At 50.6% G+C, this 71,566-nt stretch overlaps 7 non-coding genes and 2 pseudogenes across 7 annotated transcripts; all 9 read left to right on the top strand.

The window, feature by feature from the left end:
• Window positions 1–17,367: 17,367 nt before the first annotated feature.
• LOC140394596 (U2 spliceosomal RNA) lies at window positions 17,368–17,561 on the top strand. Its single transcript, XR_011935916.1, has one exon. It is a non-coding gene; the product is annotated as a U2 spliceosomal RNA (small nuclear RNA).
• Window positions 17,562–23,450: 5,889 nt separating this feature from the next.
• Window positions 23,451–23,636, top strand: LOC140394611 (U2 spliceosomal RNA). Its single transcript, XR_011935928.1, has one exon. It is a non-coding gene; the product is annotated as a U2 spliceosomal RNA (small nuclear RNA).
• Window positions 23,637–31,428: 7,792 nt separating this feature from the next.
• On the top strand, window positions 31,429–31,611 carry LOC140394680 (U2 spliceosomal RNA). Its single transcript, XR_011935964.1, has one exon. It is a non-coding gene; the product is annotated as a U2 spliceosomal RNA (small nuclear RNA).
• A 7,799-nt stretch (window positions 31,612–39,410) lies between these two features.
• LOC140394578 (U2 spliceosomal RNA) lies at window positions 39,411–39,596 on the top strand. The gene has a single exon (XR_011935901.1). It is a non-coding gene; the product is annotated as a U2 spliceosomal RNA (small nuclear RNA).
• Window positions 39,597–45,476: 5,880 nt separating this feature from the next.
• Window positions 45,477–45,662, top strand: LOC140394602 (U2 spliceosomal RNA). Its single transcript, XR_011935919.1, has one exon. It is a non-coding gene; the product is annotated as a U2 spliceosomal RNA (small nuclear RNA).
• Window positions 45,663–52,522: 6,860 nt separating this feature from the next.
• Window positions 52,523–52,710, top strand: LOC140394610 (U2 spliceosomal RNA). The gene has a single exon (XR_011935927.1). It is a non-coding gene; the product is annotated as a U2 spliceosomal RNA (small nuclear RNA).
• Window positions 52,711–58,606: 5,896 nt separating this feature from the next.
• LOC140394606 (U2 spliceosomal RNA) lies at window positions 58,607–58,795 on the top strand. The gene has a single exon (XR_011935923.1). It is a non-coding gene; the product is annotated as a U2 spliceosomal RNA (small nuclear RNA).
• Window positions 58,796–64,693: 5,898 nt separating this feature from the next.
• LOC140394678 (U2 spliceosomal RNA) lies at window positions 64,694–64,871 on the top strand (annotated as a pseudogene).
• Window positions 64,872–70,862: 5,991 nt separating this feature from the next.
• Window positions 70,863–71,042, top strand: LOC140394671 (U2 spliceosomal RNA; annotated as a pseudogene).
• The last annotated feature ends 524 nt before the right edge of the window (window positions 71,043–71,566 follow it).

Raw genomic sequence — 71,566 nt, 5'->3', positions numbered from 1 at the left:
CCTCTCACTTTGAAATCGTGACCCCTTGTAATTGACACCCTCACTCTTGGAAAAAGCTTGTTGCTATCCACCCTGTCCATACCTCTCATAATTGTGTAGACCTCAATCAGGTCCCCCCCCCCTCAACCTCTGTCCTTCCAACGAAAACAATCCTATTCTACTCAACCTTTCTTCATAGCTAACACCCTCCATACCAGGCAACATCCTGGTGAACCCCTCTGCACCCTCTCTAAAGCATCCACATCCTTCTGGTAATGTGGCGACCAGAACTGCATGCAGCATTCCAAATGTGGCCTAACCAAAGTCCTATACAACTGTAACATGACCTGTCGACTCTTGTACTCAATACCCCGATGAAGGCAAGCATGCTGTATGCCTTCTTGACCACTCTTTATCGACCTGCGTTGCCACCTTCAGGGTACAATGGACCTGAACTCACAGATCTCTCTGTACATCAATTTTCCCCAGGACTCTTCCATTGACCGTATAGTCCGCTCTTGAATTAGATCTTCCAAAATGCATCACCTCGCATTTGCCTGGATTGAACTCCATCTGCCATTTCTCTGCCCAACTCTCCAATCTATCTATATTTTGCTGTATTCTCTGACAGTCCTCCTCGCTATCTGCAACTTCACCAATCTTAGTATCATCTGCAAACTTGCTAATCAGACCACCTATACCTTCGTCCAGATCATCTAAGTATATCATAAACAACAGTGGTCCGAGCACGGATCCCTGTGGAACACCGCTAGTCACCTTTCTCCATTTTGAGACACTCCCTTCCACCACTACTATCTGTCTCCTGTTGTCCAGCCAATACTTTTTCCATCTAGCTAGTACACCCTGAACCCCATTCGACTTCACTTTTTCCATCAACCTGCCATGGGTAACATTATCAAACGCCTTACTGAAGTCCATTTATATGACATCTACAGCCTTTCCCTCAACAATTAGCTTTGTCACTTCCTCAAAGAATTCTATTAGGTTTGTAAGACATGACCTTCCCTGCACAAAACCATGCTGTCTATCACTGATAAGTCTATTTTCTTCCAAATGTGAATAGATCCTATCCCTCAGTATCCAACAGTTTGCCAACCACTGCCGTCAAGCTCACAAGTCTATAATTCCCTGGATTATCGCTACTACCCTTCTTAAACAAAGGGACAACATTAGCAATTATCCAGTCCTCCGGGACCTCACCCATGCCCAAGGATGCTGCAAAGATATCTGTTAAGGCCCCAGCTATTTCGTCCCTCGCTTCCCTCAGTAACCTGGGATAGATCGCATCCGGACCTGGGGACTTGTCCACCTTAATGCCTTTTAGAATACCCAAACCTTCCACCTTCCTTATGCCGACTTGACCTAGAGTATTTAAATATCCACAAGCCTCAACATCCGTCATGTCTCTCTCCTTGGTGAATACCGATGCAAAGTACTCATTGAGAATCTCACCCATTTCCTCTGACTCCACGCATAAATTCCCTCTTTTGTCTTTGAGTGGGCCAATCCTTTCTCTAGTTACCCTCTTGCTCCTCATATACGAATAAAAGGATTTGGGATTTTCCTTAACCCTGTTAGCCAAAGATATACCCAAGAATTCTTTGGGAGGCAAGGGATGAGATTGCAGAGCCTTTGGCTTTGATCTTTGGGTCCTCGCTGTCCACAGGGATAGTGCCAGAGGCATGGAGAGTGGCGAATGCTGTTCCTCTGTTCAAGAAAGGGAATAGGAATGACCCTGGTAATTATAGGCCAGTTAGTCTTACTTCGGTGGTGGGGAAGATAATGGAAAAAGTGCTGAAGGATAGGATTCATGACCATTTGGAAAGATGCAGCTTAATCCGGGATAGTCAACACGGATTCGTGAAGGGTAGGTCTTGCCTCACAAATTTGATTGAATTCTTTGAGGAGGTAACTAAGTGTGTAGATGAAGGTAGAGCAGTTGATGTCGTATACATGGATTTTAGTAAGGCGTTTGATAAGGTTCCCCATTGTCGGCTCATGAAGAAAGTAAGGAGGTGTGGGATAGAGGGAAATTTGGCCAATTAGATAAGTAACTGGCTATCACATAGAAGACAGAGGGTGGTGGTGGATGGAAAATTTTCAGACTGGAGACCAGTTACCAGCGGTGTACCACAGGGATCAGTGCTGGGTCCTCTGCTATTTGTGATTTTTATCAATGACTTGGAGGAGGGTGCTGAAGGGTGGGTCAGTAAATTTGCTGATGACACCAAGATTGGTGGAGTAGTGGATGAGGTGGAGGGCTGTTGTCGGCTGCAAAGAGACATTGATAGGATGCAGAGCTGGGCCGAAAAATGGCAGATGGAGTTTAACCCTGATAAGTGCGAGGTGATTCATTTGGGTAGAAAAAATTTGAATGCGGATTACAGGGTCAATGGCAGGGTTCTGAGGAATGTGGAGGAACAGAGAGATCTTGGAGTTCATGTCCACAGATCTCTGAAGGTTGCCACTCAAGTGGATAGAGTCGTGAAGAAGGCTTATAGTGTGTCAGCGTTTATTAACAGGGGCTTGAGTTTAAGAGCCGCAGGGTTATGCTGCAACTATACATGACCCTGGTGAGACCACATTTGGAGTATTGTGTGAAGTTCTGGTCACCATTATAGGAGGGATGTGGAAGCATTGGAAAGGGTGCAAAGGAAATTTACCGGGATGCTGCCTGGTTTGCAGGATAAGTCTCTTGAGGAAAGGTTGAAGGTGCTAGGGCTTTTCTCTTTGGAGCGGAGGAGGATGAGAGGCGACTTAATAAAGGTTTATAAGATAATGAGGGGGATAGATAGAGTGGGCGTTCAGAGACTATTTCCTCGGTGGATGTAGCTGTTACAAGGGGGCATAAGATTCAGTGTGGGAGATATAGGAGGGATGTCCGAGGTAGGTTCTTTACTCAGAGAGTGGTTAGGGTGTGGAATGGACTGCCTGCTGTGATAGTGGAGTCGGACACTTTAGGAACTTTCAAGCGGTTATTGGATAGGCACATGGAGCACACCAGAATGACAGGGAGTGGGATAGCTTGATCTTGGTTTCGGACAATGCTCGGCACAACATCGAGGGCCGAAGGGCCCGTTCTGTGCTGTACTGTTCTATGTTCTATGAAACCATTTTGCACTGAGAACAGTGACTGTAACCGTGCAATTTGCTGCCTGCATTTGGCGTGGTCTAGCAAACTCTACCTTTGTTCCGTTGTGGAACTGTGGAGTGCTCGTAAAGCTGCCTTTGAGTCTGTGCATTGCTTCTTTAACTGTTCTACTTGTTGTTCCGTCTCTTCTCTTACCAAGACTGCACGTTATGTATCTTGGTAGGCCTTATCATATTGTGTCTGAAAGCTGCTTAGGTGAACTAGACAAGATTGGTGTGCCTGTTTGACATCAGCCATCTCCTTGTCTTTTGCTGCTAGCTGCTCTCGGAGTTGCTCATTAACCTTTTCATACTTGCTAACGTTTCCCTCACTCTTCTCCTCTTTCTCTACAAGCTGTCTGCGGAGCGTCCTCACGACCTCCTCTGTGCCTCGCAATTGTGCCAGACAGGACACGATTTGCCTTTGATTTGAACCAATAAAGGGGCGGGTGCCTTGATGGCTGGGCGTGTCCTGAGCGGTCATTGACCTTGGCCGTTTGGGCTTCCTGGGTGAAGGGAGTGGCACCGATGTGTCTGGAATTGTAACTGATACCTGAGTACCAGTCCTTTGTCCTGGGGAAATGGGTCATGAGAATGCAAATCGGCTAGGGGTTTTGAAACTGTCTGGTTCTCTGTCAGCAAATATACATTCCGGCTCTGAGTTTGCCTGAATCCTGTATTGGCCATATTTCCCTTGAGTCTTTGCGAGTATCCATGTTTACTTTGTAAGTGGCCATCCCAGATGGCTACACTGGTAACCCCGCAGCCATGTCTCCGTAATCCCAATTATATCGTACCCATTTATATCTATCTGCTCGATTATGTTAAAAACCGAATGAAATTTAAAAAAAAAAAAGTGAACAATGGCTAACACCTCAAAGGTCCTGGAGTGTAAGACACCTTGCATCACAAAAACAGTCCAGCTAAGCTAACACAATTGAGCCAACAGTCAGTTTGTCTGCTGCAGCCAGTTTTGAACAAAGACTGCCGTTCGCAGGAGCTGATCTCCAATAATGGTGCTGATGGCCTAAACATTGACTGTTCTCACACAATGGTTCTCACACACCAGGCTGTCCTATCGTTTCAGGCAATGGGACCCAGTGTGAGAACCTCTCTGGCTACATGGAGGGCATCTTGAAACCCATCGTACAAGAAACGCCCAGCTTCTGTCGCGACACGACGGACTTCCTACAGAAACTCAGCACCCTTGGACCAATTGAACCAGGAACATTCCTCGTCACAATGGACATCTCGGCACTCCAGAGCAGCATCCCCCATGACGACGACATTGCTGCAACAGCCTCAGTACTCAACACCGACAACTGCCAATCTCCAAACGCAATTCTGCAACTCATCCGCTTCATTCTGGATCACAATGGCAATTCACCTTCGACAACAAGTTCTTCATCCAGACACACGGAACAGCCATGGGGACCAAATCCGCACCTCAATATGCCAACATCTTCATGCACAAGTTTGAACAAGACTTCCTCACCGCACACGACCTTCAACCGACGTTATACCCCAGATACATCGATGACATTTTTTTCCATTGGACCCACGGCGAAGAATCACTGAAACGATGACATCAATAAGTTCCATCCCACCATCAGGCTCACCATGGACTACTCTCCAAAATCGGTTGCATTCTTGGACACACTCATCTCCATCAAAGACGGTCACCTCAGCACTTTGCTTTACCGCAAGCCCACGGATAACCTCATGATGCTCCACTTCTCCAGCTTCCACCCTAAACACATTAAAGAAGCCATCCCCTAAGGACAAGCCCTCCGTATACACAGGATCTGCTCAGACAAGGAGGAGCGTAACAGACATCATCTACAGACGCTGAAAGATGCCCTCGTACAAACGGGATATGGCGCTCGACTCACTGATCGACAGTCCCAACGCGCCACAGCAAAACACCGCACCGACCTCCTCAGAAGACAAACACAGGACACAACCGACAAAGTACCCTTTGTCGTCCAGTACTTCCCTGGGGCGGAGAAACTACGACATCTTCTTTGCAGCCTTCAACAGGTCACCAATGAAGATGAACATCTTGCCAAGGTCATCCCCACACCCTCACTACTTGCCTTCAAACAACCACGCAACCTCAAACAAACCATTGTTTGCAGCAAACTACCCAGCCTTCAGAACAGCGACCACAACACCACACAACCCTGCCATGGCAATCTCTGCCGGATCATCGACATGGGTACCACCATTACACGTGAGAACACCACCCCCCAGGTACGCGGTACATACTCGTGCGATTCGATCAACGTTGTCTACCTCATGCGCTGCAGGAAAGGATGTTCCGAAGCTTGGTACATTGGCGAGACCATGCATACGCTGCGACAACGGATGAACGGACATCATGCGACAATCGCCAGGCAGGAATGTTCCCTTCCAGTCGGCGAACACTTCAGCAGTCAAGGGCATTCAGCCTCTGATCTCCGGGTAAGCGTTCTCCAAGGCGGCCTTCAGGACGCGCGACAACGCAAAATCGCCGAGCAGAAACTTATAGCCAAGTCCCGCACACATGAGTACGGCCTCAACTGGACCTTGGATTCATGTCGCATTACATTCATCCCCCACCATCTGACCTGGACTTGCAAAATTCTACCAATTGTCCTGGCTTGAGACAATTCACACCTCTTTATCTTGGGGTTACCCCTATCTCTGGATCTGTAAAGGAGGTAAGTCAACCTTTAAAAGCACTTGTCTTTGCAGGGGCAGGCCAGTCGATTTCGGCGTGAGAACAGCTGGTGAGTCAGTTTCAGCGGGAGCATTGCGGAAGGAGGTTGCTGGGAGGTAAGTCAACCTTTAAAAGCACTTGTCTTTGCAGGGGCAGGCCAGTCGATTTCGGCGTGAGAACAGCTGGTGAGTCAGTTTCAGCGGGAGCATTGCGGAAGGAGGTTGCTGGGAGGTAAGTCAACCTTTAAAAGCACTTGTCTTTGCAGGGGCAGGCCAGTCGATTTCGGCGTGAGAACAGCTGGTGAGTCAGTTTCAGCGGGAGCATTGTGGAAGGAGGTTGCTGGGAGGTAAGTCAACCTTTAAAAGCACTTGTCTTTGCAGGGGCAGGCCAGTCGATTTCGGTGGGAGTGGAGCTGGCTGGTTAGTCAATTTCAGCAGGAGCTGAGAATTTTTCTTTTTTTTTTTAATTAGTTTTTTAGGCGGGAACAGGAAGCCGACCCGCGGACGTCTGGGAAGACCCTCACCAATAAATTCTGGTGGAGAGGAAACCCGAGACACTACACGTGTAGTGTCTCCCACCCACCCTCCTCCTCTAACCTAATAATAAAACCCATTGGTCTGAGGTAAGTACCATATTTTATTATATTATTATTATTTTTTATAAAAATTTAATTTTATTAAAAGCCAGATCTTGGTAGAAAGTTAGAGGAATGGCAGGGAAGGGAGTGCAATGTTCCTCCTGCAGGATGTTTGAGGTGAGGGATGCAGTTAGTGTCCCTGCTGATTTTACCTGCAGGAAGTGCTGCCATCTCCAGCTCCTCCAAGACCGAGTTAGGGAACTGGAGCTGGAGTTGGAAGAACTTCGGATCATTCGGGAGGCAGAAGGGGTCATAGATAGCAGCTTCAGGGAATTAGTTACACCAAAGATTGGAGATAGGTGGGTAACTGTAAGAGGGACTGGGAAAAAGCAGTCAGTGCAGGGATCCCCTGCGGTCGTTCCCCTGAGAAACAAGTATACCGCTTTGGATACTTGTGGGGGGGACGACTTACCAGGGGTAAGCCATGGGGTGCGGGCCTCTGGCACGGAGTCTGTCCCTGTTGCTCAGAAGGGAAGGGGGGAGAGGAGCAGAGCATTAGTAATTGGGGACTCTATAGTCAGGGGCACAGATAGGAGATTTTGTGGGAGCGTGAGAGACTCACGTTTGGTATGTTGCCTCCCAGGTGCAAGGGTACGTGATGTCTCGGATCGTGTTTTCCGGGTCCTTAGGGGGGAGGGGGAGCAGCCCCAAGTCGTGGTCCACATTGGCACTAACGACATAGGTAGGAAAGGGGACAAGGATGTCAGGCAGGCTTTCAGGGAGCTAGGATGGAAGCTCAGAACTAGAACAAACAGAGTTGTTATCTCTGGGTTGTTGCCCGTGCCACGTGATAGTGAGATGAGGAATAGGGAGATGAGGAATATACACGTGGCTACAGGGATGGTGCAGGCGGGAGGGATTCAGATTTTTGGATAACTGGGGCTCTTTCTGGGGAAGGTGGGACCTCTACAGACAGGATGGTCTACATCTGAACCTGAGGGGCACAAATATCCTGGGGGGGAGATTTGTTAGTGCTCTTTGGGGGGGTTTAAACTAATGCAGCAGGGGCATGGGAACCTGGATTGTAGTTTTAGGGTAAGGGAGAATGAGAGGAGAGGTCAGGAGCACAGATTTGATGTCGCAGGAGGGGGCCAGTGTTCAGGTAGGTGGTTTGAAGTGTGTCTACTTCAATGCCAGGAGTATACGAAACAAGGTAGGGGAACTGGCAGCATGGGTTGGTACCTGGGACTTCGATGTTGTGGCCATTTCGGAGACATGGATAGAGCAGGGACAGGAATGGATGTTGCAGGTTCCGGGGTTTAGGTGTTTTAGTAAGCTCAGAGAAGGAGGCAAAAGAGGGGGAGGTGTGGCGCTGCTAGTCAAGAGCAGTATTACGGTGGCGGAGAGGATGCTAGATGGGGACTCTTCTTCCGAGGTAGTATGGGCTGAAGTTAGAAACAGGAAAGGAGAGGTCACCCTGTTGGGAGTTTTTTATAGGCCTCCTAATAGTTCTAGGGATGTAGAGGAAAGGATGGCGAAGATGATTCTGGATATGAGCGAAAGTAACAGGGTAGTTATTATGGGAGACTTTAACTTTCCAAATATTGACTGGAAAAGATATAGTTCGAGTACAATAGATGGGTCGTTTTTTGTACAGTGTGTGCAGGAGGGTTTCCTGAAACAATATGTTGACAGGCCAACAAGAGGCGAGGCCACGTTGGATTTGGTTTTGGGTAATGAACCAGGCCAGGTGTTGGAATTTGGAGGTAGGAGAGCACTTTGGGGACAGTGACCACAATTCGGTGACGTTTACGTTAATGATGGAAAGGGATAAGTATACACCGCAGGGCAAGAGTTATAGCTGGGGGAAGGGCAATTATGATGCCATTAGACGTGACTTGGGGGGGATAAGGTGGAGAAGTAGGCTGCAAGTGTTGGGCACACTGGATAAGTGGGGCTTGTTCAAGGATCAGCTACTGCGTGTTCTTGATAAGTATGTACCGGTCAGACAAGGAGGAAGGCGTCGAGCGAGGGAACCGTGGTTTACCAAGGAAGTGGAATCTCTTGTTAAGAGGAAGAAGGAGGCCTATGTGAAGATGAAGTGTGAAGTTTCGGTTGGGGCGATGGATAGTTACAAGGTAGCGAGGAAGGATCTAAAGAGAGAGCTAAGACGAGCAAGGAGGGGACATGAGAAGTATTTGGCAGGAAGGATCAAGGAAAACCCAAAAGCTTTCTATAGGTATGTCAGGAATAAGCGAATGACTAGGGAAAGAGTAGGACCAGTCAAGGACAGGGATGGGAAATTGTGTGTGGAGTCTGAAGAGATAGGCGAGATACTAAATGAATATTTTTCGTCAGTATTCACTCAGGAAAAAGATAATGTTGTGGAGGAGAATGCTGAGCCCCAGGCTAATAGAATAGATGGCATTGAGGTACGTAGGGAAGAGGTATTGGCAATTCTGGACAGGCTGAAAATAGATAAGTCCCCGGGACCTGATGGGATTTATCCTAGGATTCTCTGGGAGGCCAGGGAAGAGATTGCTGGACCTTTGGCTTTGATTTTTATGTCATCATTGACTACAGGAATAGTGCCAGAGGACTGGAGGACAGCAAATGTGGTCCCTTTGTTCAAAAAGGGGAGCAGAGACAACCCCGGCAACTATAGACCGGTGAGCCTCACGTCTGTAGTGGGTAAAGTCTTGGAGGGGATTACAAGAGACAAGATTTATAATCATCTAGATAGGAATAATATGATCAGGGATAGTCAGCATGGCTTTGTGAAGGGTAGGTCATGCCTCACAAACCTTATTGAGTTCTTTGAGAAGGTGACTGAACAGGTAGACGAGGGTAGAGCAGTTGATGTGGTGTATATGGATTTCAGCAAAGCGTTTGATAAGGTTCCCCACGGTAGGCTATTGCAAAAAATACGGAGGCTGGGGATTGAGGGTGATTTAGAGATGTGGATCAGAAATTGGCTAGCTGAAAGAAGACAGAGGGTGGTGGTTGATGGGAAATGTTCAGAATGGAGTACAGTCACAAGTGGAGTACCACAAGGATCTGTTCTGGGGCAGTTGCTGTTTGTCATTTTTATCAATGACCTAGAGGAAGGCGCAGAAGGGTGGGTGAGTAAATTTGCAGACGATACTAAAGTCGGTGGTGTTGTCGATAGTGTGGAAGGATGTAGCAGGTTACAGAGGGATATAGATAAGCTGCAGAGCTGGGCTGAGAGGTGGCAAATGGAGTTTAATGTAGAGAAGTGTGAGGTGATTCACTTTGGAAGGAATAACAGGAATGCGGAATATTTGGCTAATGGTAAAGTTCTTGAAAGTGTGGATGAGCAGAGGGATCTAGGTGTCCATGTACATAGATCCCTGAAAGTTGCCACGCAGGTTGATAGGGTTGTGAAGAAGGCCTATGGAGTGTTGGCCTTTATTGGTAGAGGGATTGAGTTCCGGAGTCGGGAGGTCATGTTGCAGCTGTACAGAACTCTGGTACGGCCGCATTTGGAGTATTGCGTACAGTTCTGGTCACCGCATTATAGGAAGGACGTGGAGGCTTTGGAGCGGGTGCAGAGGAGATTTACCAGGATGTTGCCTGGTATGGAGGGAAAATCTTATGAGGAAAGGCTGATGGACTTGAGGTTGTTTTCGTTGGAGAGAAGAAGGTTAAGAGGAGACTTAATAGAGGCATACAAAATGATCAGGGGGTTGGATAGGGTGGACAGTGAGAGCCTTCTCCCGTGGATGGATATGGCTGGCACGAGGGGACATAACTTTAAACTGAGGGGTAATAGATATAGGACAGAGGTCAGAGGTAGGTTCTTTACGCAAAGAGTAGTGAGGCCGTGGAATGCCCTACCTGCTACAGTAGTGAACTCGCCAACATTGAGGGCATTTAAAAGTTTATTGGATAAACATATAGGTGATAATGGCATAGTGTAGGTTAGATGGCTTTTGTTTTGGTGCAACATCGTGGGCCGAAGGGCCTGTACTGCGCTGTATTGTTCTATGTTCTATGTTCTATGTAAAGACTTAATTACAAAGAACAAAGAAATGTACAGCACAGGAACAGGCCCTTCGGCCCTCCAAGCCCGTGCCGACCATACTGCCCGACTAAACTACAATCTTGTACACTTCCTGGGTCCGTATCCTTCTATTCCCATCCTATTCATATATTTGTCAAGATGCCCCTTAAATGTCCCTATCGTCCCTGCTTCCACTACCTCCTCCGGTAGTGAGTTCCAGGCACCCACTGCCTGCAAATGCTCGCATTCAAAGCATTGTCTTGCATCTTTGACTTTGTCTATATATATGTTTCTGGAACATACCTCTTCATTCACCTGAGGAAGGAGCAGTGCTCCGAAAGCTAGTGATTTGAAACAAACCTGTTGGACATTAACCTGGTGTTGTAAGACTTCTTGATTTGATGGGAGTCAATGGATGGGAGGCTGGTTTGCGTGATGGACTGGGCTACACTCACAACCTTTTGTAGTTTCCTGCGGTCTTGGGCAGAGCAGGCTCCATACCAATAAGAATGCTTTCTATGGTGCATCTGTAGAAGTTGGTGAGGGTCGTAGCTGAGAAAGTAGAGTCGTTGGTGGGCTTTGTTAACTATAGTGTCGGCATGGGGGGACCAGACAGGCTGTTGGTGATCTGTACACCTAAAAACTTGAAGCTCTCGACCCTTTCTACTTTGTTCCCATTGATGTAGACAGGGGCATGTACTCCACTACGCTTCCTGAAGTGCATGACAATCTCCTTCGTTTTGTCGACATTGAGGGAGAGATTATTATCGTCGCACCAGTTCACCAGATTCTCTATCTCATTCCTGTACTCTGTCTCGTCATTGTTTGAAATCCGACCCACTACGGTGGTGTCATCAGCAAATTTGAAAATCGAGTTGGAGGGGAATTTGGCCACACTGTGCTGTGCTTCTTACTGTGCTCACCCCAGTCCAACGCCGGCATCTCCACACAAACGTTTCAACAAGAGGGCCTCGTTTAACAAGCCAAAACCAGTATCACATGAGTGAGACTTGGGCTAGCAGAATGCCTTTCATGATACAGCCTTTGGACGTGAGGAGAAATCTTTTTGCGCAGCCCGAGTGGTTAGAATCTGCAATGCACTGCCTGAGAGCAGTTTCAAGCCTGCCTTTCAAAAGACAAGGGAATTATTATCTGAAGGGAAAATATTTGCAGGGCTACGGGGAAAAGGCAGGGCGAGTGGCACCAGGCGAGTTGGTTGCTGCTGCTGCATTCTCACCGGCAAGACTTGCAAGTGTTTTCAAAAGCTTGCTCCGCAGCAGCCGCCTGTGACAGTGACGTGGGTGAGGATAGGCACACCCCTCTCCCATCTGATTGGGAGAGTCACCATCTGGTGGCGTACTGGTCATCTACATAACTGTCATGCAGTCTGAGTGCAAAAGGGGAAAAGAGGCAAGTTCTGTCAATGAATCTTCTGTTCCAATGAGAAAGGCCAGGAGCAATATGCCAAGAGTGAAAGTGTCAGTGCTTAACTTACATCGAAAAGTCTTTGAATGCGCTCAGCCTGCTGTAAAAGAGGGAAGGCATATGGGACTTGGGCAATACAAGAGCGGCGCCGGCATCGCTTCTCGGCCTTTTGGCTAAGATCAAGTGTAGTCTCATTTGATCGAGGGAAGCTGAGGATTTCGATGACGATCGTGGATTGGACAACTCGGAGGGATTGAAGTCGTCAAAGAAGAAACGTTTGGAGCTTGGCTGCTATTGGTGGATCTACATGCTGGCCTAAACCTCGGGTTTAGGCCTAACGCCGATACAGTTTCACACCCAACGTACGAGCTATGGATGCAGCTGCATCCCGACCACCAGGCTGGGGCGTGCGAAACACTGTCCGAGTCACAGTGAAGAAAACGGATGGAGAGTCACCTTTGGACCGGAAACACTTCGTGAAGAAGGTGCTGCTCGAGTGCTGTGGGTTTAAAGCAACAGAGATCTTCTGCTTGCAAAACTTCCCCAAGAATGGTTTCTTTGATGTCACCTTCAAGAGCGTCGCAGCGTGCATCAAATTCTTGAACGTCTTCAAGGAAAAAGGTAACCAGAGTCCCTTGTCGATCCTGACTGCGGAACCTCTGTTTACGCTACCGGCACAGCGAAATCGGGTTGTTACACTGCACACGTACAACCCCCACGTCCCTGTATCTGATGTGCTCACGTTCCTCGCCAGGTACGCTGAGCTGAAAAGTGACAGCGTGCAAGTGAAAGACACCTTCGGCATCTGGACAAGTGAGCACCAGGTCAAGGTGACCCTAAGAACGGACAGCAACGGAGCCATCCTGCATCCCCCCTCCAATTTCGCTATTGGAGTAAATCGTGGTTACCTCTACTACGTGGGACAGCCACGAGTATGCCACACCTGTGGCAAAACGGGGCATATTGCCGCAAACTGCAGTGTGACCTTCTGCAAGAACTGCAGGCAGGAGGGACACATGACTAAGGACTGCAAAGAAGACAAGTGCTGCAACCTGTGTGGGGAGGCCGGCCATCTTTACAGGGCCTGCCCGAAACGCGGGGCGACATACGCTGAAATCATCAGCAGCGGAGTTAAAAAGGCGACCAGAGAGGAGGTGCATACACCCTCCACCGAAAAAGACACCACGGCTCAGAATGAGGAAAAGCAACAAAAGGGCCCCCAACAAAAAGAAGAGGCCCCAGCACCTCCTGACAACCCAACCCCAGCCCCATCTGATGAGGAACACTCAATGGAAGAGGAAGAGGATGGGACAAAGAATAAAGAGCCCTGGGAAACAGTGAACAGGGACAAACGAAAGCGGAAACAAAAAAACAAACTGAAGAACCCCCCGAGGGGTAGTGGCAAAAAGCGACACCTCTCAGCCGGCGCACTTAGCGCCGACACCTCATCCGATGAGGGAAAACAGGACAAGAATCGGCCTCAAATAAAGAGGCAAAGCACCAACGTGGAACGGAAGGCACAGACCCCCCAGACCACCGACCGGGAAGGAAACAAGGTCACAGATCAACCCCCGATAGTAACGAGCAGCAACAACCCAGGTGAAGACCGGCCTGCAACCCCAACACCTACTGACTGCTACAACGAACCCCAGGGCTACACCACCCCCCCAATGCATCTGCATCAAAATCACGGGGCCAGTACGGACCAGAACAGTTTTCTCAGCCCTGCAACTGTGCTAAAGTTTGCGAGCACCACCGGAATGCTGGGGAACATTCAACAGCTGGAACAGCCAACTGTATAGACTCTGGACTCTTGAGACTGGTAAATCTATCTTTTTATAATGGGTTTAAAAATTGCATCCATAAATGTGCGAAGCATCAAAGATACTTCGCGGTGTGTAGCCACACTCAACTATTTGGCAAATGTAAAAGCTGACCTACTGTTCCTGCAGGAGTGCGGAATTCCGCACCTCAGCAACTACAGGCGCTGGTCGAGCTGGTGGTCCCACGGGCCATCCATCTGGTCAGGAGGAAACGACTGCCGCTCCTCCGGCCTGGGTATTCTGCTGCGGGGAGGCAACTTCACCATCTCCGACGTTAAGGAGGTGGTGGGCGGGCGCCTCCTCGTAGCAGACGTGAAATACAAAAACACCCCTCTCAGACTTATTAATGTGTACGCCCCGGCCGTAAAAAGTGAGCGGCTGGCAGTTCTTCAGCAACTCCCACTGCTGTTGGCCACCTCCAAGCCGGTCATCCTGGGTGGTGACTTCAACTGCATCATCGATGCGGCTGGACGATCCAGCAAAGCCGACAGCAAACTAGACGCTACGTCCAGACTCCTGATGGAAACGGTAAAAGACGCCAAGCTGCTCGACGTCTGCAGCAACCCTGCAGACGGCGCGCAGCGTAGATACACATGGTCACGGCCAGACGGGTCCGTCCGCTCCAGGATAGACTTCTTTTTTGTGTCCCGAGCTTTCACGGTCAGGTCCACCGACGTAACGCCGGTGTTCTTCTCTGACCACTGCCTCCTACTGGCCGACTGCCACCTGCAGGAAGACCAGGGGGTAGGCAGGGGGACGTGGAAGCTAAATGTAAAACTGCTGACCCCTGAGAACATCGAGGAACTCAGGAGGGATTACAAAGGTTGGAGAACCGTGAAACCCCTCTTTGAGGCCCCACATCTCTGGTGGGAAGCAATCAAGGGGAATATCAAGAGGTTTTTCATCCTCAAGGGCGTTCAAAAGGTGAGAGAGAGACGAGGGGTCATGTCCAGGCTCCAGAAAAGTATGCAAAATTTGCTCCAGCTGCAGTCGATGGGGGTGGATGTCAAGGAGGATCTCCAAGAGGTGAAGAGCCAGCAAGCCTCGCTCTACACCTCGGAGGCCTCCAAGGTTATCTTCCGTTCCAGAGTCCGCTCCGTGGAGCAGGACGAAAAGTGCTCACGCTTCTTCTTCCAAAAGGTGCACAGAGACACCTCTGTGATCAGCAGCCTGAAGAAAGAAGATGGCTCTGAAAAGTCATCGCAGTCTGACATCCTGAGGATCAGCCAATCCTTTTATGCCGGACTGTATGACCTGAAGCCAACAGATAGCACTGTTTCCCAGACCTTCCTGTCGACTATCACGGAGGTCATAGGCGACAGCGAGCTGGAAAACCTGGACAAACCACTAACTCTGGACGAGCTGACAAAGGCCGCCAAGTCCTTCGAGACGAGTAAAACTCCCGGAAGCGACGGCTTACCGGTTGAGTTGTATTCGGCTCTGTGGGACTGGATGGGCCCAGACCTGCTGGAAGTGTACGAGAGTATGCTTCTGGAAGGCAGCATGTCAGAGTCCATGAGGAAAGGCATCATCACCCTCATCTACAAGCAGAAGGGGGAAAGGGAAGAAATTCGAAATTGGCGACCCATTTCACTGTTGAATGTGGACTACAAAATTCTAGCAAAGGTCATCGCCAATCGGGTCAGGTCTGCTCTGGAGTCGGTGATCCACCCTGACCAGACCTGTGCTGTACCCGGCAGGAAGATCTCTGATAGCCTCGCGCTACTCAGGGATACGATCGCCTACGTGCAGGACAGGGGGGTGGACACTTGCCTCATCAGCCTTGACCAGGAGAAGGCTTTTGACAGAATATCACACACCTACATGATGGATGTGCTCTCCAAAATGGGGTTTGGGGAGGGAATTCGCAATTGGATCAAACTGCTCTACACAAACATCTATAGCGCAGTCTCAATCAATGGGTGGGAATCAGAAAAGTTCCAGATCAAATCTGGAGTCAGGCAGGGCTGCCCTCTCTCCTCTGCCCTTTTTGTGTGCTGCATAGAACCTTTTGCCGAGTCCATCAGGAGGGATCCGGGCATAAGAGGAGTGACGATCCCAGGCAGTGGAGGCATGCAAGTCAAGGCCTCCCTGTACATGGACGACGTTGCCGTCTTCTGCTCGGATCCCGCGTCTGTGCGCAGGCTCTTGACCACCTGCGACCAGTTTGAACTGGCCTCGGGAGCCAAGGTAAACCGTGTCAAGAGCGAGGCCATGTTCTTTGGGAACTGGGCCGACCGGTCCTTTGTCCCCTTCACTGTCAGGTCAGATTACCTGAAGGTGCTGGGGATATGGTTCGGAGCTGCTGGGGCGTGCACCAAAAACTGGGAGGAGCGCCTAGGAAAGGTAAGACAGAAACTGGGCTGGTGGGAGCAACGCTCCCTCTCCATTGCGGGCAAAACCCTGGTCATCAGGTGTGAGGTACTCTCGGTGTTGCTGTACGTGGCGCAGGTCTGGCCCATAACCCGACCCTGCGCCACAGCAGTCACCCGGGCCATCTTCAAATTTATCTGGCGATCCAAGATGGACCGTGTCCGAAGGGACACCATGTACAAACCTCTGGAGAAGGGAGGGCGGAACGTACCCAACGCCTCCCTCATCCTGCTGGCCACCTTTGTGTCCAGCTGCATCAAGCTGTGCGTGGACCCCCAGAATGCAAACACCAAGTGTCACTACATACTGAGGTTCTACCTGTCCCCGGTGTTGCGAAGGATGGGCCTGGCCTCATTGCCGCGGAACGCTCCAAGTAGTTGGACCGTACCGTACCACCTGTCCTTTGTGGAAAAGTTTTTGAAGGAAAACACCTTTGACCACAAGGCAATGAAGCAGTGGTCAGCACGTAATGTCCTCGAGGCCCTCAGGGAAAAGGAGACCGTGGAGGACGTTGGATGGTTCCCTGAGCAGACTGCCAGAGTCATCTGGCAGAACGCCTCATCACCAGAACTTTCAAACAAGCACCAAGACCTAGCTTGGCTGGTGGTGAGAAAGGCCCTCCCTGTCAGATTCTTCATGCACACCCGAAGGCTCTGCACCAATGCACGCTGCCCTCGGAGTGGCTGTGGGGGAAATGAGACGGTCACACACCTCCTTGTGGAATGTGCCTTTGCAAAGAAGGTCTGGAGAGAGATGCAGTGGTATTTGTCAAGGTTTATCCCAAACAGATCTGTGACACAGGACTCTGTGCTCTACGGACTGTTTCCAGGGACACACACCGAGACAAATATCAACTGCTGCTGGAAGGTCATCAACTCGGTAAAAGACGCTCTTTGGTCTGCCCGAAACTTGCTGATCTTCCAGTGCAAAGAATTGTCCTCGACCGAGTGTTGCAGACTGGCACATTCCAAGGTCCAGGACTACGTGCTGAGGGACGCACTCAAGCTTGGGGCAGCGGCCGCCAAGGCGCAATGGGCAAAGACCTCTGTGTAAGGGCTTTCCAGCAAATGTACACCGAGGGGCGGGTAACAGTGTAAAGCCCCTCGGTCTGGGCAACCAACACTCCAATGTATAAAACAAACATGGCACTGTAAATATTTAAGAAGGAATTGTAATGTAAAGAGTGATATGTGTACGACAATATCAAAATTGAATGAAAGAAAGTCAAGGCAACATGTAACCCTGCCGGAAATGTACAGTCAAGACAATTTGAAATGTTTCTGTAATGCTCATGATAAATTTTTATGAATAAAGTATATTTTTTTGAATAAAAAAAAAAAAAAAAAAAAAAAAAAATCTGTTCTTATCAGTTTAATATCTGATACGTCCCTTATCTGGGGACCATATATTAAATTGATTTTTGGAGCAGGGAGATGGAATAGGGGCTTGCTCTGTCCACTCCACGCATCGACCTGGTATTGCAGTATCTCCAGGAACGGTGCACACCACCCCTTTATGGGGAATTTCAAAGTCAAAAAACAGCTCAAACACATACAAATATACACTTTATTCACATTTCTTTCATCACACAACAAAACGCTTCGTCAAGTGGCTGCTGCTACTCAGCTTCTACGGGGTGTGATGAAGGATGACGAAAGGCCTCATCTTACAAGCACAAGGGGGAAAGCAAACAAATTCAAAATTGACCACCCATTTCACTGCAAAATCCTACCAACTGTCCTGGCTTGACACAATTCACACCTCTCAAACCTGGGGTTACCCCATCTCTGGATCTGTAAAGATTTAATCACCTGCTAATGCTCGCATTCCAAGCATTGTCTGGCATCTTTGAATCTGTCCATATATATGTTTCTGGAGCATACCTCTTCATTCACCTGAGGAAGGAGCAGCGCTCCGAAAGCTAGTGACATCGAAACAAACCTGTTGGACTTTAACCTGGTGTTGTAAGACTTCGTACTGTGCTCACCCCAGTCCAACGCCGGCATCTCCACATCATTTCACTGTTGAATGTGGATTACTCCGCTTCTCGGCCTTTTGGCTAAGATCAAGTGTAGTCTCATTTGATCGAGAGAAGCTGAGGATTTCCATGTCGATCGTGGATTGGAGAACTCGGAGGGATTGAAGTCGTCAAAGAAGAAACGTTTGGAGCTTGGCTGCTATTGGTGGATCTACATGCTGGCCTAAACCTCGGGTTTAGGCCTAACGCCGATACAGTTTCACACCCAACGTACGAGCTATGGATGCAGCTGCATCCCGACCACCAGGCTGGGGCGTGCGAAACACTGTCCGAGTCACAGTGAAGAAAACGGATGGAGAGTCACCTTTGGACCGGAAACACTTCGTGAAGAAGGTGCTGCTCGAGTGCTGTGGGTTTAAAGCAACAGAGATCTTCTGCTTGCAAAACTTCCCCAAGAATGGTTTCTTTGATGTCACCTTCAAGAGCGTCGCAGCGTGCATCAAATTCTTGAACGTCTTCAAGGAAAAAGGTAACCAGAGTCCCTTGTCGATCCTGACTGCGGAACCTCTGTTTACGCTACCGGCACAGCGAAATCGGGTTGTTACACTGCACACGTACAACCCCCACGTCCCTGTATCTGATGTGCTCACGTTCCTCGCCAGGTACGCTGAGCTGAAAAGTGACAGCGTGCAAGTGAAAGACACCTTCGGCATCTGGACAAGTGAGCACCAGGTCAAGGTGACCCTAAGAACGGACAGCAACGGAGCCATCCTGCATCCCCCCTCCAATTTCGCTATTGGAGTAAATCGTGGCTACCTCTACTACGTGGGACAGCCACGTGTATGCCACACCTGTGGCAAAACGGGGCATGTTGCCGCAAACTGCAGTGTGACCTTCTGCAAGAACTGCAGGCAGGAGGGACACATGACTAAGGACTGCAAAGAAGACAAGTGCTGCAACCTGTGTGGGGAGGCCGGCCATCTTTACAGGGCCTGCCCGAAACGCGGGGCGACATACGCTGAAATCATCAGCAGCGGAGTTAAAAAGGCGACCAGAGAGGAGGTGCATACACCCTCCACCGAAAAAGACACCACGGCTCAGAATGAGGAAAAGCAACAAAAGGGCCCCCAACAAAAAGAAGAGGCCCCAGCACCTCCTGACAACCCAACCCCAGCCCCATCTGATGAGGAACACTCAATGGAAGAGGAAGAGGATGGGACAAAGAATAAAGAGCCCTGGGAAACAGTGAACAGGGACAAACGAAAGCGGAAACAAAAAAACAAACTGAAGAACCCCCCGAGGGGTAGTGGCAAAAAGCGACACCTCTCAGCCGGCGCACTTAGCGCCGACACCTCATCCGATGAGGGAAAACAGGACAAGAATCGGCCTCAAATAAAGAGGCAAAGCACCAACGTGGAACGGAAGGCACAGACCCCCCAGACCACCGACCGGGAAGGAAACAAGGTCACAGACCAACCCCCGATAGTAACGAGCAGCAACAACCCAGGTGAAGACCGGCCTGCAACCCCAACACCTACTGACTGCCATGACGAACGCCAGGGCTACATCACCCCCCCAATGCATCTGCATCAAAATCACGGGGCCAGTACGGACCAGAACAGCTTTCTCAGCCCTGCAACTGTGCTAAAGTTTGCGAGCACCACCGGCATGCTGGGGAACATCGAACAGCTGGAACAGCCAACTGTATAGACTCTGGACTCTTGAGACTGGTAAATCTATCTTTTTTATAATGGGTTTAAAAATTGCATCCATAAATGTGCGAAGCATCAAAGATACTTCGCGGTGTGTAGCCACACTCGACTATTTGGCAAATGTAAAAGCTGACCTACTGTTCCTGCAGGAGTGCGGAATTCCGCACCTCAGCAACTACAGGCGCTGGTCGAGCTGGTGGTCCCACGGGCCATCCATCTGGTCAGGAGGAAACGACTGCCGCTCCTCCGGCCTGGGTATTCTGCTGCGGGGAGGCAACTTCACCATCTCCGACGTTAAGGAGGTGGTAGGCGGGCGCCTCCTCGTAGCAGACGTGAAATACAAAAACACCCCTCTCAGACTTATTAATGTGTACGCCCCGGCCGTAAAAAGTGAGCGGCTGGCAGTTCTTCAGCAACTCCCACTGCTGTTGGCCACCTCCAAGCCGGTCATCCTGGGTGGTGACTTCAACTGCATCATCGATGCGGCTGGACGATCCAGCAAAGCCGACAGCAAACTAGACGCTACGTCCAGACTCCTGATGGAAACGGTAAAAGACGCCAAGCTGCTCGACGTCTGCAGCAACCCTGCAGACGGCGCGCAGCGTAGATACACATGGTCACGGCCAGACGGGTCCGTCCGCTCCAGGATAGACTTCTTTTTTGTGTCCCGAGCTTTCACGGTCAGGTCCACCGACGTAACGCCGGTGTTCTTCTCTGACCACTGCCTCCTACTGGCCGACTGCCACCTGCAGGAAGACCAGGGGGTAGGCAGGGGGACGTGGAAGCTAAATGTAAAACTGCTGACCCCTGAGAACATCGAGGAACTCAGGAGGGATTACAAAGGTTGGAGAACCGTGAAACCCCTCTTTGAGGCCCCACATCTCTGGTGGGAAGCAATCAAGGGGAATATCAAGAGGTTTTTCATCCTCAAGGGCGTTCAAAAGGTGAGAGAGAGACGAGGGGTCATGTCCAGGCTCCAGAAAAGTATGCAAAATTTGCTCCAGCTGCAGTCGATGGGGGTGGATGTCAAGGAGGATCTCCAAGAGGTGAAGAGCCAGCAAGCCTCGCTCTACACCTCGGAGGCCTCCAAGGTTATCTTCCGTTCCAGAGTCCGCTCCGTGGAGCAGGACGAAAAGTGCTCACGCTTCTTCTTCCAAAAGGTGCACAGAGAGACCTCTGTGATCAGCAGCCTGAAGGAAGAAGATGGCTCTGAAAAGTCATCGCAGTCTGACATCCTGAGGATCAGCCAATCCTTTTATGCCGGACTGTATGACCTGAAGCCAACAGATAGCACTGTTTCCCAGACCTTCCTGTCGACTATCACGGAGGTCATAGGCGACAGCGAGCTGGAAAACCTGGACAAACCACTAACGCTGGACGAGCTGACAAAGGCCACCAAGTCCTTCGAGACGAGTAAAACTCCCGGAAGCGACGGCTTACCGGTTGAGTTGTATTCGGCTCTGTGGGACTGGATGGGCCCAGACCTGCTGGAAGTGTACGAGAGTATGCTTCTGGAAGGCAGCATGTCAGAGTCCATGAGGAAAGGCATCATCACCCTCATCTACAAACAGAAGGGGGAAAGGGAAGAAATTCGAAATTGGCGACCCATTTCACTGTTGAATGTGGACTACAAAATTCTAGCAAAAGTCATCGCCAATCGGGTCAGGTCTGCTCTGGAGTCGGTGATCCACCCTGACCAGACCTGTGCTGTACCCGGCAGGAAGATCTCTGATAGCCTCGCGCTACTCAGGGATACGATCGCCTACGTGCAGGACAGGGGGGTGGACACTTGCCTCATCAGCCTTGACCAGGAGAAGGCTTTTGACAGAATATCGCACACCTACATGATGGATGTGCTCTCCAAAATGGGGTTTGGGGAGGGAATTCGCAATTGGATCAAACTGCTCTACACAAACATCTATAGCGCAGTCTCAATCAATGGGTGGGAATCAGAAAAGTTCCAGATCAGACCTGGAGTCAGGCAGGGCTGCCCTCTCTCCTCTGCCCTTTTTGTGTGCTGCATAGAACCTTTTGCCGAGTCCATCAGGAGGGATCCGGGTATAAGAGGAGTGACGATCCCAGGCAGTGGAGGCATGCAAGTCAAGGCCTCCCTGTACATGGACGACGTTGCCGTCTTCTGCTCGGATCCTGCGTCTGTACGCAGGCTCTTGACCACCTGCGACCAGTTTGAACTGGCCTCTGGAGCCAAGGTAAACCGGGGCAAGAGCGAGGCCATGTTCTTTGGGAACTGGGCCGACCGGTCCTTTGTCCCCTTCACTGTCAGGTCAGATTACCTGAAGGTGCTGGGGATATGGTTCAGAGCTGCTGGGGCGTGCACCAAAAACTGGGAGGAGCGCATAGGAAAGGTAAGACAGAAACTGGGCTGCTGGGAGCAACGCTCCCTCTCCATTGCGGGCAAAACCCTGGTCATCAGGTGTGAGGTACTCTCGGTGCTACTGTACGTGGCGCAGGTCTGGCCCATAACCCGACCCTACGCCACAGCAGTCACCCGGGCCATCTTCAAATTTATCTGGCGATCCAAGATGGACCGTGTCCGAAGGGACACCATGTACAAACCTCTGGAGAAGGGAGGGCGGAACGTACCCAACGCCTCCCTCATCCTGTTGGCCACCTTTGTGTCCAGCTGCATCAAGCTGTGCGTGGACCCCCAGTATGCAAACACCAAGTGTCACTACATACTGAGGTTCTACCTGTCCCCGGTGTTGCGAAGGATGGGCCTGGCCTCATTGCCGCGGAACGCTCCAAGTAGTTGGACCGTACCGTACCACCTGTCCTTTGTGGAAAAGTTTTTGAAGGAAAACACCTTTGACCACAAGGCAATGAAGCAGTGGTCAGCACGTAATGTCCTCGAGGCCCTCAGGGAAAAAGAGACCGTGGAGGACGTTGGATGGTTCCCTGAGCAGACTGCCAGAGTCATCTGGCAGAACGCCTCATCACCAGAACTTTCAAACAAGCACTAAGACCTAGCTTGGCTGGTGGTGAGAAGGGCCCTCCCTGTCAGATTCTTCATGCACACCCGAAGGCTCTGCACCAATGCACGCTGCCCTCGGAGTGGCTGTGGGGGAAATGAGACGGTCACACACCTCCTTGTGGAATGTGCCTTTGCAAAGAAGGTCTGGAGAGAGATGCAGTGGTATTTGTCAAGGTTTATCCCAAACAGATCTGTGACACAGGACTCTGTGCTCTACGGACTGTTTCCAGGGACACACACCGAGACAAATATCAACTGCTGCTGGAAGGTCATCAACTCGGTAAAAGACGCTCTTTGGTCTGCCCGAAACTTGCTGATCTTCCAGTGCAAAGAATTGTCCTCGACCGAGTGTTGCAGACTGGCACATTCCAAGGTCCAGGACTACGTGCTGAGGGACGCACTCAAGCTTGGGGCAGCTGCCGCCAAGGCGCAATGGGGAAAGACCACTGTGTAAAGTCTTTCCAGCAAATGTACACCGAGGGGCCGGTAACAGTGTAAAGCCCCTCGGTCGGGGCAACCAACACTCCAATGTATAAAACAAACATGCCACTGTAAATATTTAAGAAGGAATTGTAATGTAAAGAGTGATATGTGTACGACAATATCAAAAGTGAATGGAAGAAAGTCAAGGCAACATGTAACCCTGCCGGAAATGTACAGTCAAGACAATTTGAAATGTTTCTGTAATGCTCATGATAAATTTTTATGAATAAAGTATATTTTTTTGAAAAAAAAAAAAAAAAAAAAAATCTGTTCTTATCAGTTTAATATCTGATACGTCCCTTATCTGGGGACCATGTATTAAATTGATTTTTGGAGCAGGGAGATGGAATAGGGGCTTGCTCTGTCCACTCCACGCATCGACCTGGTATTGCAGTATCTCCAGGAATGGTGCACACCACCCCTTTATGGGGAATTTCAAAGTCAAAAAACAGCTCAAACACATACAAATATACACTTTATTCACATTTCTTTCATCACACAACAAAACGCTTCGTCAAGTGGCTGCTGCTACTCAGCTTCTACGGGGTGTGATGAAGGATGACGAAAGGCCTCATCTTACAAGCACAAGGGGGAAAGCAAACAAATTCAAAATTGACCACCCATTTCACTGCAAAATCCTACCAACTGTCCTGGCTTGACACAATTCACACCTCTCAAACCTGGGGTTACCCCATCTCTGGATCTGTAAAGATTTAATCACCTGCTAATGGTCGCATTCCAAGCATTGTCTGGCATCTTTGAATCTGTCCATATATATGTTTCTGGAGCATACCTCTTCATTCACCTGAGGAAGGAGCAGCGCTCCGAAAGCTAGTGACATCGAAACAAACCTGTTGGACTTTAACCTGGTGTTGTAAGACTTCGTACTGTGCTCACCCCAGTCCAACGCCGGCATCTCCACATCATTTCACTGTTGAATGTGGATTACTCGGCTTCTCGGCCTTTTGGCTCAGATCAAGTGTAGTCTCATTTGATCAAGGGAAGCTGAGGATTTCCATGTCGATCGTGGATTGGAGAACTCGGAGGGATTGAAGTCGTCAAAGAGGAAACGTTTGGAGCTTGGCTGCTATTGGTGGATCTACATGCTGGCCTAAACCTCGGGTTTAGGCCTAACGCCGATACAGTTTCACACCCAACGAACGAGCTATGGATGCAGTTGCATCCCGACCACCAGGCTGGGGAGTGCGAAACACTGTCCGAGTCACAGTGAAGAAAACGGAAGGAGAGTCACCTTTGGATCGGATACTCTTCGTGAAGCGGGTGCTGCTCGAGTGTTGTGGGTTTAAAGCAACAGAAATCTTCTGCTTGCTAAACTTCCCCAAGAATGGCTTCTTTGATGTCACCTTCAAGAGCGTCGCAGCGTGCATCAAATTGTTGAACGTCTTCATGGAAAAAGGTAACCAGAGTCCCCTGTCGATCCTGACTGCGGAGCCTCTGTTTACGCTACCAGCACAGCGAAATCGGGTTGTTACACTGCACACGTACAACCCCCACGTCCCTGTGTCTGATGTGCTCACGTTCCTCGCCAGGTACGCTGAGCTGAAAAGTGACAGCGTGCAAGTGAAAGACACCTTCGGCATCTGGACAAGTGAGCACCAGGTCAAGGTGACCCTAAGAACGGACAGCAACAGAGCCATCCTGCATCCCCCCTCCAATTTCGCTATTGGAGTAAATCGTGGCTACCTCTACTACGTGGGACAGCCACGAGTATGCCACACCTGTGGCAAAATGGGGCATGTTGCCGCAAACTGCAGTGTGACCTTCTGCAAGAACTGCAGGCAGGAGGGACACATGACTAAGGACTGCAAGGAAGACAAGTGCTGCAACCTGTGTGGGGAGGCCGGCCATCTTTACAGGGCCTGCCCGAAACGCGGGGCGACATATGCACAGATCATCAGCAGCGGAGTCAAAAAGGCGACCAGAGAGGAGGTGCATACACCCTCCACCGAAAAAGACACCACGGTTCAGAATGAGGAAAAGCAACAGAAGGGCCCCCAACAAAAAGAGGAGGCCCCAGCACCTCCTGACAACCCAACCCCAGCCCCATCTGATGAGGAACACTCAATGGAAGAGGAAGAGGATGGGACAAAGAATAAAGAGCCCTGGGAAACCGTGAACAGGGACAAACGAAAGAGGAAACAAAAAAACAAACTGAAGAACCCCCTGAGGGGTAGTGGCAAAAAGCGACACCTCTCAGCCGGCGCACTTAGCGCCGACACCTCATCCGATGAGGGAAAACAGGACAAGAATCGGCCTCAGATAAAGAGGCAAAGCACCAACGTGGAACGGAAGGCACAGACCCTCCAGACCACCGACCGGGAAGAAAACAAGGTCACAGACCAACCCCCGATAGCAACGAGCAGCAACAACCCAGGTGAAGACCGGCCTGCAACCCCAACACCTACTGACTGCCACGACGAACCCCAGGGCTACACCACCCCCCCAATGCATCTGCATCAAAATCACGGGGCCAGTACGGACCAGAACAGCTTTCTCAGCCCTGCAACTGTGCTAAAGTTTGCGAGCACCACCGGCATGCTGGGGAACATTCAACAGCTGGAACAGCCAACTGTATAGACTCTGGACTCTTGAGACTGGTAAATCTATCTTTTTATAATGGGTTTAAAAATTGCATCCATAAATGTGCGAAGCATCAAAGATACTTCGCGGTGTGTAGCCACACTCAACTATTTGGCAAATGTAAAAGCTGACCTACTGTTCCTGCAGGAGTGCGGAATTCCGCACCTCAGCAACTACAGGCGCTGGTCGAGCTGGTGGTCCCACGGGCCATCCATCTGGTCAGGAGGAAACGACTGCCGCTCCTCCGGCCTGGGTATTCTGCTGCGGGGAGGCAACTTCACCATCTCCGACGTTAAGGAGGTGGTGGGCGGGCGCCTCCTCGTAGCAGACGTGAAATACAAAAACACCCCTCTCAGACTTATTAATGTGTACGCCCCGGCCGTAAAAAGTGAGCGGCTGGCAGTTCTTCAGCAACTCCCACTGCTGTTGGCCACCTCCAAGCCGGTCATCCTGGGTGGTGACTTCAACTGCATCATCGATGAGGCTGGACGATCCAGCAAAGCCGACAGCAAACTAGACGCTACGTCCAGACTCCTGATGGAAACGGTAAAAGACGCCAAGCTGCTCGACGTCTGCAGCAACCCTGCAGACGGCGCGCAGCGTAGATACACATGGTCACGGCCAGACGGGTCCGTCCGCTCCAGGATAGACTTCTTTTTTGTGTCCCGAGCTTTCACGGTCAGGTCCACCGACGTAACGCCGGTGTTCTTCTCTGACCACTGCCTCCTACTGGCCGACTGCCACCTGCAGGAAGACCAGGGGGTAGGCAGGGGGACGTGGAAGCTAAATGTAAAACTGCTGACCCCTGAGAACATCGAGGAACTCAGGAGGGATTACAAAGGTTGGAGAACCGTGAAACCCCTCTTTGAGGCCCCACATCTCTGGTGGGAAGCAATCAAGGGGAATATCAAGAGGTTTTTCATCCTCAAGGGCGTTCAAAAGGTGAGAGAGAGACGAGGGGTCATGTCCAGGCTCCAGAAAAGTATGCAAAATTTGCTCCAGCTGCAGTCGATGGGGGTGGATGTCAAGGAGGATCTCCAAGAGGTGAAGAGCCAGCAAGCCTCGCTCTACACCTCGGAGGCCTCCAAGGTTATCTTCCGTTCCAGAGTCCGCTCCGTGGAGCAGGACGAAAAGTGCTCACGCTTCTTCTTCCAAAAGGTGCACAGAGAGACCTCTGTGATCAGCAGCCTGAAGGAAGAAGATGGCTCTGAAAAGTCAACGCAGTCTGACATCCTGAGGATCAGCCAATCCTTTTATGCCGGACTGTATGACCTGAAGCCAACAGATAGCACTGTTTCCCAGACCTTCCTGTCGACTATCACGGAGGTCATAGGCGACAGCGAGCTGGAAAACCTGGACAAATCACTAACTCTGGACGAGCTGACAAAGGCCGCCAAGTCCTTCGAGACGAGTAAAACTCCCGGAAGCGACGGCTTACCGGTTGAGTTGTATTCGGCTCTGTGGGACTGGATGGGCCCAGACCTGCTGGAAGTGTACGAGAGTATGCTTCTGGAAGGCAGCATGTCAGAGTCCATGAGGAAAGGCATCATCACCCTCATCTACAAGCAGAAGGGGGAAAGGGAAGAAATTCGAAATTGGCGACCCATTTCACTGTTGAATGTGGACTACAAAATTCTAGCAAAGGTCATCGCCAATCGGGTCAGGTCTGCTCTGGATTCGGTGATCCACCGTGACCAGACCTGTGCTGTACCCGGCAGGAAGATCTCTGATAGCCTCGCGCTACTCAGGGATACGATCGCCTACGTGCAGGACAGGGGGGTGGACACTTGCCTCATCAGCCTTGACCAGGAGAAGGCTTTTGACAGAATATCGCACACCTACATGATGGATGTGCTCTCCAAAATGGGGTTTGGGGAGGGAATTCGCAATTGGATCAAACTGCTCTACACAAACATCTATAGCGCAGTCTCAATCAATGGGTGGGAATCAGAAAAGTTCCAGATCAGATCTGGAGTCAGGCAGGGCTGCCCTCTCTCCTCTGCCCTTTTTGTGTGCTGCATAGAACCTTTTGCCGAGTCCATCAGGAGGGATCCGGGCATAAGGGGAGTGACGATCCCAGGCAGTGGAGGCATGCAAGTCAAGGCCTCCCTGTACATGGACGACGTTGCCGTCTTCTGCTCGGATCCTGCGTCTGTGCGCAGGCTCTTGACCACCTGCGACCAGTTTGAACTGGCCTCGGGAGCCAAGGTAAACCGTGGCAAGAGCGAGGCCATGTTCTTTGGGAACTGGGCCGACCGGTCCTTTGTCCCCTTCACTGTCAGGTCCGATTACCTGAAGGTGCTGGGGATATGGTTCGGAGCTGCTGGGGCGTGCACCAAAAACTGGGAGGAGCGCATAGGAAAGGTAAGACAGAAACTGGGCTGGTGGGAGCAACGCTCCCTCTCCATTGCGGGCAAAACCCTGGTCATCAGGTGTGAGGTACTCTCGCTGCTACTGTACGTGGCGCAGGTCTGGCCCATAACCCGACCCTACGCCACAGCAGTCACCCGGGCCATCTTCAAATTTATCTGGCGATCCAAGATGGACCGTGTCCGAAGGGACACCATGTACAAACCTCTGGAGAAGGGAGGACGGAACGTACCCAACGCCTCCCTCATCCTGTTGGCCACCTTTGTGTCCAGCTGCATCAAGCTGTGCGTGGACCCCCAGTATGCAAACACCAAGTGTCACTACATACTGAGGTTCTACCTGTCCCCGGTGTTGCGAAGGATGGGCCTGGCCTCATTGCCGCGGAACGCTCCAAGTCGTTGGACCGTACCGTACCACCTGTCCTTTGTGGAAAAGTTTTTGAAGGAAAACACCTTTGACCACAAGGCAATGAAGCAGTGGTCAGCACGTAATGTCCTCGAGGCCCTCAGGGAAAAAGAGACCGTGGAGGACGTTGGATGGTTCCCTGAGCAGACTGCCAGAGTCATCTGGCAGAACGCCTCATCACCAGAACTTTCAAACAAGCACCAAGACCTAGCTTGGCTGGTGGTGAGAAGGGCCCTCCCTGTCAGATTCTTCATGCACACCCGAAGGCTCTGCACCAATGCACGCTGCCCTCGGAGTGGCTGTGGGGGAAATGAGACGGTCACACACCTCCTTGTGGAATGTGCCTTTGCAAAGAAGGTCTGGAGAGAGATGCAGTGGCATTTGTCAAGGTTTATCCCAAACAGATCTGTGACACAGGACTCTGTGCTCTACGGACTGTTTCCAGGGACACACACCGAGAGAAATATAAACTGCTGCTGGAAGAACATAGAACATAGAACATAGAAAATACAGCACAGAACAGGCCCTTCGGCCCACGATGTTGTGCCGAACCTTTGTCCTAGATTAATCATAGATTATCATTGAATCTACAGTGCAGAAGGAGGCCATTCGGCCCCCTGAGTCTGCACCAGCTCTTGGAAAGAGCACCCTACCCAAACTCAACACCTCCACCCAACACCAAGGGCAATTTGGACATTAAGGGCAATTTATCATTGGCCAATTCACCTAACCCGCACATCTTTGGACTGTGGGAGGAAACCGGAGCACCCGGAGGAAACCCACGCAGACACGGGGAGGACGTGCAGACTCCGCACAGACAATGACCCAAGCCGAAATCGAACCTGGGAACATGGATCTGTGAAGCAATTGTGCTATCCACAATGCTACCGTGCTGCCCTTAAGAACAAATAAATCTACACTATATAATTTTCCCGTAATCCATGTACCTATCCAACAGCTGCTTGAAGGTCACTAATGTTTCCGACTCAACTACTTCCACAGGCAGTGCATTCCATGCCCCCACTACTCTCTGGGTAAAGAACCTACCTCTGATATCCCTCCTATATCTTCCACCTTTCACCTTAAATTTATGTCCCCTTGTAATGGTGTGTTCCACCTGGGGAAAAAGTCTCTGACTGTCTACTCTATCTATTCCCCTGATCATCTTATAAACCTCTATCAAGTCGCCCCTCATCCTTCTCCGCTCTAATGAGAAAAGGCCTAGCACCCTCAACCTTTCCTCGTAAGACCTACTCTCCATTCCAGGCAACATCCTGGTAAATCTTCTTTGCACCTTTTCCAGAGCTTCCACATCCTTCCTAAAATGAGGCGACCAGAACTGTACACAGTACTCCAAATGTGGCCTTACCAAAGTTTTGTACAGCTGCATCATCACCTCACGGCTCTTAAATTCAATCCCTCTGTTAATGAACGCGAGCACACCATAGGCCTTCTTCACAGCTCTATCCACTTGAGTGGCAACTTTCAAAGATGTATGAACATAGACCCCAAGGTCTCTCTGCTCCTCCACAATGCCAAGAACTCTACCGTTAACCCTGTATTCCGCATTCATATTTGTCCTTCCAAAATGGACAACCTCACACTTTTCAGGGTTAAACTCCATCTGCCACTTCTCAGCCCAGCTCTGCATCCTATCTATGTCTCTTTGCAGCCGACAACAGCCCTCCTTACTATCCACAACTCCACCAATCTTCGTATCGTCTGCAAATTTACTGACCCACCCTTCAACTCCCTCATCCAAGTCATTAATGAAAATCACAAACAGCAGAGGACCCAGAACTGATCCCTGCGGTACACCACTGGTAACTGGGATCCAGGCTGAATATTTGCCATCCACCACCACTCTCTGACTTCTATCGGTTAGCCAGTTCGTTATCCAACTGGCCAAATTTCCCACTATCCCATGCCTCCTTACTTTGTGCAGAAGCCTACCATGGGGAACTTTATCAAATGCCTTACTAAAATCCATGTACACTACATCCACTGCTTTACCTTCATCCACATGCTTGGTCACCTCCTCAAAGAATTCAATAAGATTTGTAAGGCAAGACCTACCCCTCACAAATCCGTGCTGACTATCCCTAATCAAGCAGTGTCTTTCCAGATGCTCAGAAATCCTATCCTTCAGTACCCTTTCCATTACTTTGCCTACCACCGAAGTAAGACTAACTGGCCTGTAATTCCCAGGGTTATCCCTAGTTCCTTTTTTGAACAGGGGCACGACATTCGCCACTCTCCAATCCCCTGGTACCACCCCTGTTGACAGTGAGGACGAAAAGATAATTGCCAACGGCTCTGCAATTTCATCTCTTGCTTCCCATAGAATCCTTGGATATAACCCGTCAGGCCCGGGGGACTTGTTGAAGGTCATCAACTCGGTAAAAGACGCTCTTTGGTCTGCCCGAAACTTGCTGATCTTCCAGTGCAAAGAATTGTCCTCGACCGAGTGTTGCAGACTGGCACATTCCAAGGTCCAGGACTACGTGCTGAGGGACGCACTCAAGCTTGGGGCAGCAGCCGCCAAGGCGCAATGGGGAAAGACCACTGTGTAAGGTCTTTCCAGCAAATGTACACCGAGGGGCGGGTAACAGTGTAAAGCCCCTCGGTCTGGGCAACCAACACTCCAATGTATAAAACAAACATGCCACTGTAAATATTTAAGAAGGAATTGTAATGTAAAGAGTGATATGTGTACGACAATATCAAAATTGAATGAAAGAAAGTCAAGGCAACATGTAACCCTGCCGGAAATGTACAGTCAAGACAATTTGAAATGTTTCTGTCATGCTCATGATAAATTTTTATGAATAAAGTATATTTTTTTGAAAAAAAAAAAAAAAAAAATCTGTTCTTATCAGTTTAATATCTGATACGTCCCTTATCTGGGGACCATATATTAAATTGATTTTTGGAGCAGGGAGATGGAATAGGGGCTTGCTCCGTCCACTCCACGCATCGACCTGGTATTGCAGTATCTCCAGGAACGGTGCACACCACCCCTTTATGGGGAATTTCAAAGTCAAAAAACAGCTCAAACACATACAAATATACACTTTATTCACATTTCTTTCATCACACAACAAAACGCTTCGTCAAGTGGCTGCTGCTACTCAGCTTCTACCTGGCCCCGGTGTGATGAAGGATGACGAAAGGCATCATCACCCTCATCTTACAAGCACAAGGGGGAAAGCAAACAAATTCAAAATTGACCACCCATTTCACTGCAAAATCCTACCAACTGTCCTGGCTTGACACAATTCACACCTCTGAAACCTGGGGTTACCCCATCTCTGGATCTGTAAAGATTTAATCACCTGCTAATGGTTGCATTCCAAGCATTGTCTGGCATCTTTGAATCTGTCCATATATATGTTTCTGGAGCATACCTCTTCATTCACCTGAGGAAGGAGCAGCGCTCCGAAAGCTAGTGACATCGAAACAAACCTGTTGGACTTTAACCTGGTGTTGTAAGACTTCGTACTGTGCTCACCCCAGTCCAACGCCGGCATCTCCACATCATTTCACTGTTGAATGTGGATTACTCGGCTTCTCGGCTTTTTGGCTCAGATCAAGTGTAGACTCATTTGATCGCGGGAAGCTGAGGATTTCCATGTCGATCGTGGATTGGAGAACTCGGAGGGATTGAAGTCGTCAAAGAGGAAACGTTTGGAGCTTGGCTGCTATTGGTGGATCTACATGCTGGCCTAAACCTCGGGTTTAGGCCTAACGCCGATACAGTTTCACACCCAACGAACGAGCTATGGATGCAGCTGCATCCCGACCACCAGGCTGGGGAGTGCGAAACACTGTCCGAGTCACAGTGAAGAAAACGGAAGGAGAGTCACCTTTGGATCGGATACTCTTCGTGAAGCGGGTGCTGCTCGAGTGTTGTAGGTTTAAAGCAACAGAAATCTTCTGCTTGCAAAACTTCCCCAAGAATGGCTTCTTTGATGTCACCTTCAAGAGCGTCGCAGCGTGCATCAAATTCTTGAACGTCTTCAAGGATAAAGGTAACCAGAGTCCCCTGTCGATCCTGACTGCGGAGCCTCTGTTTACGCTACCGGCACAGCGAAATCGGGTTGTTACACTGCACACGTACAACCCCCACGTCCCTGTGTCTGATGTGCTCACGTTCCTCGCCAGGTACGCTGAGCTGAAAAGTGACAGCGTGCAAGTGAAAGACACCTTCGGCATCTGGACAAGTGAGCACCAGGTCAAGGTGACCCTAAGAACGGACAGCAACGGAGCCATCCTGCATCCCCCCTCCAATTTCGCTATTGGAGCAAATCGTGGCTACCTCTACTACGTGGGACAGCCACGAGTATGCCACACCTGTGGCAAAACGGGGCATGTTGCCGCAAACTGCAGTGTGACCTTCTGCAAGAACTGCAGGCAGGAGGGACACATGACTAAGGACTGCAAGGAAGACAAGTGCTGCAACCTGTGTGGGGAGGCCGGCCATCTTTACAGGGCCTGCCCGAAACGCGGGGCAACATATGCACAGATCATCAGCAGCGGAGTCAAAAAGGCGACCAGAGAGGAGGTGCATACACCCTCCACCGAAAAAGACACCACGGTTCAGAATGAGGAAAAGCAACAGAAGGGCCCCCAACAAAAAGAGGAGACCCCAGCACCTCCTGACAACCCAACCCCAGCCCCATCTGATGAGGAACACTCAATGGAAGTGGAAGAGGATGGGGCAAAGAATAAAGAGCCCTGGGAAACCGTGAACAGGGACAAACGTAAGAGGAAACAAAAAAACAAACTGAAGAACCCCCTGAGGGGTAGTGGCAAAAAGCGACACGTCTCGGCCGGCGCACTTTAGCCGACACCTCATCCGATGAGGGAAAACAGGACAAGAATCGGCCTCAGATAAAGAGGCAAAGCACCAACGTGGAACGGAAGGCACAGACCCCCCAGACCACCGACCGGGAAGAAAACAAGGTCACAGACCAACCCCCGATAGCAACGAGCAGCAACAACCCAGGTGAAGACCGGCCTGCAACCCCAACACCTACTGACTGCCACGACGAACCCCAGGGCTACACCACCCCCCCAATGCATCTGCATCAAAATCACGGGGCCAGTACGGACCAGAACAGTTTTCTCAGCCCTGCAACTGTGCTAAAGTTTGCAAGCACCACCGGCATGCTGGGGAACATTCAACAGCTGGAACAGCCAACTGTATAGACTCTGGACTCTTGAGACTGGTAAATCTATCTTTTTATAATGGGTTTAAAAATTGCATCCATAAATGTGCGAAGCATCAAAGATACTTCGCGGTGTGTAGCCACACTCAACTATTTGGCAAATGTAAAAGCTGACCTACTGTTCCTGCAGGAGTGCGGAATTCCGCACCTCAGCAACTACAGGCGCTGGTCGAGCTGGTGGTCCCACGGGCCATCCATCTGGTCAGGAGGAAACGACTGCCGCTCCTCCGGCCTGGGTATTCTGCTGCGGGGAGGCAACTTCACCATCTCCGACGTTAAGGAGGTGGTGGGCGGGCGCCTCCTCGTAGCAGACGTGAAATACAAAAACACCCCTCTCAGACTTATTAATGTGTACGCCCCGGCCGTAAAAAGTGAGCGGCTGGCAGTTCTTCAGCAACTCCCACTGCTGTTGGCCACCTCCAAGCCGGTCATCCTGGGTGGTGACTTCAACTGCATCATCGATGCGGCTGGACGATCCAGCAAAGCCGACAGCAAACTAGACGCTACGTCCAGACTCCTGATGGAAACGGTAAAAGACGCCAAGCTGCTCGACGTCTGCAGCAACCCTGCAGGCGGCGCGCAGCGTAGATACACATGGTCACGGCCAGACGGGTCCGTCCGCTCCAGGATAGACTTCTTTTTTGTGTCCCGAGCTTTCACGGTCAGGTCCACCGACGTAACGCCGGTGTTCTTCTCTGACCACTGCCTCCTACTGGCCGACTGCCACCTGCAGGAAGACCAGGGGGTAGGCAGGGGGACGTGGAAGCTAAATGTAAAACTGCTGACCCCTGAGAACATTGAGGAACTCAGGAGGGATTACAAATGTTGGAGAACCGTGAAACCCCTCTTTGAGGCCCCACATCTCTGGTGGGAAGCAATCAAGGGGAATATCAAGAGGTTTTTCATCCTCAAGGGCGTTCAAAAGGTGAGAGAGAGACGAGGGGTCATGTCCAGGCTCCAGAAAAGCATGCAAAATTTGCTCCAGCTGCAGTCGATGGGGGTGGATGTCAAGGAGGATCTCCAAGAGGTGAAGAGCCAGCAAGCCTCGCTCTACACCTCGGAGGCCTCCAAGGTTATCTTCCGTTCCAGAGTCCGCTCCGTGGAGCAGGACGAAAAGTGCTCACGCTTCTTCTTCCAAAAGGTGCACAGAGAGACCTCTGTGATCAGCAGCCTGAAGGAAGAAGATGGCTCTGAAAAGTCATCGCAGTCTGACATCCTGAGGATCAGCCAATCCTTTTATGCCGGACTGTATGACCTGAAGCCAACAGATAGCACTGTTTCCCAGACCTTCCTGTCGACTATCACGGAGGTCATAGGCGACAGCGAGCTGGAAAACCTGGACAAATCACTAACTCTGGACGAGCTGACAAAGGCCGCCAAGTCCTTCGAGACGAGTAAAACTCCCGGAAGCGACGGCTTACCGGTTGAGTTGTATTCGGCTCTGTGGGACTGGATGGGCCCAGACCTGCTGGAAGTGTACGAGAGTATGCTTCTGGAAGGCAGCATGTCAGAGTCCATGAGGAAAGGCATCATCACCCTCATCTACAAGCAGAAGGGGGAAAGGGAAGAAATTCGAAATTGGCGACCCATTTCACTGTTGAATGTGGACTACAAAATTCTAGCAAAGGTCATCGCCAATCGGGTCAGGTCTGCTCTGGAGTCGGTGATCCACCCTGACCAGACCTGTGCTGTACCCGGCAGGAAGATCTCTGATAGCCTCGCGCTACTCAGGGATACGATCGCCTACGTGCAGGACAGGGGGGTGGACACTTGCCTCATCAGCCTTGACCAGGAGAAGGCTTTTGACAGAATATCGCACACCTACATGATGGATGTGCTCTCCAAAATGGGGTTTGGGGAGGGAATTCGCAATTGGATCAAACTGCTCTACACAAACATCTATAGCGCAGTCTCAATCAATGGGTGGGAATCAGAAAAGTTCCAGATCAGATCTGGAGTCAGGCAGGGCTGCCCTCTCTCCTCTGCCCTTTTTGTGTGCTGCATAGAACCTTTTGCCGAGTCCATCAGGAGGGATCCGGGCATAAGGGGAGTGACGATCCCAGGCAGTGGAGGCATGCAAGTCAAGGCCTCCCTGTACATGGACGACGTTGCCGTCTTCTGCTCGGATCCTGCGTCTGTGCGCAGGCTCTTGACCACCTGCGACCAGTTTGAACTGGCCTCGGGAGCCAAGGTAAACCGTGGCAAGAGCGAGGCCATGTTCTTTGGGAACTGGGCCGACCGGTCCTTTGTCCCCTTCACTGTCAGGTCCGATTACCTGAAGGTGCTGGGGATATGGTTCGGAGCTGCTGGGGCGTGCACCAAAAACTGGGAGGAGCGCATAGGAAAGGTAAGACAGAAACTGGGCTGGTGGGAGCAACGCTCCCTCTCCATTGCGGGCAAAACCCTGGTCATCAGGTGTGAGGTACTCTCGGTGCTACTGTACGTGGCGCAGGTCTGGCCCATAACCCGACCCTACGCCACAGCAGTCACCCGGGCCATCTTCAAATTTATCTGGCGATCCAAGATGGACCGTGTCCGAAGGGACACCATGTACAAACCTCTGGAGAAGGGAGGACGGAACGTACCCAACGCCTCCCTCATCCTGTTGGCCACCTTTGTGTCCAGCTGCATCAAGCTGTGCGTGGACCCCCAGTATGCAAACACCAAGTGTCACTACATACTGAGGTTCTACCTGTCCCCGGTGTTGCGAAGGATGGGCCTGGCCTCATTGCCGCGGAACGCTCCAAGTAGTTGGACCGTACCGTACCACCTGTCCTTTGTGGAAAAGTTTTTGAAGGAAAACACCTTTGACCACAAGGCAATGAAGCAGTGGTCAGCACGTAATGTCCTCGAGGCCCTCAGGGAAAAAGAGACCGTGGAGGACGTTGGATGGTTCCCTGAGCAGACTGCCAGAGTCATCTGGCAGAACGCCTCATCACCAGAACTTTCAAACAAGCACCAAGACCTAGCTTGGCTGGTGGTGAGAAGGGCCCTCCCTGTCAGATTCTTCATGCACACCCGAAGGCTCTGCACCAATGCACGCTGCCCTCGGAGTGGCTGTGGGGGAAATGAGACGGTCACACACCTCCTTGTGGAATGTGCCTTTGCAAAGAAGGTCTGGAGAGAGATGCAGTGGCATTTGTCAAGGTTTATCCCAAACAGATCTGTGACACAGGACTCTGTGCTCTACGGACTGTTTCCAGGGACACACACCGAGAGAAATATAAACTGCTGCTGGAAGAACATAGAACATAGAACATAGAAAATACAGCACAGAACAGGCCCTTCGGCCCACGATGTTGTGCCGAACCTTTGTCCTAGATTAATCATAGATTATCATTGAATCTACAGTGCAGAAGGAGGCCATTCGGCCCCCTGAGTCTGCACCAGCTCTTGGAAAGAGCACCCTACCCAAACTCAACACCTCCACCCAACACCAAGGGCAATTTGGACATTAAGGGCAATTTATCATTGGCCAATTCACCTAACCCGCACATCTTTGGACTGTGGGAGGAAACCGGAGCACCCGGAGGAAACCCACGCAGACACGGGGAGGACGTGCAGACTCCGCACAGACAATGACCCAAGCCGAAATCGAACCTGGGAACATGGATCTGTGAAGCAATTGTGCTATCCACAATGCTACCGTGCTGCCCTTAAGAACAAATAAATCTACACTATATAATTTTCCCGTAATCCATGTACCTATCCAACAGCTGCTTGAAGGTCACTAATGTTTCCGACTCAACTACTTCCACAGGCAGTGCATTCCATGCCCCCACTACTCTCTGGGTAAAGAACCTACCTCTGATATCCCTCCTATATCTTCCACCTTTCACCTTAAATTTATGTCCCCTTGTAATGGTGTGTTCCACCTGGGGAAAAAGTCTCTGACTGTCTACTCTATCTATTCCCCTGATCATCTTATAAACCTCTATCAAGTCGCCCCTCATCCTTCTCCGCTCTAATGAGAAAAGGCCTAGCACCCTCAACCTTTCCTCGTAAGACCTACTCTCCATTCCAGGCAACATCCTGGTAAATCTTCTTTGCACCTTTTCCAGAGCTTCCACATCCTTCCTAAAATGAGGCGACCAGAACTGTACACAGTACTCCAAATGTGGCCTTACCAAAGTTTTGTACAGCTGCATCATCACCTCACGGCTCTTAAATTCAATCCCTCTGTTAATGAACGCGAGCACACCATAGGCCTTCTTCACAGCTCTATCCACTTGAGTGGCAACTTTCAAAGATGTATGAACATAGACCCCAAGGTCTCTCTGCTCCTCCACAATGCCAAGAACTCTACCGTTAACCCTGTATTCCGCATTCATATTTGTCCTTCCAAAATGGACAACCTCACACTTTTCAGGGTTAAACTCCATCTGCCACTTCTCAGCCCAGCTCTGCATCCTATCTATGTCTCTTTGCAGCCGACAACAGCCCTCCTTACTATCCACAACTCCACCAATCTTCGTATCGTCTGCAAATTTACTGACCCACCCTTCAACTCCCTCATCCAAGTCATTAATGAAAATCACAAACAGCAGAGGACCCAGAACTGATCCCTGCGGTACACCACTGGTAACTGGGATCCAGGCTGAATATTTGCCATCCACCACCACTCTCTGACTTCTATCGGTTAGCCAGTTCGTTATCCAACTGGCCAAATTTCCCACTATCCCATGCCTCCTTACTTTGTGCAGAAGCCTACCATGGGGAACTTTATCAAATGCCTTACTAAAATCCATGTACACTACATCCACTGCTTTACCTTCATCCACATGCTTGGTCACCTCCTCAAAGAATTCAATAAGATTTGTAAGGCAAGACCTACCCCTCACAAATCCGTGCTGACTATCCCTAATCAAGCAGTGTCTTTCCAGATGCTCAGAAATCCTATCCTTCAGTACCCTTTCCATTACTTTGCCTACCACCGAAGTAAGACTAACTGGCCTGTAATTCCCAGGGTTATCCCTAGTTCCTTTTTTGAACAGGGGCACGACATTCGCCACTCTCCAATCCCCTGGTACCACCCCTGTTGACAGTGAGGACGAAAAGATAATTGCCAACGGCTCTGCAATTTCATCTCTTGCTTCCCATAGAATCCTTGGATATAACCCGTCAGGCCCGGGGGACTTGTTGAAGGTCATCAACTCGGTAAAAGACGCTCTTTGGTCTGCCCGAAACTTGCTGATCTTCCAGTGCAAAGAATTGTCCTCGACCGAGTGTTGCAGACTGGCACATTCCAAGGTCCAGGACTACGTGCTGAGGGACGCACTCAAGCTTGGGGCAGCAGCCGCCAAGGCGCAATGGGGAAAGACCACTGTGTAAGGTCTTTCCAGCAAATGTACACCGAGGGGCGGGTAACAGTGTAGAGCCCCTCGGTCGGGGCAACCAACACTCCAATGTATAAAACAAACATGCCACTGTAAATATTTAAGAAGGAATTGTAATGTAAAGAGTGATATGTGTACGACAATATCAAAATTGAATGAAAGAAAGTCAAGGCAACATGTAACCCTGCCGAAAATGTACAGTCAAGACAACTTGAAATGTTTCTGTAATGCTCATGATAAATTTTTATGAATAAAATTTTTTGATTAAAAAAAAAAAAAAAAATCTGTTCTTATCAGTTTAATATCTGATACGTCCCTTATCTGGGGACCATATATTAAATTGATTTTTGGAGCAGGGAGATGGAATAGGGGCTTGCTCCGTCCACTCCACGCATCGACCTGGTATTGCAGTATCTCCAGGAACGGTGCACACCACCCCTTTATGGGGAATTTCAAAGTCAAAAAACAGCTCAAACACATACAAATATACACTTTATTCACATTTCTTTCATCACACAACAAAACGCTTCGTCAAGTGGCTGCTGCTACTCAGCTTCTACCTGGCCCCGGGGTGTGATGAAGGATGACGAAAGGCATCATCACCCTCATCTTACAAGCACAAGGGGGAAAGCAAACAAATTCAAAATTGACCACCCATTTCACTGCAAAATCCTACCAACTGTCCTGGCTTGACACAATTCACACCTCTGAAACCTGGGGTTACCCCATCTCTGGATCTGTAAAGATTTAATCACCTGCTAATGGTCGCATTCCAAGCATTGTCTGGCATCTTTGAATCTGTCTATATATATGTTTCTGGAGCATACCTCTTCATTCCCCTGAGGAAGGAGCAGCGCTCCGAAAGCTAGTGACATCGAAACAAACCTGTTGGACTTTAACCTGGTGTTGTAAGACTTCGTACTGTGCTCACCCCAGTCCAACGCCGGCATCTCCACATCATTTCACTGTTGAATGTGGATTACTCGGCTTCTCGGCCTTTTGGCTAAGATCAAGTGTAGTCTCATTTGATCGCGGGAAGCTGAGGATTTCCATGTCGATCGTGGATTGGAGAACTTGGAGGGATTGAAGTCGTCAAAGAGGAAACGTTTGGAGCTTGGCTGCTAATGGTGGATCTACATGCTGGCCTAAACCTCTGGTTTGGGCCTAACACCGATACAGTTTCACACCCAACGTACGAGCTATGGATGCAGCTGCATCCCGACCACCAGGCTGGGGAGTGCGAAATACTGTCCGAGTCACAGTGAAGAAAACGGAAGGAGAGTCACCTTTGGATCGGATACTCTTCGTGAAGCGGGTGCTGCTCGAGTGTTGTGGGTTTAAAGCAACAGAAATCTTCTGCTTGCAAAACTTCCCCAAGAATGGCTTCTTTGATGTCACCTTCAAGAGCGTCGCAGCGTGCATCAAATTCTTAAACGTCTTCAAGGAAAAAGGTAACCAGAGTCCCTTGTCGATCCTGACTGCGGAGCCTCTGTTTACGCTACCGGCACAGCGAAATCGGGTTGTTACACTGCACACGTACAACCCCCACGTCCCTGTGTCTGATGTGCTCACGTTCCTCGCCAGGTACGCTGAGCTGAAAAGTGACAGCGTGCAAGTGAAAGACACCTTCGGCATCTGGACAAGTGAGCACCAGGTCAAGGTGACCCTAAGAACGGACAGCATCGGAGCCATCCTGCATCCCCCCTCCAATTTCGCTATTGGAGTAAATCGTGGCTACCTCTACTACGTGGGACAGCCACGAGTATGCCACACCTGTGGCAAAACGGGGCATGTTGCCGCAAACTGCAGTGTGACCTTCTGCAAGAACTGCAGGCAGGAGGGACACATGACTAAGGACTGCAAGGAAGACAAGTGCTGCAACCTGTGTGGGGAGGCCGGCCATCTTTACAGGGCCTGCCCGAAACGCGGGGCGACATATGCACAGATCATCAGCAGCGGAGTCAAAAAGGCGACCAGAGAGGAGGTGCATACACCCTCCACCGAAAAAGACACCACGGTTCAGAATGAGGAAAAGCAACAGAAGGGCCCCCAACAAAAAGAGGAGGCCCCAGCACCTCCTGACAACCCAACCCCAGCCCCATCTGATGAGGAACACTCAATGGAAGAGGAAGAGGATGGGACAAAGAATAAAGAGCCCTGGGAAACCGTGAACAGGGACAAACGAAAGAGGAAACAAAAAAACAAACTGAAGAACCCCCCGAGGGGTAGTGGCAAAAAGCGACACATTTCAGCCGGCGCACTTAGCGCCGACACCTCATCCGATGAGGGAAAACAGGACAAGAATCGGCTTCAAATAAAGAGGCAAAGCACCAACGTGGAACGGAAGGCACAGACCCCCCAGACCACCGACCGGGAAGAAAACAAGGTCACAGACCAACCCCCGATAGCAACGAGCAGCAACAACCCAGGTGAAGACCGGCCTGCAACCCCAACACCTACTGACTGCCACGACGAACCCCAGGGCTACACCACCCCCCCAATGCATCTGCATCAAAATCACGGGGCCAGTACGGACCAGAACAGTTTTCTCAGCCCTGCAACTGTGCTAAGGTTTGCGAGCACCACCGGCATGCTGGGGAACATTCAACAGCTGGAACAGCCAACTGTATAGACTCTGGACTCTTGAGACTGGTAAATCTATCTTTTTATAATGGGTTTAAAAATTGCATCCATAAATGTGCGAAGCATCAAAGATACTTCGCGGTGTGTAGCCACACTCAACTATTTGGCAAATGTAAAAGCTGACCTACTGTTCCTGCAGGAGTGCGGAATTCCGCACCTCAGCAACTACAGGCGCTGGTCGAGCTGGTGGTCCCACGGGCCATCCATCTGGTCAGGAGGAAACGACTGCCGCTCCTCCGGCCTGGGTATTCTGCTGCGGGGAGGCAACTTCACCATCTCCGACGTTAAGGAGGTGGTGGGCGGGCGCCTCCTCGTAGCAGACGTGAAATACAAAAACACCCCTCTCAGACTTATTAATGTGTACGCCCCGGCCGTAAAAAGTGAGCGGCTGGCAGTTCTTCAGCAACTCCCACTGCTGTTGGCCACCTCCAAGCTGGTCATCCTGGGTGGTGACTTCAACTGCATCATCGATGCGGCTGGACGATCCAGCAAAGCCGACAGCAAACTAGACGCTACGTCCAGACTCCTGATGGAAACGGTAAAAGACGCCAAGCTGCTCGACGTCTGCAGCAACCCTGCAGACGGCGCGCAGCGTAGATACACATGGTCACGGCCAGACGGGTCCGTCCGCTCCAGGATAGACTTCTTTTTTGTGTCCCGAGCTTTCACGGTCAGGTCCACCGACGTAACGCCGGTGTTCTTCTCTGACCACTGCCTCCTACTGGCCGACTGCCACCTGCAGGAAGACCAGGGGGTAGGCAGGGGGACGTGGAAGCTAAATGTAAAACTGCTGACCCCTGAGAACATCGAGGAACTCAGGAGGGATTACAAAGGTTGGAGAACCGTGAAACCCCTCTTTGAGGCCCCACATCACTGGTGGGAAGCAATCAAGGGGAATATCAAGAGGTTTTTCATCCTCAAAGGCGTTCAAAAGGTGAGAGAGAGACGAGGGGTCATGTCCAGGCTCCAGAAAAGTATGCAAAATTTGCTCCAGCTGCAGTCGATGGGGGTGGATGTCAAGGAGGATCTCCAAGAGGTGAAGAGCCAGCAAGCCTCGCTGTACACATCGGAGGCCTCCAAGGTTATCTTCCGTTCCAGAGTCCGCTCCGTGGAGCAGGACGAAAAGTGCTCACGCTTCTTCTTCCAAAAGGTGCACAGAGAGACCTCTGTGATCAGCAGCCTGAAGGAAGAAGATGGCTCTGAAAAGTCATCGCAGTCTGACATCCTGAGGATCAGCCAATCCTTTTATGCCGGACTGTATGACCTGAAGCCAACAGATAGCACTGTTTCCCAGACCTTCCTGTCGACTATCACGGAGGTCATAGGCGACAGCGAGCTGGAAAACCTGGACAAACCACTAACTCTGGACGAGCTGACAAAGGCCGCCAAGTCCTTCGAGACGAGTAAAACTCCCGGAAGCGACGGCTTACCGGTTGAGTTGTATTCGGCTCTGTGGGACTGGATGGGCCCAGACCTGCTGGAAGTGTACGAGAGTATGCTTCTGGAAGGCAGCATGTCAGAGTCCATGAGGAAAGGCATCATCACCCTCATCTACAAGCAGAAGGGGGAAAGGGAAGAAATTCGAAATTGGCGACCCATTTCACTGTTGAATGTGGACTACAAAATTCTAGCAAAGGTCATTGCCAATCGGGTCAGGTCTGCTCTGGAGTCGGTGATCCACCCTGACCAGACCTGTGCTGTACCCGGCAGAAAGATCTCTGATAGCCTCGCGCTACTCAGGGATACGATCGCCTACGTGCAGGACAGGGGGGTGGACACTTGCCTCATCAGCCTTGACCAGGAAAAGGCTTTTGACAGAATATCACACACCTACATGATGGATGTGCTCTCCAAAATGGGGTTTGGGGAGGGAATTCGCAATTGGATCAAACTGCTCTACACAAACATCTATAGCGCAGTCTCAATCAATGGGTGGGAATCAGAAAAGTTCCAGATCAAATCTGGAGTCAGGCAGGGCTGCCCTCTCTCCTCTGCCCTTTTTGTGTGCTGCATAGAACCTTTTGCCGAGTCCATCAGGAGGGATCCGGGTATAAGAGGAGTGACGATCCCAGGCAGTGGAGGCATGCAAGTCAAGGCCTCCCTGTACATGGACGACGTTGCCGTCTTCTGCTCGGATCCTGCGTCTGTGCGCAGGCTCTTGACCACCTGCGACCAGTTTGAACTGGCCTCGGGAGCCAAGGTAAACCGTGGCAAGAGCGAGGCCATGTTCTTTGGGAACTGGGCCGACCGGTCCTTTGTCCCCTTCACTGTCAGGTCAGATTACCTGAAGGTGCTGGGGATATGGTTCGGAGCTGCTGGGGCGTGCACCAAAAACTGGGAGGAGCGCATAGGAAAGGTAAGACAGAAACTGGGCTGGTGGATTGCGGGCAAAACCCTGGTCATCAGGTGTGAGGTACTCTCGGTGCTACTGTACGTGGCGCAGGTCTGGCCCATAACCCGACCCTACGCCACAGCAGTCACCCGGGCCATCTTCAAATTTATCTGGCGATCCAAGATGGACCGTGTCCGAAGGGACACCATGTACAAACCTCTGGAGAAGGGAGGGCGGAACGTACCCAACGCCTCCCTCATCCTGCTGGCCACCTTTGTGTCCAGCTGCATCAAGCTGTGCGTAGACCCCCAGTATGCAAACACCAAGTGTCACTACATACTGAGGTTCTACCTGTCCCCGGTGTTGCGAAGGATGGGCCTGGCCTCATTGCCGCGGAACGCTCCAAGTAGTTGGACCGTACCGTACCACCTGTCCTTTGTGGAAAAGTTTTTGAAGGAAAACACCTTTGACCACAAGGCAATGAAGCAGTGGTCAGCACGTAATGTCCTCGAGGCCCTCAGGGAAAAGGAGACCGTGGAGGACGTTGGATGGTTCCCTGAGCAGACTGCCAGAGTCATCTGGCAGAACGCCTCATCACCAGAACTTTCAAACAAGCACCAAGACCTAGCTTGGCTGGTGGTGAGAAGGGCCCTCCCTGTCAGATTCTTCATGCACACCCGAAGGCTCTGCACCAATGCACGCTGCCCTCAGAGTGGCTGTGGGGGAAATGAGACGGTCACACACCTCCTTGTGGAATGTGCCTTTGCAAAGAAGGTCTGGAGAGAGATGCAGTGGTATTTGTCAAGGTTTATCCCAAACAGATCTGTGACACAGGACTCTGTGCTCTACGGACTGTTTCCAGGGACACACACCGAGACAAATATCAACTGCTGCTGGAAGGTCATCAACTCGGTGAAAGACGCTCTTTGGTCTGCCCGAAACTTGCTGATCTTCCAGTGCAAAGAATTGTCCTCGACCGAGTGTTGCAGACTGGCACATTCCAAGGTCCAGGACTACGTGCTGAGGGACGCACTCAAGCTTGGGGCAGCTGCTGCCAAGGCGCAATGGGGAAAGACCACTGTGTAAAGTCTTTCCAGCAAATGTACACCGAGGGGCGCGTAACAGTGTAAAGCCCGTCGGTCTGGGCAACCAACACTCCAATGTATAAAACAAACATGCCACTGTAAATATTTAAGAAGGAATTGTAATGTAAAGAGTGATATGTGTACGACAATATCAAAATTGAATGAAAGAAAGTCAAGGCAACATGTAACCCTGCCGAAAATGTACAGTCAAGACAATTTGAAATGTTTCTGTAATGCTCATGATAAATTTTTATGAATAAAATTTTTTGATAAAAAAAAAAAAAAAAAATCTGTTCTTATCAGTTTAATATCTGATACGTCCCTTATCTGGGGACCATATATTAAATAGATTTTTGGAGCAGGGAGATGGAATAGGGGCTTGCTCCGTCCACTCCACGCATCGACCTGGTATTGCAGTTTCTCCAGGAACGGTGCACACCACCCCTTTATGGGGAATTTCAAAGTCAAAAAACAGCTCAAACACATACAAATATACACTTTATTCACATTTCTTTCATCACACAACAAAACGCTTCGTCAAGTGGCTGCTGCTCCTCAGCTTCTACCTGGCCCCGGGGTGTGATGAAGGATGACGAAAGGCATCATCACCCTCATCTTACAAGCACAAGGGGGAAAGCAAACAAATTCAAAATTGACCACCCATTTCACTGCAAAATCCTACCAACTGTCCTGGCTTGACACAATTCACACCTCTGAAACCTGGGGTTACCCCATCTCTGGATCTGTAAAGATTTAATCACCTGCTAATGGTCGCATTCCAAGCATTGTCTGGCATCTTTGAATCTGTCCATATATATGTTTCTGGAGCATACCTCTTCATTCACCTGAGGAAGGAGCAGCGCTCCGAAAGCTAGTGACATCGAAACAAACCTGTTGGACTTTAACCTGGTGTTGTAAGACTTCGTACTGTGCTCACCCCAGTCCAACGCCGGCATCTCCACATCATTTCACTGTTGAATGTGGATTACTCGGCTTCTCGGCCTTTTGGCTAAGATCAAGTGTAGTCTCATTTGATCGCGGGAAGCTGAGGATTTCCATGTCGATCGTGGATTGGAGAACTTGGAGGGATTGAAGTCGTCAAAGAGGAAACGTTTGGAGCTTGGCTGCTATTGGTGGATCTACATGCTGGCCTAAACCTCTGGTTTGGGCCTAACGCCGATACAGTTTCACACCCAACGTACGAGCTATGGATGCAGCTGCATCCCGACCACCAGGCTGGGGAGTGCGAAACACTGTCCGAGTCACAGTGAAGAAAACGGAAGGAGAGTCACCTTTGGATCGGATACTCTTCGTGAAGCGGGTGCTGCTCGAGTGTTGTGGGTTTAAAGCAACAGAAATCTTCTGCTTGCAAAACTTCCCCAAGAATGGCTTCTTTGATGTCACCTTCAAGAGCGTCGCAGCGTGCATCAAATTCTTAAACGTCTTCAAGGAAAAAGGTAACCAGAGTCCCTTGTCGATCCTGACTGCGGAGCCTCTGTTTACGCTACCGGCACAGCGAAATCGGGTTGTTACACTGCACACGTACAACCCCCACGTCCCTGTGTCTGATGTGCTCACGTTCCTCGCCAGGTACGCTGAGCTGAAAAGTGACAGCGTGCAAGTGAAAGACACCTTCGGCATCTGGACAAGTGAGCACCAGGTCAAGGTGACCCTAAGAACGGACAGCAACGGAGCCATCCTGCATCCCCCCTCCAATTTCGCTATTGGATTAAATCGTGGCTACCTCTACTACGTGGGACAGTGTAGAAGCCAAGTATTTCAAATACAACTAGTATAGGTAAAAGATAGCTGTTTAAGCATAAATGTTGAGCCCCAGTTTTTAATACCCATTTATACAGCATAATTCACTTTTACTGAAGTCCATTGTTCTGGCAAATTCATATTTTCAAGAAACAGTGTGACATTAAAAAAAGCACAGTTGCAAGATAATTTGACACTGTCTTGTGCTAATTGTCAAGGACAGGGACTGGATACACAGCAACATTGTTCACAATGCAGATAACAGCTAGATCAGAAAAGCTGATGTTGCACATTGAAGATGGACGGCTTGCCATCAAATCAAATGTGTTTGAGTCTAACCCAAACCAATTAGGATTATATTGGGGTGTAATTAGATGACTTAAGACAGATATGAAAGTGTATAACTAAAAAGTTTTTTCCCGCCATTTTAGTTTTAGTTTTTAAGTTTTGTCTTTCTGTTAGTTTAGTCAGTTTTTGCCTTTGATTCTAGTCTCCATTTTAGAGATGTCTTTTGGGGGTTGTCAGTTTAACAGTCTGTGTCAGTGATGTTAGTCCACTTTTGACTTTGAGTTTGAGTTTAGCTGAAGATTAGCTTTCTCTCTCTCTTCATGTTTCATTCCCAGACTTTGACCTTTAAAAAGTTACTTTCGAGCTGTCTGCCTAAGCAAAGAAAGATAATGTCTGTAATTCTCTGAAAGCTTCGAATTGTCTACGAATTGCCTTTTAAATGACTTTCAAATTGCAATCAAGCGACTACAAATAAAACAATTCTTTTTGGCACCTGAGGAGTTTATACTGCAAATTTCTGCTGAGTTCCAGTATTCGCAAAGTGCTACTGATAACCGAATAGCAGAGATGATATAAATTCCTTCAACTTTACACAGTCGAATAATACAAGGAATCGAACTACTTAACACAGTCTACAAAATAGTACAAATCTTACAACTTGTCGTATTGCGCCAGGACTTGATTCATCAACTAAGTTTCCCCCAAACTTGGCGTAGATCGACAGGTTAAGATTCCTATAAATTATAGTTTCCTTTAATCAGCCACGAGTATGCCACACCTGTGGCAAAACGGGGCATGTTGCCGCAAACTGCAGTGTGACCTTCTGCAAGAACTGCAGGCAGGAGGGACACATGACTAAGGACTGCAAGGAAGACAAGTGCTGCAACCTGTGTGGGGAGGCCGGCCATCTTTACAGGGCCTGCCCGAAACGCGGGGCGACATATGCACAGATCATCAGCAGCGGAGTCAAAAAGGCGACCAGAGAGGAGGTGCATACACCCTCCACCGAAAAAGACACCACGCTTCAGAATGAGGAAAAGCAACAGAAGGGCCCCCAACAAAAAGAGGAGGCCCCAGCACCTCCTGACAACCCAACCCCAGCCCCATCTGATGAGGAACACTCAATGGAAGAGGAAGAGGATGGGACAAAGAATAAAGAGCCCTGGGAAACCGTGAACAGGGACAAACGAAAGAGGAAACAAAAAAACAAACTGAAGAACCCCCTGAGGGGTAGTGGCAAAAAGCGACACCTCTCAGCCGGCGCACTTAGTGCCGACACCTCATCCGATGAGGGAAAACAGGACAAGAATCGGCCTCAGATAAAGAGGCAAAGCACCAACGTGGAACGGAAGGCACAGACCCCCCAGACCACCGACCGGGAAGAAAACAAGGTCACAGACCAACCCCCGATAGCAACGAGCAGCAACAACCCAGGTGAAGACCGGCCTGCAACCCCAACACCTACTGACTGCCACGACGAACCCCAGGGCTACACCACCCCCCCAATGCATCTGCATCAAAATCACGGGGCCAGTACGGACCAGAACAGTTTTCTCAGCCCTGCAACTGTGCTAAAGTTTGCGAGCACCACCGGCATGCTGGGGAACATTCAACAGCTGGAACAGCCAACTGTATAGACTCTGGACTCTTGAGACTGGTAAATCTATCTTTTTATAATGGGTTTAAAAATTGCATCCATAAATGTGCGAAGCATCAAAGATACTTCGCGGTGTGTAGCCACACTCAACTATTTGGCAAATGTAAAAGCTGACCTACTGTTCCTGCAGGAGTGCGGAATTCCGCACCTCAGCAACTACAGGCGCTGGTCGAGCTGGTGGTCCCACGGGCCATCCATCTGGTCAGGAGGAAACGACTGCCGCTCCTCCGGCCTGGGTATTCTGCTGCGGGGAGGCAACTTCACCATCTCCGACGTTAAGGAGGTGGTGGGCGGGCGCCTCCTCGTAGCAGACGTGAAATACAAAAACACCCCTCTCAGACTTATTAATGTGTACGCCCCGGCCGTAAAAAGTGAGCGGCTGGCAGTTCTTCAGCAACTCCCACTGCTGTTGGCCACCTCCAAGCCGGTCATCCTGGGTGGTGACTAAAAGACGCCAAGCTGCTCGACGTCTGCAGCAACCCTGCAGACGGCGCGCAGCGTAGATATACATGGTCACGGCCAGACGGGTCCGTCCGCTCCAGGATAGACTTCTTTTTTGTGTCCCGAGCTTTCACGGTCAGGTCCACCGACGTAACGCCGGTGTTCTTCTCTGACCACTGCCTCCTACTGGCCGACTGCCACCTGCAGGAAGACCAGGGGGTAGGCAGGGGGACGTGGAACCTAAATGTAAAACTGCTGACCCCTGAGAACATCGAGGAACTCAGGAGGGATTACAAAGGTTGGAGAACCGTGAAACCCCTCTTTGAGGCCCCACATCTCTGGTGGGAAGCAATCAAGGGGAATATCAAGAGGTTTTTCATCCTCAAAGGCGTTCAAAAGGTGAGAGAGAGACGAGGGGTCATGTCCAGGCTCCAGAAAAGAATGCAAAATTTGCTCCAGCTGCAGTCGATGGGGGTGGATGTCAAGGAGGATCTCCAAGAGGTGAAGAGCCAGCAAGCCTCGCTCTACACCTCGGAGGCCTCCAAGGTTATCTTCCGTTCCAGAGTCCGCTCCGTGGAGCAGGACGAAAAGTGCTCACGCTTCTTCTTCCAAAAGGTGCACAGAGAGACCTCTGTGATCAGCAGCCTGAAGGAAGAAGATGGCTCTGAAAAGTCATCGCAGTCTGACATCCTGAGGATCAGCCAATCCTTTTATGCCGGACTGTATGACCTGAAGCCAACAGATAGCACTGTTTCCCAGACCTTCCTGTCGACTATCACGGAGGTCATAGGCGACAGCGAGCTGGAAAACCTGGACAAACCACTAACTCTGGACGAGCTGACAAAGGCCGCCAAGTCCTTCGAGACGAGTAAAACTCCCGGAAGCGACGGCTTACCGGTTGAGTTGTATTCGGCTCTGTGGGACTGGATGGGCCCAGACCTGCTGGAAGTGTACGAGAGTATGCTTCTGGAAGGCAGCATGTCAGAGTCCATGAGGAAAGGCATCATCACCCTCATCTACAAGCAGAAGGGGGAAAGGGAAGAAATTCGAAATTGGCGACCCATTTCACTGTTGAATGTGGACTACAAAATTCTAGCAAAGGTCATTGCCAATCGGGTCAGGTCTGCTCTGGAGTCGGTGATCCACCCTGACCAGACCTGTGCTGTACCCGGCAGAAAGATCTCTGATAGCCTCGCGCTACTCAGGGATACGATCGCCTACGTGCAGGACAGGGGGGTGGACACTTGCCTCATCAGCCTTGACCAGGAGAAGGCGTTTGACAGAATATCGCACACCTACATGATGGATGTGCTCTCCAAAATGGGGTTTGGGGAAGGGAATTCGCAATTGGATCAAACTGCTCTACACAAACATCTATAGCGCAGTCTCAATCAATGGGTGGGAATCAGAAAAGTTCCAGATCAGATCTGGAGTCAGGCAGGGCTGCCCTCTCTCCTCTGCCCTTTTTGTGTGCTGCATAGAACCTTTTGCCGAGTCCATCAGGAGGGATCCGGGCATAAGAGGAGTGACGATCCCAGGCAGTGGAGGCATGCAAGTCAAGGCCTCCCTGTACATGGACGACGTTGCCGCCTTCTGCTCGGATCCTGCGTCTGTGCGCAGGCTCTTGACCACCTGCGACCAGTTTGAACTGGCCTCGGGAGCCAAGGTAAACCGTGGCAAGAGCGAGGCCATGTTCTTTGGGAACTGGGCCGACCGGTCCTTTGTCCCCTTCACTGTCAGGTCAGATTACCTGAAGGTGCTGGGGATATGGTTCGGAGCTGCTGGGGCGTGCACCAAAAACTGGGAGGAGCGCATAGGAAAGGTAAGACAGAAACTGGGCTGGTGGGAGCAACGCTCCCTCTCCATTGCGGGCAAAACCCTGGTCATCAGGTGTGAGGTACTCTCGGTGCTACTGTACGTGGCGCAGGTCTGGCCCATAACCCGACCCTACGCCACAGCAGTCACCCGGGCCATCTTCAAATTTATCTGGCGATCCAAGATGGACCGTGTCCGAAGGGACACCATGTACAAACCTCTGGAGAAGGGAGGGCGGAACGTACCCAACGCCTCCCTCATCCTGCTGGCCACCTTTGTGTCCAGCTGCATCAAGCTGTGCGTAGACCCCCAGTATGCAAACACCAAGTGTCACTACATACTGAGGTTCTACCTGTCCCCGGTGTTGCGAAGGATGGGCCTGGCCTCATTGCCGCGGAACGCTCCAAGTAGTTGGACCGTACCGTACCACCTGTCCTTTGTGGAAAAGTTTTTGAAGGAAAACACCTTTGACCACAAGGCAATGAAGCAGTGGTCAGCACGTAATGTCCTCGAGGCCCTCAGGGAAAAAGAGACCGTGGAAGACGTTGGATGGTTCCCTGAGCAGACTGCCAGAGTCATCTGGCAGAACGCCTCATCACCAGAACTTTCAAACAAGCACCAAGACCTAGCTTGGCTGGTGGTGAGAAGGGCCCTCCCTGTCAGATTCTTCATGCACACCCGAAGGCTCTGCACCAATGCACGCTGCCCTCGGAGTGGCTGTGGGGGAAATGAGACGGTCACACACCTCCTTGTGGAATGTGCCTTTGCAAAGAAGGTCTGGAGAGAGATGCAGTGGTATTTGTCAAGGTTTATCCCAAACAGATCTGTGACACAGGACTCTGTGCTCTACGGACTGTTTCCAGGGACACACACCGAGACAAATATCAACTGCTGCTGGAAGGTCATCAACTCGGTAAAAGACGCTCTTTGGTCTGCCCGAAACTTGCTGATCTTCCAGTGCAAAGAATTGTCCTCGACCGAGTGTTGCAGACTGGCACATTCCAAGGTCCAGGACTACGTGCTGAGGGACGCACTCAAGCTTGGGGCAGCTGCCGCCAAGGCGCAATGGGGAAAGACCACTGTGTAAAGTCTTTCCAGCAAATGTACACCGAGGGGCGCGTAACAGTGTAAAGCCCGTCGGTCTGGGCAACCAACACTCCAATGTATAAAACAAACATGCCACTGTAAATATTTAAGAAGGAATTGTAATGTAAAGAGTGATATGTGTACGACAATATCAAAATTGAATGAAAGTCAAGGCAACATGTAACCCTGCCGAAAATGTACAGTCAAGACAATTTGAAATGTTTCTGTAATGCTCATGATAAATTTTTATGAATAAAATTTTTTGATAAAAAAAAAAAAAAAAAAAAAATCTGTTCTTATCAGTTTAATATCTGATACGTCCCTTTTCTGGGGACCATATATTAAATTGATTTTTGGAGCAGGGAGATGGAATAGGGGCTTGCTCCGTCCACTCCACGCATCGACCTGGTATTGCAGTATCTCCAGGAACGGTGCACACCACCCCTTTATGGGGAATTTCAAAGTCAAAAAACAGCTCAAACACATACAAATATACACTTTATTCACATTTCTTTCATCACACAACAAAACGCTTCGTCAAGTGGCTGCTGCTACTCAGCTTCTACCTGGCCCCGGTATGATGAAGGATGACGAAAGGCATCATCACCCTCATCTTACAAGCACAAGGGGGAAAGCAAACAAATTCAAAATTGACCACCCATTTCACTGCAAAATCCTACCAACTGTCCTGGCTTGACACAATTCACACCTCTGAAACCTGGGGTTACCCCATCTCTGGATCTGTAAAGATTTAATCACCTGCTAATGGTCGCATTCCAAGCATTGTCTGGCATCTTTGAATCTGTCCATATATATGTTTCTGGAGCATACCTCTTCATTCACCTGAGGAAGGAGCAGCGCTCCGAAAGCTAGTGACATCGAAACAAACCTGTTGGACTTTAACCTGGTGTTGTAAGACTTCGTACTGTGCTCACCCCAGTCCAACGCCGGCATCTCCACATCATTTCACTGTTGAATGTGGATTACTCGGCTTCTCGGCCTTTTGGCTAAGATCAAGTGTAGTCTCATTTGATCGCGGGAAGCTGAGGATTTCCATGTCGATCGTGGATTGGAGAACTTGGAGGGATTGAAGTCGTCAAAGAGGAAACGTTTGGAGCTTGGCTGCTATTGGTGGATCTACATGCTGGCCTAAACCTCTGGTTTGGGCCTAACGCCGATACAGTTTCACACCCAACGTACGAGCTATGGATGCAGCTGCATCCCGACCACCAGGCTGGGGAGTGCGAAACACTGTCCGAGTCACAGTGAAGAAAACGGAAGGAGAGTCACCTTTGGATCGGATACTCTTCGTGAAGCGGGTGCTGCTCGAGTGTTGTGGGTTTAAAGTAACACAAATCTTCTGCTTGCAAAACTTCCCCAAGAATGGCTTCTTTGATGTCACCTTCAAGAGCGTCGCAGCGTGCATCAAATTCTTAAACGTCTTCAAGGAAAAAGGTAACCAGAGTCCCTTGTCGATCCTGACTGCGGAGCCTCTGTTTACGCTACCGGCACAGCGAAATCGGGTTGTTACACTGCACACGTACAACCCCCACGTCCCTGTGTCTGATGTGCTCACGTTCCTCGCCAGGTACGCTGAGCTGAAAAGTGACAGCGTGCAAGTGAAAGACACCTTCGGCATCTGGACAAGTGAGCACCAGGTCAAGGTGACCCTAAGAACGGACAGCAACGGAGCCATCCTGCATCCCCCCTCCAATTTCGCTATTGGAGTAAATCGTGGCTACCTCTACTACGTGGGACAGCCACGAGTATGCCACACCTGTGGCAAAACGGGGCATGTTGCCGCAAACTGCAGTGTGACCTTCTGCAAGAACTGCAGGCAGGAGGGACACATGACTAAGGACTGCAAGGAAGACAAGTGCTGCAACCTGTGTGGGGAGGCCGGCCATCTTTACAGGGCCTGCCCGAAACGCGGGGCGACATATGCACAGATCATCAGCAGCGGAGTCAAAAAGGCGACCAGAGAGGAGGTGCATACACCCTCCACCGAAAAAGACACCACGGCTCAGAATGAGGAAAAGCAACAAAAGGGCCCCCAACAAAAAGAGGAGGCCCCAGCACCTCCTGACAACCCAGCCCCAGCCCCATCTGATGAGGAACACTCAATGGAAGAGGAAGAGGATGGGACAAAGAATAAAGAGCCCTGGGAAACCGTGAACAGGGACAAACGAAAGAGGAAACAAAAAAACAAACTGAAGAACCCCCTGAGGGGTAGTGGCAAAAAGCGACACCTCTCAGCCGGCGCACTTAGTGCCGACACCTCATCCGATGAGGGAAAACAGGACAAGAATCGGCCTCAGATAAAGAGGCAAAGCACCAACGTGGAACGGAAGGCACAGACCCCCCAGACCACCGACCGGGAAGAAAACAAGGTCACAGACCAACCCCCGATAGCAACGAGCAGCAACAACCCAGGTGAAGACCGGCCTGCAACCCCAACACCTACTGACTGCCACGACGAACCCCAGGGCTACACCACCCCCCCAATGCATCTGCATCAAAATCACGGGGCCAGTACGGACCAGAACAGTTTTCTCAGCCCTGCAACTGTGCTAAAGTTTGCGAGCACCACCGGCATGCTGGGGAACATTCAACAGCTGGAACAGCCAACTGTATAGACTCTGGACTCTTGAGACTGGTAAATCTATCTTTTTATAATGGGTTTAAAAATTGCATCCATAAATGTGCGAAGCATCAAAGATACTTCGCGGTGTGTAGCCACACTCAACTATTTGGCAAATGTAAAAGCTGACCTACTGTTCCTGCAGGAGTGCGGAATTCCGCACCTCAGCAACTACAGGCGCTGGTCGAGCTGGTGGTCCCACGGGCCATCCATCTGGTCAGGAGGAAACGACTGCCGCTCCTCCGGCCTGGGTATTCTGCTGCGGGGAGGCAACTTCACCATCTCCGACGTTAAGGAGGTGGTGGGCGGGCGCCTCCTCGTAGCAGACGTGAAATACAAAAACACCCCTCTCAGACTTATTAATGTGTACGCCCCGGCCGTAAAAAGTGAGCGGCTGGCAGTTCTTCAGCAACTCCCACTGCTGTTGGCCACCTCCAAGCCGGTCATCCTGGGTGGTGACTTCAACTGCATCATCGATGCGGCTGGACGATCCAGCAAAGCCGACAGCAAACTAGACGCTACGTCCAGACTCCTGATGGAAACGGTAAAAGACGCCAAGCTGCTCGACGTCTGCAGCAACCCTGCAGACGGCGCGCAGCGTAGATACACATGGTCACGGCCAGACGGGTCCGTCCGCTCCAGGATAGACTTCTTTTTTGTGTCCCGAGCTTTCACGGTCAGGTCCACCGACGTAACGCCGGTGTTCTTCTCTGACCACTGCCTCCTACTGGCCGACTGCCACCTGCAGGAAGACCAGGGGGTAGGCAGGGGGACGTGGAAGCTAAATGTAAAACTGCTGACCCCTGAGAACATCGAGGAACTCAGGAGGGATTACAAAGGTTGGAGAACCGTGAAACCCCTCTTTGAGGCCCCACATCTCTGGTGGGAAGCAATCAAGGGGAATATCAAGAGGTTTTTCATCCTCAAAGGCGTTCAAAAGGTGAGAGAGAGACGAGGGGTCATGTCCAGGCTCCAGAAAAGTATGCAAAATTTGCTCCAGCTGCAGTCGATGGGGGTGGATGTCAAGGAGGATCTCCAAGAGGTGAAGAGCCAGCAAGCCTCGCTCTACACCTCGGAGGCCTCCAAGGTTATCTTCCGTTCCAGAGTCCGCTCCGTGGAGCAGGACGAAAAGTGCTCACGCTTCTTCTTCCAAAAGGTGCACAGAGAGACCCCTGTGATCAGCAGCCTGAAGGAAGAAGATGGCTCTGAAAAGTCATCGCAGTCTGACATCCTGAGGATCAGCCAATCCTTTTATGCCGGACTGTATGACCTGAAGCCAACAGATAGCACTGTTTCCCAGACCTTCCTGTCGACTATCACGGAGGTCATAGGCGACAGCGAGCTGGAAAACCTGGACAAACCACTAACTCTGGACGAGCTGACAAAGGCCGCCAAGTCCTTCGAGACGAGTAAAACTCCCGGAAGCGACGGCTTACCGGTTGAGTTGTATTCGGCTCTGTGGGACTGGATGGGCCCAGACCTGCTGGAAGTGTACGAGAGTATGCTTCTGGAAGGCAGCATGTCAGAGTCCATGAGGAAAGGCATCATCACCCTCATCTACAAGCAGAAGGGGGAAAGGGAAGAAATTCGAAATTGGCGACCCATTTCACTGTTGAATGTGGACTACAAAATTCTAGCAAAGGTCATTGCCAATCGGGTCAGGTCTGCTCTGGAGTCGGTGATCCACCCTGACCAGACCTGTGCTGTACCCGGCAGAAAGATCTCTGATAGCCTCGCGCTACTCAGGGATACGATCGCCTACGTGCAGGACAGGGGGGTGGACACTTGCCTCATCAGCCTTGACCAGGAAAAGGCTTTTGACAGAATATCACACACCTACATGATGGATGTGCTCTCCAAAATGGGGTTTGGGGAGGGAATTCGCAATTGGATCAAACTGCTCTACACAAACATCTATAGCGCAGTCTCAATCAATGGGTGGGAATCAGAAAAGTTCCAGATCAGATCTGGAGTCAGGCAGGGCTGCCCTCTCTCCTCTGCCCTTTTTGTGTGCTGCATAGAACCTTTTGCCGAGTCCATCAGGAGGGATCCGGGTATAAGAGGAGTGACGATCCCAGGCAGTGGAGGCATGCAAGTCAAGGCCTCCCTGTACATGGACGACGTTGCCGCCTTCTGCTCGGATCCTGCGTCTGTGCGCAGGCTCTTGACCACCTGCGACCAGTTTGAACTGGCCTCGGGAGCCAAGGTAAACCGTGGCAAGAGCGAGGCCATGTTCTTTGGGAACTGGGCCGACCGGTCCTTTGTCCCCTTCACTGTCAGGTCAGATTACCTGAAGGTGCTGGGGATATGGTTCGGAGCTGCTGGGGCGTGCACCAAAAACTGGGAGGAGCGCATAGGAAAGGTAAGACAGAAACTGGGCTGGTGGGAGCAACACTCCCTCTCCATTGCGGGCAAAACCCTGGTCATCAGGTGTGAGGTACTCTCGGTGCTACTGTACGTGGCGCAGGTCTGGCCCATAACCCGACCCTACGCCACAGCAGTCACCCGGGCCATCTTCAAATTTATCTGGCGATCCAAGATGGACCGTGTCCGAAGGGACACCATGTACAAACCTCTGGAGAAGGGAGGGCGGAACGTACCCAACGCCTCCCTCATCCTGCTGGCCACCTTTGTGTCCAGCTGCATCAAGCTGTGCGTAGACCCCCAGTATGCAAACACCAAGTGTCACTACATACTGAGGTTCTACCTGTCCCCGGTGTTGCGAAGGATGGGCCTGGCCTCATTGCCGCGGAACGCTCCAAGTAGTTGGACCGTACCGTACCACCTGTCCTTTGTGGAAAAGTTTTTGAAGGAAAACACCTTTGACCACAAGGCAATGAAGCAGTGGTCAGCACGTAATGTCCTCGAGGCCCTCAGGGAAAAAGAGACCGTGGAAGACGTTGGATGGTTCCCTGAGCAGACTGCCAGAGTCATCTGGCAGAACGCCTCATCACCAGAACTTTCAAACAAGCACCAAGACCTAGCTTGGCTGGTGGTGAGAAGGGCCCTCCCTGTCAGATTCTTCATGCACACCCGAAGGCTCTGCACCAATGCACGCTGCCCTCGGAGTGGCTGTGGGGGAAATGAGACGGTCACACACCTCCTTGTGGAATGTGCCTTTGCAAAGAAGGTCTGGAGAGAGATGCAGTGGTATTTGTCAAGGTTTATCCCAAACAGATCTGTGACACAGGACTCTGTGCTCTACGGACTGTTTCCAGGGACACACACCGAGACAAATATCAACTGCTGCTGGAAGGTCATCAACTCGGTAAAAGACGCTCTTTGGTCTGCCCGAAACTTGCTGATCTTCCAGTGCAAAGAATTGTCCTCGACCGAGTGTTGCAGACTGGCACATTCCAAGGTCCAGGACTACGTGCTGAGGGACGCACTCAAGCTTGGGGCAGCTGCCGCCAAGGCGCAATGGGGAAAGACCACTGTGTAAAGTCTTTCCAGCAAATGTACACCGAGGGGCGCGTAACAGTGTAAAGCCCGTCGGTCTGGGCAACCAACACTCCAATGTATAAAACAAACATGCCACTGTAAATATTTAAGAAGGAATTGTAATGTAAAGAGTGATATGTGTACGACAATATCAAAATTGAATGAAAGAAAGTCAAGGCAACATGTAACCCTGCCGAAAATGTACAGTCAAGACAATTTGAAATGTTTCTGTAATGCTCATGATAAATTTTTATGAATAAAATTTTTTGATAAAAAAAAATAAATAAATAAATCTGTTCTTATCAGTTTAATATCTGATACGTCCCTTTTCTGGGGACCATATATTAAATTGATTTTTGGAGCAGGGAGATGGAATAGGGGCTTGCTCCGTCCACTCCACGCATCGACCTGGTATTGCAGTATCTCCAGGAACGGTGCACACCACCCCTTTATGGGGAATTTCAAAGTCAAAAAACAGCTCAAACACATACAAATATACACTTTATTCACATTTCTTTCATCACACAACAAAACGCTTCGTCAAGTGGCTGCTGCTACTCAGCTTCTACCTGGCCCCGGGGTGTGATGAAGGATGACGAAAGGCATCATCACCCTCATCTTACAAGCACAAGGGGGAAAGCAAACAAATTCAAAATTGACCACCCATTTCACTGCAAAATCCTACCAACTGTCCTGGCTTGACACAATTCACACCTCTGAAACCTGGGGTTACCCCATCTCTGGATCTGTAAAGATTTAATCACCTGCTAATGGTCGCATTCCAAGCATTGTCTGGCATCTTTGAATCTGTCCATATATATGTTTCTGGAGCATACCTCTTCATTCACCTGAGGAAGGAGCAGCGCTCCGAAAGCTAGTGACATCGAAACAAACCTGTTGGACTTTAACCTGGTGTTGTAAGACTTCGTACTGTGCTCACCCCAGTCCAACGCCGGCATCTCCACATCATTTCACTGTTGAATGTGGATTACTCGGCTTCTCGGCCTTTTGGCTAAGATCAAGTGTAGTCTCATTTGATCGCGGGAAGCTGAGGATTTCCATGTCGATCGTGGATTGGAGAACTTGGAGGGATTGAAGTCGTCAAAGAGGAAACGTTTGGAGCTTGGCTGCTATTGGTGGATCTACATGCTGGCCTAAACCTCTGGTTTGGGCCTAACGCCGATACAGTTTCACACCCAACGTACGAGCTATGGATGCAGCTGCATCCCGACCACCAGGCTGGGGAGTGCGAAACACTGTCCGAGTCACAGTGAAGAAAACGGAAGGAGAGTCACCTTTGGATCGGATACTCTTCGTGAAGCGGGTGCTGCTCGAGTGTTGTGGGTTTAAAGCAACAGAAATCTTCTGCTTGCAAAACTTCCCCAAGAATGGCTTCTTTGATGTCACCTTCAAGAGTGTCGCAGCGTGCATCAAATTCTTAAACGTCTTCAAGGAAAAAGGTAACCAGAGTCCCTTGTCGATCCTGACTGCGGAGCCTCTGTTTACGCTACCGGCACAGCGAAATCGGGTTGTTACACTGCACACGTACAACCCCCACGTCCCTGTGTCTGATGTGCTCACGTTCCTCGCCAGGTACGCTGAGCTGAAAAGTGACAGCGTGCAAGTGAAAGACACCTTCGGCATCTGGACAAGTGAGCACCAGGTCAAGGTGACCCTAAGAACGGACAGCAACGGAGCCATCCTGCATCCCCCCTCCAATTTCGCTATTGGAGTAAATCGTGGCTACCTCTACTACGTGGGACAGCCACGAGTATGCCACACCTGTGGCAAAACGGGGCATGTTGCCGCAAACTGCAGTGTGACCTTCTGCAAGAACTGCAGGCAGGAGGGACACATGACTAAGGACTGCAAGGAAGACAAGTGCTGCAACCTGTGTGGGGAGGCCGGCCATCTTTACAGGGCCTGCCCGAAACGCGGGGCGACATATGCACAGATCATCAGCAGCGGAGTCAAAAAGGCGACCAGAGAGGAGGTGCATACACCCTCCACCGAAAAAGACACCACGGTTCAGAATGAGGAAAAGCAACAGAAGGGCCCCCAACAAAAAGTGGAGGCCCCAGCACCTCCTGACAACCCAACCCCAGCCCCATCTGATGAGGAACACTCAATGGAAGAGGAAGAGGATGGGACAAAGAATAAAGAGCCCTGGGAAACCGTGAACAGGGACAAACGAAAGAGGAAACAAAAAAACAAACTGAAGAACCCCCTGAGGGGTAGTGGCAAAAAGCGACACCTCTCAGCCGGCGCACTTAGTGCCGACACCTCATCCGATGAGGGAAAACAGGACAAGAATCGGCCTCAGATAAAGAGGCAAAGCACCAACGTGGAACGGAAAGCACAGACCCCCCAGACCACCGACCGGGAAGAAAACAAGGTCACAGACCAACCCCCGATAGCAACGAGCAGCAACAACCCAGGTGAAGACCGGCCTGCAACCCCAACACCTACTGACTGCCACGACGAACCCCAGGGCTACACCACCCCCCCAATGCATCTGCATCAAAATCACGGGGCCAGTACGGACCAGAACAGTTTTCTCAGCCCTGCAACTGTGCTAAAGTTTGCGAGCACCACCGGCATGCTGGGGAACATTCAACAGCTGGAACAGCCAACTGTATAGACTCTGGACTCTTGAGACTGGTAAATCTATCTTTTTATAATGGGTTTAAAAATTGCATCCATAAATGTGCGAAGCATCAAAGATACTTCGCGGTGTGTAGCCACACTCAACTATTTGGCAAATGTAAAAGCTGACCTACTGTTCCTGCAGGAGTGCGGAATTCCGCACCTCAGCAACTACAGGCGCTGGTCGAGCTGGTGGTCCCACGGGCCATCCATCTGGTCAGGAGGAAACGACTGCCGCTCCTCCGGCCTGGGTATTCTGCTGCGGGGAGGCAACTTCACCATCTCCGACGTTAAGGAGGTGGTGGGCGGGCGCCTCCTCGTAGCAGACGTGAAATACAAAAACACCCCTCTCAGACTTATTAATGTGTACGCCCCGGCCGTAAAAAGTGAGCGGCTGGCAGTTCTTCAGCAACTCCCACTGCTGTTGGCCACCTCCAAGCCGGTCATCCTGGGTGGTGACTTCAACTGCATCATCGATGCGGCTGGACGATCCAGCAAAGCCGACAGCAAACTAGACGCTACGTCCAGACTCCTGATGGAAACGGTAAAAGACGCCAAGCTGCTCGACGTCTGCAGCAACCCTGCAGACGGCGCGCAGCGTAGATACACATGGTCACGGCCAGACGGGTCCGTCCGCTCCAGGATAGACTTCTTTTTTGTGTCCCGAGCTTTCACGGTCAGGTCCACCGACGTAACGCCGGTGTTCTTCTCTGACCACTGCCTCCTACTGGCCGACTGCCACCTGCAGGAAGACCAGGGGGTAGGCAGGGGGACGTGGAAGCTAAATGTAAAACTGCTGACCCCTGAGAACATCGAGGAACTCAGGAGGGATTACAAAGGTTGGAGAACCGTGAAACCCCTCTTTGAGGCCCCACATCTCTGGTGGGAAGCAATCAAGGGGAATATCAAGAGGTTTTTCATCCTCAAAGGCGTTCAAAAGGTGAGAGAGAGACGAGGGGTCATGTCCAGGCTCCAGAAAAGTATGCAAAATTTGCTCCAGCTGCAGTCGATGGGGGTGGATGTCAAGGAGGATCTCCAAGAGGTGAAGAGCCAGCAAGCCTCGCTCTACACCTCGGAGGCCTCCAAGGTTATCTTCCGTTCCAGAGTCCGCTCCGTGGAGCAGGACGAAAAGTGCTCACGCTTCTTCTTCCAAAAGGTGCACAGAGAGACCTCTTTGATCAGCAGCCTGAAGGAAGAAGATGGCTCTGAAAAGTCATCGCAGTCTGACATCCTGAGGATCAGCCAATCCTTTTATGCCGGACTGTATGACCTGAAGCCAACAGATAGCACTGTTTCCCAGACCTTCCTGTCGACTATCACGGAGGTCATAGGCGACAGCGAGCTGGAAAACCTGGACAAACCACTAACTCTGGACGAGCTGACAAAGGCCGCCAAGTCCTTCGAGACGAGTAAAACTCCCGGAAGCGACGGCTTACCGGTTGAGTTGTATTCGGCTCTGTGGGACTGGATGGGCCCAGACCTGCTGGAAGTGTACGAGAGTATGCTTCTGGAAGGCAGCATGTCAGAGTCCATGAGGAAAGGCATCATCACCCTCATCTACAAGCAGAAGGGGGAAAGGGAAGAAATTCGAAATTGGCGACCCATTTCACTGTTGAATGTGGACTACAAAATTCTAGCAAAGGTCATTGCCAATCGGGTCAGGTCTGCTCTGGAGTCGGTGATCCACCCTGACCAGACCTGTGCTGTACCCGGCAGAAAGATCTCTGATAGCCTCGCGCTACTCAGGGATACGATCGCCTACGTGCAGGACAGGGGGTGGACACTTGCCTCATCAGCCTTGACCAGGAAAAGGCTTTTGACAGAATATCACACACCTACATGATGGATGTGCTCTCCAAAATGGGGTTTGGGGAAGGGAATTCGCAATTGGATCAAACTGCTCTACACAAACATCTATAGCGCAGTCTCAATGGGTGGGAATCAGAAAAGTTCCAGATCAAATCTGGAGTCAGGCAGGGCTGCCCTCTCTCCTCTGCCCTTTTTGTGTGCTGCATAGAACCTTTTGCCGAGTCCATCAGGAGGGATCCGGGCATAAGAGGAGTGACGATCCCAGGCAGTGGAGGCATGCAAGTCAAGGCCTCCCTGTACATGGACGACGTTGCCGTCTTCTGCTCGGATCCTGCGTCTGTGCGCAGGCTCTTGACCACCTGCGACCAGTTTGAACTGGCCTCGGGATCCAAGGTAAACCGTGGCAAGAGCGAGGCCATGTTCTTTGGGAACTGGGCCGACCGGTCCTTTGTCCCCTTCACTGTCAGGTCAGATTACCTGAAGGTGCTGGGGATATGGTTCGGAGCTGCTGGGGCGTGCACCAAAAACTGGGAGGAGCGCATAGGAAAGGTAAGACAGAAACTGGGCTGGTGGGAGCAACACTCCCTCTCCATTGCGGGCAAAACCCTGGTCATCAGGTGTGAGGTACTCTCGGTGTTGCTGTACGTGGCGCAGGTCTGGCCCATAACCCGACCCTACGCCACAGCAGTCACCCGGGCCATCTTCAAATTTATCTGGCGATCCAAGATGGACCGTGTCCGAAGGGACACCATGTACAAACCTCTGGAGAAGGGAGGGCGGAACGTACCCAACGCCTCCCTCATCCTGCTGGCCACCTTTGTGTCCAGCTGCATCAAGCTGTGCGTAGACCCCCAGTATGCAAACACCAAGTGTCACTACATACTGAGGTTCTACCTGTCCCCGGTGTTGCGAAGGATGGGCCTGGCCTCATTGCCGCGGAACGCTCCAAGTAGTTGGACCGTACCGTACCACCTGTCCTTTGTGGAAAAGTTTTTGAAGGAAAACACCTTTGACCACAAGGCAATGAAGCAGTGGTCAGCACGTAATGTCCTCGAGGCCCTCAGGGAAAAAGAGACCGTGGAAGACGTTGGATGGTTCCCTGAGCAGACTGCCAGAGTCATCTGGCAGAACGCCTCATCACCAGAACTTTCAAACAAGCACCAAGACCTAGCTTGGCTGGTGGTGAGAAGGGCCCTCCCTGTCAGATTCTTCATGCACACCCGAAGGCTCTGCACCAATGCACGCTGCCCTCGGAGTGGCTGTGGGGGAAATGAGACGGTCACACACCTCCTTGTGGAATGTGCCTTTGCAAAGAAGGTCTGGAGAGAGATGCAGTGGTATTTGTCAAGGTTTATCCCAAACAGACCTGTGACACAGGACTCTGTGCTCTACGGACTGTTTCCAGGGACACACACCGAGACAAATATCAACTGCTGCTGGAAGGTCATCAACTCGGTAAAAGACGCTATTTGGTCTGCCCGAAACTTGCTGATCTTCCAGTGCAAAGAATTGTCCTCGACCGAGTGTTGCAGACTGGCACATTCCAAGGTCCAGGACTACGTGCTGAGGGACGCACTCAAGCTTGGGGCAGCTGCCGCCAAGGCGCAATGGGGAAAGACCACTGTGTAAAGTCTTTCCAGCAAATGTACACCGAGGGGCGGGTAACAGTGTAAAGCCCCTCGGTCGGGGCAACCAACACTCCAATGTACAAAAAAACTGGCACTGTAAATATTTAAGAAGGAATTGTAATGTAAAGAGTGATATGTGTATGACAATATCAAAATTGAATGGAAGAAAGTCAAGGCAACATGTAACCCTGCCGGAAATGTACATCAAGACAATTTGAAATGTTTCTGTAATGCTCATGATAAATTTTTATGAATAAAGTATATTTTTTTGAAAAAAAAAAAAAATCTGTTCTTATCAGTTTAATATCTGATACGTCCCTTATCTGGGGACCATATATTAAATTGATTTTTGGAGCAGGGAGATGGAATAGGGGCTTGCTCCGTCCACTCCACGCATCGACCTGGTATTGCAGTATCTCCAGGAACGGTGCACACCACCCCTTTATGGGGAATTTCAAAGTCAAAAAACAGCTCAAACACATACAAATATACACTTTATTCACATTTCTTTCATCACACAACAAAACGCTTCGTCAAGTGGCTGCTGCTACTCAGCTTCTACCTGGCCCCGGTGTGATGAAGGATGACGAAAGGCATCATCACCCTCATCTTACAAGCACAAGGGGGAAAGCGAACAAATTCAAAATTGACGACCCATTTCACTGTTGAATGTGGATTACTCAGCTTCTCAGCCTTTTGGCTCAGATCAAGTGTAGTCTCATTTGATCGGGGGAAGCTGAGGATTTCGATGTCGATCGTGGATTGGAGAACTCGGAGGGATTGAAGTCGTCAAAGAGGAAACGTTTGGAGCTTGGCTGCTATTGGTGGATCTACATGCTGGCCTAAACCTCGGGTTTAGGCCTAACGCCGATACAGTTTCACACCCAACGTACGAGCTATGGATGCAGCTGCATCCCGACCACCAGGCTGGGGAGTGCGAAACACTGTCCGAGTCACAGTGAAGAAAACGGAAGGAGAGTCACCTTTGGATCGGATACTCTTCGTGAAGCGGGTACTGCTCGAGTGTTGTGGGTTTAAAGCAACAGAAATCTTCTGCTTGCAAAACTTCCCCAAGAATGGCTTCTTTGATGTCACCTTCAAGAGCGTCGCAGCGTGCATCAAATTCTTGAACGTCTTCAAGGAAAAAGGTAACCAGAGTCCCCTGTCGATCCTGACTGCGGAGCCTCTGTTTACGCTACCGGCACAGCGAAATCGGGTTGTTACACTGCACACGTACAACCCCCACGTCCCTGTGTCTGATGTGCTCACGTTCCTCGCCAGGTACGCTGAGCTGAAAAGTGACAGCGTGCAAGTGAAAGACACCTTCGGCATCTGGACAAGTGAGCACCAGGTCAAGGTGACCCTAAGAACGGACAGCAACGGAGCCATCCTGCATCCCCCCTCCAATTTCGCTATTGGAGTAAATCGTGGCTACCTCTACTACGTGGGACAGCCACGAGTATGCCACACCTGTGGCAAAACGGGGCATGTTGCCGCAAACTGCAGTGTGACCTTCTGCAAGAACTGCAGGCAGGAGGGACACATGACTAAGGACTGCAAGGAAGACAAGTGCTGCAACCTGTGTGGGGAGGCCGGCCATCTTTACAGGGCCTGCCCGAAACGCGGGACGACATATGCACAGATCATCAGCAGCGGAGTCAAAAAGGCGACCAGAGAGGAGGTGCATACACCCTCCACCGAAAAAGACACCACGGTTCAGAATGAGGAAAAGCAACAGAAGGGCCCCCAACAAAAAGAGGAGGCCCCAGCACCTCCTGACAACCCAACCCCAGCCCCATCTGATGAGGAACACTCAATGGAAGAGGAAGAGGATGGGACAAAGAATAAAGAGCCCTGGGAAACCGTGAACAGGGACAAACGAAAGAGGAAACAAAAAAACAAACTGAAGAACCCCCTGAGGGGTAGTGGCAAAAAGCGACACCTCTCAGCCGGCGCACTTAGTGCCGACACCTCATCCGATGAGGGAAAACAGGACAAGAATCGGCCTCAGATAAAGAGGCAAAGCACCAACGTGGAACGGAAGGCACAGACCCCCCAGACCACCGACCGGGAAGAAAACAAGGTCGCAGACCAACCCCTGATAGTAACGAGCAGCAACAACCCAGGTGAAGACCGGCCTGCAACCCCAACACCTACTGACTGCCACGACGAACCCCAGGGCTACACCACCCCCCCAATGCATCTGCATCAAAATCACGGGGCCAGTACGAACCAGAACAGTTTTCTCAGCCCTGCAACTGTGCTAAAGTTTGCGAGCACCACCGGCATGCTGGGGAACATTCAACAGCTGGAACAGCCAACTGTATAGACTCTGGACTCTTGAGACTGGTAAATCTATCTTTTTATAATGGGTTTAAAAATTGCATCCATAAATGTGCGAAGCATCAAAGATACTTCGCGGTGTGTAGCCACACTCAACTATTTGGCAAATGTAAAAGCTGACCTACTGTTCCTGCAGGAGTGCGGAATTCCGCACCTCAGCAACTACAGGCGCTGGTCGAGCTGGTGGTCCCACGGGCCATCCATCTGGTCAGGAGGAAACGACTGCCGCTCCTCCGGCATGGGTATTCTGCTGCGGGGAGGCAACTTCACCATCTCCGACGTTAAGGAGGTGGTGGGCGGGCGCCTCCTCGTAGCAGACGTGAAATACAAAAACACCCCTCTCAGACTTATTAATGTGTACGCCCCGGCCGTAAAAAGTGAGCGGCTGGCAGTTCTTCAGCAACTCCCACTGCTGTTGGCCACCTCCAAGCCGGTCATCCTGGGTGGTGACTTCAACTGCATCATCGATGCGGCTGGACGATCCAGCAAAGCCAACAGCAAACTAGACGCTACGTCCAGACTCCTGATGGAAACGGTAAAAGACGCCAAGCTGCTCGACGTCTGCAGCAACCCTGCAGACGGCGCGCAGCGTAGATACACATGGTCACGGCCAGACGGGTCCGTCCGCTCCAGGATAGACTTCTTTTTTGTGTCCCGAGCTTTCACGGTCAGGTCCACCGACGTAACGCCGGTGTTCTTCTCTGACCACTGCCTCCTACTGGCCGACTGCCACCTGCAGGAAAACCAGGGGGTAGGCAGGGGGACGTGGAAGCTAAATGTAAAACTGCTGACCCCTGAGAACATCGAGGAACTCAGGAGGGATTACAAAGGTTGGAGAACCGTGAAACCCCTCTTTGAGGCCCCACATCTCTGGTGGGAAGCAATCAAGGGGAATATCAAGAGGTTTTTCATCCTCAAGGGCGTTCAAAAGGTGAGAGAGAGACGAGGGGTCATGTCCAGGCTCCAGAAAAGTATGCAAAATTTGCTCCAGCTGCAGTCGATGGGGGTGGATGTCAAGGAGGATCTCCAAGAGGTGAAGAGCCAGCAAGCCTCGCTCTACACCTCGGAGGCCTCCAAGGTTATCTTCCGTTCCAGAGTCCGCTCCGTGGAGCAGGACGAAAAGTGCTCACACTTCTTCTTCCAAAAGGTGCACAGAGAGACCTCTGTGATCAGCAGCCTGAAGGAAGAAGATGGCTCTGAAAAGTCATCGCAGTCTGACATCCTGAGGATCAGCCAATCCTTTTATGCCGGACTGTATGACCTGAAGCCAACAGATAGCACTGTTTCCCAGACCTTCCTGTCGACTATCACGGAGGTCATAGGCGACAGCGAGCTGGAAAACCTGGACAAATCACTAACTCTGGACGAGCTGACAAAGGCCGCCAAGTCCTTCGAGACGAGTAAAACTCCCGGAAGCGACGGCTTACCGGTTGAGTTGTATTCGGCTCTGTGGGACTGGATGGGCCCAGACCTGCTGGAAGTGTACGAGAGTATGCTTCTGGAAGGCAGCATGTCAGAGTCCATGAGGAAAGGCATCATCACCCTCATCTACAAGCAGAAGGGGGAAAGGGAAGAAATTCGAAATTGGCGACCCATTTCACTGTTGAATGTGGACTACAAAATTCTAGCAAAGGTCATCGCCAATCGGGTCAGGTCTGCTCTGGAGTCGGTGATCCACCCTGACCAGACCTGTGCTGTACCCGGCAGGAAGATCTCTGATAGCCTCGCGCTACTCAGGGATACGATCGCCTACGTGCAGGACAGGGGGGTGGACACTTGCCTCATCAGCCTTGACCAGGAGAAGGCTTTTGACAGAATATCGCACACCTACATGATGGATGTGCTCTCCAAAATGGGGTTTGGGGAGGGAATTCGCAATTGGATCAAACTGCTCTACACAAACATCTATAGCGCAGTCTCAATCAATGGGTGGGAATCAGAAAAGTTCCAGATCAGATCTGGAGTCAGGCAGGGCTGCCCTCTCTCCTCTGCCCTTTTTGTGTGCTGCATAGAACCTTTTGCCGAGTCCATCAGGAGGGATCCGGGTATAAGAGGAGTGACGATCCCAGGCAGTGGAGGCATGCAAGTCAAGGCCTCCCTGTACATGGACGACATTGCCGTCTTCTGCTCGGATCCTGCGTCTGTACGCAGGCTCTTGACCACCTGCGACCAGTTTGAACTGGCCTCTGGAGCCAAGGTAAACCGTGGCAAGAGCGAGGCCATGTTCTTTGGGAACTGGGCCGACCGGTCCTTTGTCCCCTTCACTGTCAGGTCCGATTACCTGAAGGTGCTGGGGATATGGTTCGGAGCTGCTGGGGCGTGCACCAAAAACTGGGAGGAGCGCATAGGAAAGGTAAGACAGAAACTGGGCTGGTGGGAGCAACGCTCCCTCTCCATTGCGGGCAAAACCCTGGTCATCAGGTGTGAGGTACTCTCGGTGCTACTGTACGTGGCGCAGGTCTGGCCCATAACCCGACCCTACGCCACAGCAGTCACCCGGGCCATCTTCAAATTTATCTGGCGATCCAAGATGGACCGTGTCCAAAGGGACACCATGTACAAACCTCTGGAGAAGGGAGGGCGGAACGTACCCAACGCCTCCCTCATCCTGTTGGCCACCTTTGTGTCCAGCTGCATCAAGCTGAGCGTGGACCCCCAGTATGCAAACACCAAGTGTCACTACATACTGAGGTTCTACCTGTCCCCGGTGTTGCGAAGGATGGGCCTGGCCTCATTGCCGCGGAACGCTCCAAGTAGTTGGACCGTACCATACCACCTGTCCTTTGTGGAAAAGTTTTTGAAGGAAAACACCTTTGACCACAAGGCAATGAAGCAGTGGTCAGCACGTAATGTCCTCGAGGCCCTCAAGGAAAAAGAGACCGTGGAGGACGTTGGATGGTTCCCTGAGCAGACTGCCAGAGTCATCTGGCAGAACGCCTCTTCACCAGAACTTTCAAACAAGCACCAAGACCTAGCTTGGCTGGTGGTGAGAAGGGCCCTCCCTGTCAGATTCTTCATGCACACCCGAAGGCTCTGCACCAATGCACGCTGCCCTCGGAGTGGCTGTGGGGGAAATGAGACGGTCACACACCTCCTTGTGGAATGTGCCTTTGCAAAGAAGGTCTGGAGAGAGATGCAGTGGTATTTGTCAAGGTTTATCCCAAACAGATCTGTGACACAGGACTCTGTGCTCTACGGACTGTTTCCAGGGACACACACCGAGACAAATATCAACTGCTGCTGGAAGGTCATCAACTCGGTAAAAGACGCTCTTTGGTCTGCCCGAAACTTGCTGATCTTCCAGTGCAAAGAATTGTCCTCGACCGAGTGTTGCAGACTGGCACATTCCAAGGTCCAGGACTACGTGCTGAGGGACGCACTCAAGCTTGGTGCAGCTGCCGCCAAGGCGCAATGGGGAAAGACCACTGTGTAAAGTCTTTCCAGCAAATGTACACCGAGGGGCGGGTAACAGTGTAAAGCCCCTCGGTCGGGGCAACCAACACTCCAATGTACAAAAAAAACTGGCACTGTAAATATTTAAGAAGGAATTGTAATGTAAAGAGTGATATGTGTATGACAATATCAAAATTGAATGGAAGAAAGTCAAGGCAACATGTAACCCTGCCGGAAATGTACAGTCAAGACGATTTGAAATGTTTCTGTAATGCTCATGATAAATTTTTATGAATAAAGTATATTTTTTTGAAAAAAAAAAAATCTGTTGCAGACTGGCACATTCCAAGGTCCAGGACGACGTGCTGAGGGACGCACTCAAGCTTGGGGCAGCAGCCGCCAAGGCGCAATGGGGAAAGACCACTGTGTAAAGTCTTTCCAGCAAATGTACACCGAGGGGCGCGTAACAGTGTAAAGCCCCTCGGTCTGGGCAACCAACACTACAATGCATAAAACAAACATGCCACTGTAAATATTTAAGAAGGAATTGTAATGTAAAGAGTGCTATGTGTATGACAATATCAAAATTGAATGGAAGAAAGTCAAGGCAACATGTAACCCTGCCGGAAATGTACAGTCAAGACAATTTGAAATGTTTCTGTAATGCTCATGATAAATTTTTATGAATAAAGTATATTTTTTTGAAAAAAAAAAAAAAAATCTGTTCTTATCAGTTTAATATCTGATACGTCCCTTATCTGGGGACCATATATTAAATTGATTTTTGGAGCAGGGAGATGGAATAGGGGCTTGCTCCGTCCACTCCACGCATCGACCTGGTATTGCAGTATCTCCAGGAACGGTGCACACCACCCCTTTATGGGTAATTTCAAAGTCAAAAAACAGCTCAAACACATACAAATATACACTTTATTCACATTTCTTTCATCACACAACAAAACGCTCCGTCAAGTGGCTGCTGCTACTCAGCTTCTACGGGGTGTGATGAAGGATGACGAAAGGCCTCATCTTACAAGCACAAGGGGGAAAGCAAACAAATTCAAAATTGACCACCCATTTCACTGCAAAATCCTACCAACTGTCCTGGCTTGACACAATTCACACCTCTGAAACCTGGGGTTACCCCATCTCTGGATCTGTAAAGATTTAATCACCTGCTAATGGTCGCATTCCAAGCATTGTCTGGCATCTTTGAATCTGTCCATATATATGTTTCTGGAGCATACCTCTTCATTCACCTGAGGAAGGAGCAGCGCTCCGAAAGCTAGTGACATCGAAACAAACCTGTTGGACTTTAACCTGGTGTTGTAAGACTTCGTACTGTGCTCACCCCAGTCCAACGCCGGCATCTCCACATCATTTCACTGTTGAATGTG

This window comes from Scyliorhinus torazame, chromosome 17 (assembly GCF_047496885.1).
Source record: "Scyliorhinus torazame isolate Kashiwa2021f chromosome 17, sScyTor2.1, whole genome shotgun sequence".
In the NCBI taxonomy this organism is placed as follows: domain Eukaryota; kingdom Metazoa; phylum Chordata; class Chondrichthyes; order Carcharhiniformes; family Scyliorhinidae; genus Scyliorhinus; species Scyliorhinus torazame.
This window is presented reverse-complemented; position numbering and strand designations above follow the sequence as displayed.